The sequence below is a fragment of the Coptis chinensis genome, chromosome 5 (genome assembly GCF_015680905.1).
Source record: "Coptis chinensis isolate HL-2020 chromosome 5, ASM1568090v1, whole genome shotgun sequence".
In the NCBI taxonomy this organism is placed as follows: Eukaryota; Viridiplantae; Streptophyta; class Magnoliopsida; order Ranunculales; family Ranunculaceae; genus Coptis; species Coptis chinensis.
In genome coordinates this window covers 11,030,638-11,102,726 of record NC_141460.1, presented here as the reverse complement: position 1 = coordinate 11,102,726, position 72,089 = coordinate 11,030,638, and the positions used below count along the sequence as shown (strand labels likewise).

Here is a 72,089-nt window from a genome sequence, read left to right as displayed (position 1 = left end):
GTTACAATAGCCATGATTTCAGAACAAGTTTAAGAAAATGGCAACTAGCACACAACTCTACTAGACCACTATTGACATCAAACACAAACATTTCAACTTGAATCATTGAAATTCCATACATATATAGTTTGTGAAACTTAATGCAGATGGATCTCTTACACATGCTAGTCATGGCTATGGTGGCATTGCAAGAGATGAGAATGGCGAAGTTAATGGCAGATGGATCTCTTGCACATGCTAGTCACCACACCCTAAGCTTACAAGGAAATTGTCAAATTAGTTTTAGGTAATTCAGGGTCATTACAGTTACCTTAAGAGTGTTCCATAGCCATAAGTCCATAACTTATCATCTCCACCTTGATGCTCTCAATATTTAGTCCAATCAAATCGATGCGATAACGCCATCAATATTTTCATAGATTCTGCATACAAGCTTGGATGTGTATCTGGTCTATTAGATTGATTATTGCTATTCCAAGTCGGTTCCAACTTCGAACTAGATGGGTTATTAAAAATCTTAGAAAGGGTAGAAGTGCCTCTAACCCATTTTCCACATTTTTTTTATTGGAACTAGGGAGTTTGGATAAGATTATGACCATAGTGAACTTATTATTGTTTGCTTTTTGATGAATCCAAACCTATTTACACATTTACCTACAACTTTTACGATTTACAAATTTTTATAACTAGTCTTTAAGAGCAATAATGCATCCAAAAGAATAAAATCCCAAGTACTTTTAAGCAGTACGTTTTTTATTTTGTTTTTTTAAATTTTCCTCTACTTTAATTCAAATTAAGCAATGCCCAAATATAGTATAGGGTCTTGCACCATCTCTTTGGGTTTGGGTTGGTCGTCCACGTTATATTGGGCTTCGAAAGCTGTCTATGTCTATGTCTATGGGCTCCATACTGCCCACCTTATGTTGGGTTCTTAAAAGTGGGCTTTACGCAGCTGTCTATGTTTCTCCACTGCTCTATGTAGGGGTGACTTCGGATCGGATTAGATTGGATAAAAGGCTTTCGGAAAAGTTTCTAATTATTTTCGGATGGCAATATCCTTTCAAATCCGATCCAATTATTTTTCGGATGTCAATTTTTTTCCCGAATTCGGAAAGTTCGGAAAATCTGAAATTTTTGGAAATTTTGGAATCCACAAAATACGGAAATAGATCGAAAATTTGAATTATATAATCGTTCTCTTTCAGAATAACCATTTTTTATCCAGTTAATACATTTATTTAGCAATTATTTTAAAATGCATTAATTCAGTAAACAAGTTAGACCTTTTAACACGTTCATTCAGCAAATTTTTTCTTCATGTTAATGCATTAATTCAGTAAATAGGAAAATGGGAGAAATTGAGACATGTACTAGAATGACAATATTGATTTTTTGAAATTGTGTGAGAGACAATGTTCTACTTTTCTAGGATTTTTATTTGGTTTGTAAATTATCTGCAGTTTTAATTTAGTAACTATATGAAATAGACCGTTATATGTTAAAAATTCAGAAATTAATTGGAAATCGGATCGGATTTTGAAAACGCATCCAATTCCGATCCAATTATTTTTCAGAAAAATCAGATATTGGAATTTCGAATATCATAACACAAATATCAGGACCAAATTTGGAAAAATATGGGATCGGAATTCGGAAAAATTGGGTTTTTGACGAAAAAAAAAAGGCACCCCTAGCTCTATGGCATGTACTGTGTTTGGTTTTCAACTGAAAAAAATATGTACTGTGTTTGGTGTTTCTTGCGCCTCTTAATTTTCCAATGTGTCTTAGAGCATCTTTAGCAGAGCAACCAAAAAAAACACCAAAATTTTGAACCAAAAAAATACCAAACCAAAAAAACACCAAGCAACTTTAGGAGCAACATAAAAAAAAACACCAAGCAACTACGCGGTTTCGCCAAAACCGCGCCATATAGCCCACGCGGTTTTGCCAAAACCGCTCCATAGAAGCCCATCTTACAAGTCCAAGCCCACACGGTTTTGCCAAAACCGCACGGTTTTCCAGAAACCGCATGCTATAACCATTTAACTCTCGGTTTTGCGATGTTCTCTTCATTTTTCATGTTCCCTCTCATCTAAACTCATCTCCTTGAGCCAAAAAAAAAAAAAAAACACTACCAAAACTCTTGAAGATTTTTTCAATGGATCATTCATCTTCTTCTGATTCTTCATCGAGCTCGAGCTTTTCAAATGATAACACTGCAGTTAAAACTCGTAAATTAGTAGCTATTGCTCTACCTTTGGTTCGACATCGTCTGAATTTATTGCGTCAGCAAGAAGCAGAGTCTTCTTATAGACCACATGGTGGTTCGAAGAAAGGAAGAAAATATAAGCCTCGTCAGTACAAGGCAACACTGGCTCGTGTAAATGCTAACTACTTTGGTGCAAATCCTATATTTCGTGACCACGACTTTCGACGCCGATTTCGTATGGGTCCAGTCATTATTTACTCGTATTTTCAATCATCTTAATCATAATGTACCATATTTTCAACAAAAATTAATTGTGCTTTGGTAAGTTTGGGATTAACCCAAAAATAAAAGTAATTGCTTTGCTATACGAATGCTTGCTTATGGATTTGCCCACCGATCTAGTAGATGATATGTTACATATTTGCCGAGCCAACTGTTCATGAATGCACGCGCTATTTACGTGATGGAATTATTAGAATTTTTGGATGTGAATACTTGCGCAAAACCAAAACCAAATTCAACGTTTGGTTAAATATTCAACGATTGGAATGCTTAAAGATTGATTGCCGGCAATGGAAGAATTGCCCATCCGGATGGCACGGAATGCTAAACCAAGGAAGCATTGCTTTTTTTGAATGGCGGGTTCTCACAATGATCTTACCGGCAATGGAAGAATTGCCCATATGCCCTTTGATTCAAACGATTGCTAAACCGACTATGGCAAGGGTCACTTTGTTCCCGATTTGGAAATACCAATGATTGTGGAAGAGAAGGTGCTCGATTTGGAAAGATGAGCGTCACTTTGTTCTATCTCGTTGGGCATCTGGCGTCAAGAGGGTTCGTTCAAAAGTTGTTCATGATAGATTGAAGAATGACTTGGTCGAGCATTTGTGGAGTAGGCATGGTAGGCGTGGGCGGACTTGATTTCTATTTTTATTTGCACTTCATTTAGACTTTGTGTTTATTTATCGTTTCAATTTCTATGTATTTGTGTTCCAAGTTTATTTCTATGTATTTGTGGTTTTATGAAAGGATTTCTGTATATGAGAATTTTGAAAATACAAATTTTTTTTAGAATGATAAAAAATATCAACTTTAAATTAAAAGAAAATATTCAATTAAAGTACATTCTAATTAAAATTAAAATACAAACTTAAATTAAAGTACGTCATTAATTAAAAGACATAAATTAAAAGACAAATTAAAATACTCAAATTAAAAAACATACAAACTCAAATTAAAAGACATATAAACTCAAATTTAGACTATGCACTACTTTGACTACTACCGATTGATATTGCCAAGTCGATTATTCATTTTTGTAAAATTTCGCCCTTTTGAGTTGCCAAATTGGCTTCGTCTTGGGTAATCCCTCTAATTTCATTCCTAATATTTTCGCATTATTTTCATCTTCTCGAACTCGAAGCGCATCTTTCTTCAATTGAAGTTTTTCTTTTTAGATTTGAAGCTTCCAATCCATCGAACTTTTCTTCAATTGAAGTTTTTCGAATTCCATCTCATATTTCTTCAACTCTCTTTGAGCTTCCAATTCATAACCTCCTTCGGTGGTTTTAGAAAGTTCCATCAGAAAAGCATCAAGTTTCTTAGTGGATTCCTCCACTTTAGAATCACCTTCTTCTTTCTTTCCAAGAGGTCTATCCTCAAGCCCATGAACTTGGTGTGGATCATAATCCATTGATTGAGTTGTCGCAGTTGATATTGGAATTGATGAACCTCCTTCCCCACAATCGTTTGACTTCGACTTTTTGGTGGGATGCAAATCATTTCTCAACTGTAGCCTCTTCCATTTGGGTGAGTCTTTCACCATATTATAGCATTGCATCCATTTCCAAACCCCATTATGCATCGCATATGCACTTATTGCTTCCTCAACCTACCAATTAAGCAAAAACTAAATTAGAATTGAAAAATATATTTGTTAATCAAAATAACAAATAAAAAGTAAATACTTACCATCATATTGTCATTATAGCCACTTGGAGGAGATCCTTGAATTTTAGAAAGAATAGCATGAAACTTGTTGATACTAGCTTGAATAATAGACCAATGGTGTTTCATACCCGTCAAGTTGCGTTCGGTCATTCTTTCTAAATTTGAATGAAATGCATTTAGAATTCTAGCCCAAAAATCGTTCGACTTTTGCTCATTTCCTACTACACCATCTTGACTAACTTGTAGCCAACTATTGGTGAGAGCAACATCTTCTTTTTGTATTCATGAAACCCCTCTTGATTTTGATTTTGGTTCTTGACTCATTATTGTTTTAAGAATAGAGAGTAAAGAGTAGAGAATAAATAGTAGAGAGTAGAGAAAAGAAATGAGTGTAAAAATATGGGGTGAGTGTTTCAATTTATAGGGTTAGAAAGATATAGCCGTTTTTTGCCCGTTGTTGTAATTGTAATTGTTTTAGAAAACGCGGTTTTATAAAAAACCGCGTCATAAACCATTTGAAGCCAAGCCCACGCGATTTTGCCAAAACCGCGCGGTGTTCCTACAACCGCGTGAAGTGATTTGATACAACATCAAACCTGGAACCAAATATTGGTCGATTTGGTGTTTGGTTTGGTATTTTTGGTATTTTCATCAACATGTAACTCTCGTGAAGTTAAAAGAATTTGGTGTTTGATGGTAGGTTGATATCAGTGCTAAAGTTAATCGCACACTTGGACCAAACACCTTGATGTACGTGCTAGCATATTAACTTACAATCTCTGCAAAACAGTAAACCAACAAAACACTGTCCATGTACGAAAACTAGAAACGAATATTCCCACGTTTGCCTTGACGGCAATAAAATGCCAAAACAAACGGTCACAAGGCACTTTTAGACTTTTAGTACCCACCTCAAAACATCAAACTTTCCACATTTATATATACACGGCGTAAGTTTGCCAATTATAACCCATCAGGCTTACGTTAGAATATCAATGGTCAAAGCGCCACAACTTTGAACACATCAACCGACCGATCTCGCCACGTGTAATAATATATCCGTTAACTTTCTCTAAGCTCAAAGTTGTCTCTCTTTTGTAACTCCAAGAAGAGAAGAAGAAGAGCAGAGAATTTTTACAAGAGAAAAAAAATGGGAAAAATTCTTTGTGATTCAACAACAACAATTCAAGCTTCCCCTCCCCCAACAGCACTAGCACTAGCACCAGCACCAGCACCAGCTGCACTACCATGGAAAGAGACAACAACATGCCCATGGGAAACAGTAAGTGGTTTAGAAGACCAACAAAAAAGATACTTACAAAGATTACATACAAAAGGTGTGTTGTGGAAACACCCGGCAACAGCAGATAATTCTCCTTGTTTGACTCCAAGAACGACCCTTTTTCGACTTTTACATGGAGGGGACGTGGAAGCAGATGGAAACTGTTTATTTACAGCTTCTAAAAAGGCTATGGGATTGGTGATAGATGCAAGAGAGTTGAGAAGAAGGACAGTGGATAGGTTCTTGAAAGATTATGGATCTGGAAATGAGGAGGAAGGTTTGGACACAGAAATGATTGATAAGGCAATTAAACATCTTTATTCACCTGATTTGAAAACTGGTTGGGGAATTCATGTTGTTCAAGAAGTCAAATTGTTGGCTAAGAAAACTGACCGTGTTAGTCTTGATCTTGCTATTAATGAGCTTGTTGACTTAGGAATGCAAAGGTATAATGATTGCTCTTTTTTTTTTTATGGTTCTTGATTTTGGGCTTTTGTTAAAAAATGTGAAATTTTGGATCTGATTTTGGCTAATTGCCATTTTGTGTTAATTTGAAGAGAAATGGCAACGGAGTCGATATATAAAGAGAGGTGTATTGAGGTAGATGATGGGCCGAGTTGGGTGAAATATATGTCAATATCTGGTTCGGTGGCAGATGAGTATGATATTATTACTTTGCAGTATACAGAAGAAGGTTTATTAAGTGTAGATGAGAATAGACAAGGTCACGCGGCTGCCTTTGGTGATGATATTGCTATTGAAAGTCTTGCAACTGAGTTTAAGAGGGAAATTTATGTGGTGAGAAGATGTTTATGCCTTGATTTAATTATTTTTGTTGGTGTTCTTTTTAGTGTGAATGTCTATGATCTTGCATTTGTTCTGATTTAATGCACAATGTGGTTATGTACATGTCCTCAATTACTTCTGTATTATAGAATGACTAATAATAAAATTGTAGCTAAGAGGTCCTTCTGGCGTTCTATTTAATGCAAGATTTTTTACATCCATAACACCGGCCTGGATTGCTCACATACTGTCATGCATTGGGTGTGTTTTACTAAGCTTTCTTTCTGTTTAATGTCCATTTGGAGTTGTTTTTTGACGTCAATGTCTATGATCTTGCATTTTGTTCTGATTCAATGCATAATGTGGTTATATGTTTATGTTCACACCTGTGTTTTAATGGAATGCGTATGAATTCATTTATAAGATGTGTTGTTGGTGTTCTTTTAAATGTGAGGATTTGACATCCATAACACCTGGGTTTTAATCATCAGAAGCTCACACACTACATGCATTGAGCGTGTGTATTTTCTGAATGGAATATGACACAGTGTCCAACTATATATACCGAAGCACACTGTTTAAGGGCCAGATGTGCTTAATACTTTCTCATTAATTTAAATTGGATGCAAAAGGAGATCCACTTTCTGGAACCTCACTATCAGTCTCTCATAGGAGTGACATGCTTTTATCGTGGTTCCTTGTGTTTTGGCATGAGGGCTGACAGTCTAATTCTCTTGTATTTTGGTGACTTAGCTATCCAATGCGTCTATCAAGATATACATTATCTTAGGAAAACCTTTGGTCATTAGACTTAGAAGAGTGTGGGCATGTAACATTTCCGAAATACATGAATCTTGACACACAATTTACCTTGTCTGTAATCTTTGATACTGTTATAACATTGAAACACCTATACCATTATGTACGTACACAAGTCTGCATTTTTATATTTTCCATTGTTCACTCGTTGTTCTGCAATGACAGGCCGAGTAATGACATTATATATAGGTCATTATTGCTTTAAAGTTATTTTTCACAATTTGTGCTAACATTTATATGGTAATTGTAATTTCTGTGTAACTGTCTTTTCTGGTTGAGGTTTTGGTCAATATTTCTAGAAACTGCTACCCAAGCATTTTATAGCCTGGCATAGTGGCATGTCATATCATAATTCAAACTTAGGAAGAATTATTCATGCTCTGTTTGAGTTTAGAGTAAATATCCTCTACCATAATAGATGTACTAGCTTATATGAAGTGTAGAAAGGGTGTAGTCATTTGATCTGATGTCACACTCATAGCAGTATAGACATATATGTATGCTCGTCTGCACTGTTGTTATCTCATGTCGCACTTACCTATTTCCAACTCCAGGCCATGCAGTTTAGATAACTATAATTTCTTCATGTTATTACCTTTTCTACATTGATTGTTTGTTCTCCTTGCAAGTTTGGTCAGTTTCAAGATTATAGATCAACAAGAAGCATAAAGTTCTGTTGAACTCTCTCTTATGCATCGGTATAATTTCAGGTTCAAGCCCATGGATCAGATGCCATGGTTGAAGAAGAGAACTGTGTCTTTTTCCTTCCACATTTTCCAAGAAGTCAAATATGTGGACCCCCTTTTTTTCTCTTCATGAAAGGAACAGGTAATGGCTATCTATAATCATATGGATCGTATGTTGTTTACTACCTTTTGATTAAGTTGACAATAGGCTGTGAGTTTTCAAACCTGTAGTCCATTATAGTCATAATCACATCATTTAAAATTGTAACATTGAGGCGGTTAATTCATTATCAACCACGACAAGGGATGGAAAGATGATTTTTTTGTAGAGTGATAATAAGCACCCATTTAAGTAGTTACCGAGGGCTAAAAATGCCATATAGTACACCCTGTTTCACAAGCTACACTTTTCTGGGAAAGAATTTGAATCTTCATGTAAGAATAGTTAATGATCATCTGTTTGGTGCTTTTCCCACCACGTCTGGTGGTATTGTTAAAGATTACATAATGCTTCTTTTTTTAGGGAATAGGACGAAACAGTATGCCTTACCAGGTATCATTCAAGTCTAGGGTTGCACTACCACTAAATGAGTTACTTTTTGGGTGTTTTTCCATGTTCACTCTGACACATGCAGTCAAACTTCAAAATAATAGATAGTTATCCTAACGAATCAGATAAATAATTTCAAGTCTGCCAATATGTCTGACATATGAGGTATGGTACTCAAAGACGCACTAGTGATTACCCATGAGTTACTTGGACATCCCATCAGTCAACTCACATAACAGTCTTCACTTTGGTATATGTTTCATGTGGAACATTGGCGACTGAGATATCTTTGGAAAGCCTGCATCTAATGGGTGTTCATCTGTTCCATGTCACTTACGCCTTTGACAGTTAAAATATGAGTTCATTGTTCTTTCAAATTAGGCTGCATTTCATTTTAAATACGTGTAACATCATATCTCAATTTCGCATGTAACTGTTGTTCTTCATATAGGTTGGTGCGGTGCCGGAGCTGATCACTATGAGCCATTGATAGCCCATCCTGCTCCTCTTCTTTCCCAGGAGAAGGCTGCTGTGGTACTTTGAGGTGTATTCTAAAGTTTGGGGGGCAACTATTACTATAGTTAGCTTTTCATTCTTTTTTGTGTTGCGGGCAGCAGTGATTCTTTTTAGGTCGCATGGAGAATTTCCATTGCATAGCTCCAATTCTTAACAAGTTAGTTTTGGTTTTCATTCCCTCTAACATTGCAGTTTCATGTCTTGCACTAGAGACCCCACTTGTAGTAGTACATCCTAATTGTTTTACCGGCTTTTCTGTTCTTAGAGTTTTAGAGCTCAACTTGTCGTCGTTGTACTTTATGGTCAAAGCATTTTGGAATGCTATCCAATTGTTGTAACTTTGGTGAGATTTCTGATTTCCATTTTGATTAAATGACAGAAGTGAGTTTTTTTTTTTAAAGAAGCTAATGTTACTTGTGAGTTTTTGCCACTCAATTTGTTGCTAGCCCAGATATTTTAACTTATTTCCTAGAATTAGTTGAGAGTTGGTGAAACTCTGAAATGGTGATGTAACAGCATAAAGGAGATTTTTCGTACCTTAAAGTTTCATCCCCTTGAAAAGGACTTAAGTGCAATGAGAAGTTCACTGTCCAGGGGAAACACAGGTATTTAACCCTTGGAAGTGTCAGTCTGCCCTAGCGCTTGAAATGAGGTAATAACCCTCCAAGATTGTATGTATTGCCCAGCTGATGAAAAAATTGGCTTAGTAGTTCGGGCGAGGTGTCTTCACTCTAAGTTCAGATGCGGAGGCTGAATCTGGTGGTCGTTTCAGAAAATTCGTGACCTCTTAAAATCTGTCTTCTGACATTGTATTCGCCATTATTCATTTTTAGCTGGCAGTAGAATATTCCCGGTTCCTCTATAACCGGGTACAGAGATCAATCTTTGTACCACACACACACACATCTTGTATCTCGATGCACACACACAGATATCGAGGCACACACACACATCTCGGATTTGAATGAACGGCGAGATAACACGGTTACAGAGATGATCTCTGTACCCGGTTGTAGAGATCTCGAACCCATATTGATAGTAATTGGGTTAGCTAGTTCTGATTCCGCTCTGAATGATGGCAATCAGTACCAGTGATACTTGCACACGACAAGAGAAGACGTGCAGAGGGTTCCAAGATACCAAAAGATCATTCCCAAAGTCAAGTGCAAGTGGTCTTACCTAGAGTTCGATACAAATATGGTGTATCTGTCTGTTTTGCCTATTCAGCAACTGCAGGTTCATAAAACGGAACGACTTCTTGACGGCCTTCTGCACTGACAAATGATTCCTGTTAGACCCGAATCTGTTAGATCTGCATATCTGCTAATAACTAAACAATTGTCACTATTGCCAAATGCCAATCGCCAACTAAGTTAGCAATGAGTCTATAACCACATTGCAGTCACCTTCTAAGATATCTTCAGCCCAACCATTTTCCGTTGCCAATTATCTGAAGCCAACATTTACGCTTCTGCCACACCAATAAATGTTTCCTGCACACGAAGCCCTTCAAAAGTGTTGACAGCCGCAGCTGGTGCACAATATAAATCACAGAGTACTCTTGAGAATAATAGGTGCCTTCTAAAGAGTTTCCAGTAATCCAAACCATACATGAGTAAAAAAGAGCATATCCCCAACAACTTTTAGTTTGTATCACAAAGTTAAAAGAAAGTCCCAGATACTAAGTTGAAGAAACCATTGATTAGTTCTGACTTCTGACCCTTCTCCAAATACGGAGTTCTTCAATGTTGATGGTCCATGAGTGCATCACTGATCACTCTCAAATAAAGACAGATTAGAGCTACTAAAAGGAGTGAAGCCTGAGAAATCAACTGACCTCTGGCAAATGAAATAACGTTGCATCAACTTAAAAAATATATCTTCACGGACTGCAGAAAACTTGTTTGTGCTTGCCGCCAATTACCTGTCTAGTTTAGCCATGGGAACAAAGTTGACACTTGAGTCCCACGAGTGGTGCGGCGGGCTTAAGCGTGAAGCGCAAGGAAACAATGGCCTGAAAATATATATAAACGACACCAAAGACGGTCATTTTTTTATTCTCAAACGAAAATGGCGTTGATCACTACTGGATTGCTATGACGAGCCTCCCAATTGAATTGTTGATGGAGATACTTTCTTTGCTTCTACTTACTATTGATCCCTAGTTATACTTACATCCGTATCTCTTAGATCTGCTAAGTAAACAACATGATCTAAAATTGGCCGCAAATGCTACCTCGTGCCCAACCATCAGAACGAACTCGGGAAGTTGGGAGTTAGGGACACGTAAAAGAGTTGGATGTTTTACAACTTTTATGGGTGTTTTTTTGTTTTTGGTAACTACCTTGTATGGGTGTTTAAGTCAAGGGAAAATATAGAATAGAGTGCTAATATTCTCCAACGAACAGACCGACTCTCAAAACCCTCTTGGAATCGGTGAATACCTAGCGGTTTGACTGCTTGATTCCTATGGATGAAGAAGAAGATATGAATAAGACAAAGCGCCTCCCTGATGAAGTTTTTATGGAGATACTTTCTTGGTTACCCATTAAAACTCTACTGCGATTTAAGTGCGTTAGCAAATCTTGGCTACGTTTACTTACTACTGATCCCCATCTACCTAAACTTCAACTAGAACGTACACTTGAATCCAACATCAACAACCCCAATATTCTACTACTGCAACAGGGAGACAGAGAAACAAACACCAATTATTACTTAGCAAATTTTTCTGCAACCTGCCCTACATCAGTAAAACTGAACGTACCCTTTCGTCAAGATACATATGTTCGTGGTATTTGTAATGGATTGGTATTGCTGCACTTAGCCAATATAAAAGACAGCCTATATATCTGGAACCCTCTTACTGGAGACTACATTGCTATCCCATGCCCCCCTACTCCTACTCTTTTTCCTAGTCGCCACAAAACTACCACGTTTGGTTTTGGTTTTCATCAAGCTTCTAATCGATATAAGGTGGTAAGATTTGTTGATGAATTTGATAAAAATAACTTTGTGTTTAATTCTTGCGTAAGCGTGTATACTCTAGGCAGAGATTCGTCGTGGAGAACTTTAGAAAAAGATAACCATTACAAAGTCTGTTTTATGAATTCTTTTGCACCAACTGTTAACGGTGCTCTTCATTGGCGTGTATATAAGACTGGGCTACACTATCATAAGGTTATCGTTTCCTTTGATCTGAATGACGAGGTTTCTCAAGAGATACCAATTGCGGATGATGCCACCATTAACACCCCGTATGATGTTGAAGTTAGGGAATTAGGTGGATTACTTTGTCTGCTTTGCGACAAATATCTTGGGGATCGTCAAATATGGGTGATGAAACAGTATGGTGTAATCAGTTCTTGGACAAAACAGTTTCAAATTGTATGTAAAGTTGGACTTAGTTGCTCATATGTGTCCTTACCACTTGGTGTTGCAAATAACGGAGACCTTATACTCATGAAAAGTAATTCAGAATTGGTTCTCTATGACCAAGAATCCAACTTGATCCGAGATCTTAAGAACTTTGGATTTAAGCCCCGTCATATCTACACTTACAGAGAAAGCCTCGTCTCACCTAACGTTATCAGTGGATCGGAGTTGGTTAGAACGTGACATTGTGGAAGCCGGACGAAAGAGAAAAGGTACTAAGAACCAATCAACATATATCTTTTGCATTATCTTTGTTTGGAATATATATTTGAAGTTAGCCTTGTTAGATCGTATAATGGTTTTTGGGTCAGTAAAGCGAGCTGATATAATGTAACTCACCCAAACGTACATAAAAGCATCCCATTTACTCAGTAAATTCCCCAGACATATATCCCATACAATTGCACGGTGTAAAACCCATGCCAAATGCTCATCCTGGTAGTGCACAGGATACAGCTAGTCCATAATAATTGGATGCTATCTCCATAAAAATCCTAGCATTTCTCTCCAACTATATGTTCTAAACCAACACATGAAAAAGGACTTATCACAACAGTGTTACAGTGTCTCAATGACTGAACCTCTTGGGAATTTCCAACCTTTTAGGAGGTTAGCAACATTGCAATTTAGACTGATCTATGCTGTCAACAAGGAGCAACTCCAAATGTCAATTAGCAATGCAACAATCTAAGAAAAAGCGAAGAGTCATTTCTTAGTTGGCCTGACACGTGATACAACTGCTTGCAATGATCTTCCCCATTTCCTCATGTTATCTGGTTCCATGCCCACATCAAAGTCTGGGTCATTTAGAGGTCTCAGTGATTATTAATTGGTTTAAAGTTGGTTGGGCATTTTTATCAAGCGATGCATAGAGGAACTAGCAAAGGATAGTATTGCTACAAAGCCAACCCTGTGTATCAGCCCTTATGTTTGTGACTCATACATGTAATTGTTTTTTCTTCTTACAGATTGGTGACGTGCAGATTGTTAGCCCCTCCTGTCCCCCTACTTTCCCAGGATAGGCTGCAGTGATACATTGTGTGTATTCTATAGTTTTTGAGGGGTATGTGGGCATCCATTGTAATTAGCTTCTAATTCTTCTCTCATTCTTCCGGCAGCAATGTAGTGGTTTTGGTTCTTCTTTGGTTACTTGGAGATGGAATGCCCCTTGCATATTCCTATTTTCAAAAGGTTAGTTTATTCTTTCCGGTTCCCTTTTGAGTCGGTGGTTCGTGTATCTGCACTTGAGACCCCTTTTTAGTAGTATTTTTTCACGAGGTTTGTTTTAATGTTACTTGTGCAATTTCCATATTTATTTCTATGTATCCCAGATATTATAAAATGTATCCTATAAGGGTGTGTTTGTTAACTGGCAAATGGGGGTGGCTAATTGTATTTTTCCACTAGAAGCACCATTTGCCAGTGTTTGGGTGTATTTAAGGGCCCTGGCAAACACTATTTGGAATTAGCCGGCAAATCAAATTATCCCACTACAAGTGGGAAAATAGAAAACACCTCCCCCCCAAAGTTGAATTAGTCACCCGGTATTTTTCCACTATGATAAGAAAATAGAAACAACTCTCCCTCTCGATCTCTCCTCTCTTTCTCACTGCAAATAGAAACAACTTTCCCACTCGATCTCTCTTCTCTCTCTCTCCGCCTCTCATCAACTTCGCTCTCTTTTTGGGGTATACTCTCTCGCTCTCATCTCTTATCTCTCTTCTCTCTCATCTCAATTTTTTTTTTCACTATTACTGTCAAATTTCTCTGCTTTGGGTAAATTTTCTACATAAGGCACGCGTTACCGTTATCGAGATGATTTTATCTGCCTTGTATTTTTAGAAAATTCAATCATGATTACTGTCTTTTACAACGTGATTGATTGACGAGTATTAGATGAATATGGACTCGTGTTCTCTCATTAAAAATTAGAAACTAGCAAAGGTGATTTCGTCCTTCTTCAGACTTCAGAGGTCGGTTTGATGCCTTGAGATTTGAATCTTGGGTTACGGTATATTATTTTTCTTTACATTATACTAATCTGTGAATATTAAAACTTGACGTGTGGGCATAAGTCCGTAACTACAGCTTAATCATCTACTGTCTATTTCTCTCAAAGCTTAATTTAAATTGGATTATTCACATCTTTTGGCCTATGATGCATAATTACACATGTTAGGTGATTGAGAAATGGATGTTTGTTTTTAAAGGAAAAAAAATAGAAGAAAAATAAACTTATCAGTCTTACGAATGTGATCTAAAAGAAGAAACAACAGTTCAAATAAGTGAAATAACTACATAGAAGAGGGAGGAGAAGACAAAATATAAAATCTGAATCTAGCTTACTCACAAATTGTAGTCCATTTTATTTGGAGCAGAATTACTATAGGGATGATTAGATGAACATCAAACAAGATATTAATTATACATTTTACAATTAGAGAACATCTTATTTGGAAATTAAAGAAGTTCATGCAAGACTTTCTCTCACTCCAAGATATGAAAATGAAATGATGATCTTTAAACGAAAAAGTAAGAGATGAAACAGAACCAACTCATATTAAACCTTAAAGTACCAACAACTAACTGGAAGTGGTAAAGAAGAGTTTGAACCACTCACATAGGTGTTGAGCTGCCTAACAAAGCTTGAGAAGTTGTTGTGCTTGAAGTAGTTTGGGAGGAGATCCCTTGCAAACTCTGGGGGTCTCCACACAACAAAAGTGGTTTGATCTTCACCCCAAGAGACAATGTGGTCTGTCTTAGGGTCATCTACAAGCTGGTAAGTCTTAGTAAGGAAGGGTGCAGGAACTCCTTTTTGAGGATCTATAGACATCACCATGCTTTCACCCCTCTCCACCATGAAAGCCATACCAAACTAATGAGTCTGGAGTTGCTACCACCCACAATGTGTATTACTCAATCGAAGATATATAGTTAAGAACTCTCCATGACGCGCCGTGGCACCATAGTACCATAGTACCATAGTCCTATAGAAAACAAAATTGAAAAGACGTGCAAAAAAATGGATACCTTGAGAAAGTATAGGATGGAGCTGATCATCTCTAGTAAGAGCCATCATAACTTGAGGTAAACCGAGAGGAAGAAGATCGCCTCTATCAACCTGCCAAAAATGAATAGCCTTCCCATACGTTTTACAAACCTTCTCAAGATCTTGATTTGAGCGGGACCAGGTACACCAGGCATGAAAAGAAACCCACCTTTAACTTCAAACAAATGACTATGCCAAAGCTTCTTTTCCTCATCAGGCAAAGTTAAAAACAAATTCTCAGAAACAATATATTCAATCCCAATCATCAGAGATTAATTAGCACTAGAAAAGGCACGCGTTACCGTTATCGAGATGATTTTATCTGCCTTGTTTCGAATCTTCTCTTATTATATGGTTTTAGCTACTTTGCTTATTTTTGGACTGGGTATGGTTTGGTGTGCGTAGTATGTCTTTGTCTTTGTCTTTGTTATTTTGTCATTTTTTCTGTTTGGTGAGCTTCCTCTACATTGTTCATGCATGTATGTTTGTATCAATTTGTATGTTTCGTTAATTGAGTACATGAATTTGTATACTTTATTAATTTTTTTTTTCTTTTTGAGATATTGTAGAATGATTACCGAACGTTCAGCGTAGGTTAGTGGCATTTCTACTTATAGTTATAAGTGCATATATAATGATGACATGGTGGTATAGGAGAATGTATATTGGGAGGTATAGGCCTAGGCGTAGGGCTCCCCCCGCTCTTATTAGAGGTCCTCGTAGGAATTGGGATCAAGTGCGGAGAACTGTATTGGGTAGGATGTATACAAGCACTGACAGATTTTGCCACGAGCAATTAAGGATGAGGCGATCAATGTTTAGGCCGCTTTGTGCTTTCGTTTGCATGGTCATGGTCTACGTGAAAGCAGACATGTTACATTGGAAGAGCAAGTTGCCCTATTTCTCAACACTATTGGGCATGACATGCGTAGTCGAAATGAAACATTTCAATTCTTCCGTTCAGGAGAAACAGTTCACCGTTATTTCCATCTTGTGTTGGATGCAATCCTTTGTTTATTCAGAGAGTTAGTAACAAACGCTACCGCTGATAACTCCCCTCGCGAGTGTACCAACACACATCATTGGCATTGTTATTTCAAGGTCGATCAACTTTTGGAAAATGGATAGGATCATTTCGATTTCAATGTTTAATAGTTCAATAAATATTTATGAAGTTTTTATGTTAGGATCTTTGTGGGTGTGGTTGATGGTACACACTTTCCAATCAATTTACCACTAAGCGCCAATAGGCTAGGCATCGTAACGGGGAAAGGTGTCGTGACCCAAAATGTGTTAGTAGCTTGCACATTTGACATGAGGTTCACATCGTGCTAGCGGGTGGGAGGGATCGGCACACGATGGGCCGGTTGTTGAGGAGTGTTGTGGCTCGTCACGGGCATAAGCTTACTGTTCCAAATGGCAAGTACTATCTTGCGGATGTTGGATTTGCTTTAGTGCGGGGTTCCTCCGCCTTACCGTGGTGTACGGTACCATCTTAGAGAGATCGGTGAAGTTCAACCTCAAAATCATAAAGAACAATATAATTTTAAGCCATTCATCTTTGCGTCTTGTTGTTGAAAGGACAATCGGTCTCTTGAAGAAGCGATTTGCCTATCTAAGGCATGCAGTTTTCCACGATGTCAAAACACACACAAAGGTTATCCTTGCATGTTGTGCATTGCACAACTTCTTGAAAGAAGAAGATCGATAATACATTGAGTGATGAGGAGCTCAGCGATGATGAGGGAAGAGGTCGACAACTCTCGAATGCTCCAAATATGAATATTGATATGCAGCCAAGCATTGGGTGGACTAATTTTAGGGATGAGTTGTCAATTACAATGTGGGCAGATAACGAGTGATGTAATAGATATTATGATTTTATGAGTGATGTTTTTGTAGTAGACTTATGATTTTATTAGATTGTTTTTGTAATAGACACTATTATGTTTCAACTACTTATAATGTTTTATTCACATGCAATCTTTCTTATTTGTTACCTTGATATGTTACTATGCTATGTTCTTTGTTGGTCATTGCTTCAAACTAGGTATGGCTGGAAAACAGAAAAAAGTTGTGAAAACAAGATCGCCCCAAATTAGATGGTATCCCAACATGGAAGCCATCTTGGTAGAGGTGTTGTTAGAGGAGTTAGCTACTGGGGGCAAGAGGGCAGATAATGGGAGGAAAGAGAGCTTGAAGCGTACTGCTGATGAGATCAATACACGACTTGGAATGAATTGTGTTTCAGACAATGTCAGGTCGAGGTTGAAAACAATGAGACTTGCTTGGCAAGTTACGAAACATGCAATTGATGCTAGTGGGTTTGGTTTGTCTTTCAACAAAGAGACCAAGAGAATTGATGCAGATGAGAATGCATGGGAGAGTTATGTAAAGGTAATAAAATAATCTCATTTTTTTTATAGGATTTGGTTTTGGATGCCATATTAATTGGTATATTGTGGGATTTAGGCTCATCCGTTGGCAAACACTCTCAGGCAGAAATCATTTCCTTACTATGACGAATGTTGTCTCATTTTTGGGAATGATTATGCAACTGGAGAAGGGGGCAATAGTGGGTTCGATGATGACATGGTGGATGGAGGTAAGTTGATTAGATGTAAATAGAGTTGAATTTTGTGTGTCTAATTAGTTTTGAAATTAACTTTTTGTTTCAACTTCTTGTTTAGATGATTCTAGGCAAACCCAAGGAGATGGGGGTGACGATTCTGATGCTAGTGAGTCCTCAGCTATTGGTGCTCCCTCAGATACTGGTGGGGATACTTCTCAAACTTATAGTGGTCCTAGAAGCACTACACCTACTTCTAAGAAGACTAGGAAGTCTCAATTCTTTGAGGATATACCTGAACCCCCTTCATTTAAGGTGTTAACTTAAGCAGTGGCAAAAATTGCCGAGGCCCTCAAACCAGAACCACAAGAAGAAGAAGTAGACCAAATAGATTTGTTGAAGGATGCTTTGCAGTCTCTTCCTGATATGAATCCTGAGCTTTTCTTAAGGTCGCTTGACTTGCTGGTCAAGAATGATAGGCTTATTAAGGTCTTCTTGGGCCTTAAAGAGGATATCAAAGCTTCATGGTTGTTTAGGAGGCTAGAACAAGCTGGACGTTGATTCAACCTTGTTTTTTGGTTTATTTCTATGTTTGAACTATATGTTTTTGTGGGATTGTTGTTAAGTGGTGGACCGATATATTATTGTTAAGTGACATTGATGTTACTTTTGGATATTTTATTGTGTGTTCTTGTTGAGTCTTTGTGTGCGTGTAGTGGGTTGGTGTGTGTGGTAGTGTGTGTAGTGTGTGCAATTAGGTGGTGTGGTGGGTGTGGTGGAGTGGTGGTGGTGTGCTGCTGCTACTGCTATGCTGCGATGGTTGTTTAAGAAGACATCCTATGGATACTATTAAAGTTGAGTTGTATTGTATTTTATTTTATTTAATTTGTATTTTATTTAATTTTTTGTTATACTTCATTGAGTTTGAAAACCAAAAAAAATATCTCCAAAAAATTGAAATATCATTTGCCACTGGAGAAAAACCATGTAAACAAACACTGGCAAACTAAAATTTTCCCACTATAGATTTGTCTGGCAAATTTATAGTGGGAAAACACTGGCAAATCTTATATTTTCCCACTAGAAGTTTGCCAGTTAACAAACACACCCTAAGTAGTTGAGTATTGTTTCCACTTGTGGCATAAGACTAGAGTAAAATTGTATTATATTGTTGTTCATGGAGAGGAAATTTACCTAGAGGAAAGAGAAAAAGAGGATACAGTTTTATTACTTTCGGCGATGTATCAGTTTAATATATATATAGTTTTCTCTTAAACGGACAGACAGTTTATATAGTGTTTTGTACAGTTTATATAGTGTTATATATAAGCTACCCACGAATAAGTTAATAATCGTTAATTATCAAGTTGTTCAAGATACTATATAAACTGTCGGAACGAACATGTTCGTTTAAAAGAAAATTATATATATAATAAGAGTTTACGATAATAAAAACTTCCTAAAATCCCCTCAAGAGATGTTCCGTGGTAAGGCCTTAAGGTCATGTGATACAGCTGTATTAATAATCGAGTAGGGCATTAGGTAATGTGCTTTGCATGTGAGATAGCCATATCATGCCATCATTGATTTTCTATAACATCCGTAAAAGATACTATAGAATATGGTCTATATGATGTTGGGGAGACCCAACAAAACAAGATGAGGACTTTGTGTGTGGATCTAACTATTGGATCTGTGATGGTTCCTAGCTCCATGCCATCAAGTTATAGTACATATATTTGTAGAACTATATAAAAAATTTCTAACTTAGATAAAAATTGTTGTCTTATTTAAGAAAAAATCTAACTGTTCAGAAATGTCGAGTTTTTGCACATATATTTTTATTTATTGAAAAAAAAAACCCAGTGGAACAACACACATTTCCAGGAAACGCCACAAGCATTGTAATCGCCCCCAGATGGAAGAGAGCTAATATATCAATTCGAAAGTACACTTTACCAGATACAAAACATCCAGAAGCTTTTGAAATAATATGCCTAGTTAGATAGGTTCTGACAGTGATACCTCATGACAATATTACAAGTTGGATTTGATCAATAATATATCCTCATACTAACTAATGAGACATAATTAAAATAAGCTATTAAGCTCTCTGCCTCTCTTAGAATTTAGAAGTGTAACAACAAAAATAATTAAATTCAAGTCTGCCTAGTACAAAACATCAATATGGGTTAAGGCAACGCATTAGGATAGTACTATCATAGTGACTCCTTTCTAAGGTTGTGTTAAACGACATGGTGATAGTTATCTTGTAGCCTTCCACAATGACTCTCTCTTTTATATGTCGATCTTCATTGTAAATTATATTTGGTTTCATACTTTTTGTATAAATAACTTCACATCTTTCCATCAGTTATTACTGCAATGTTTGGTTCAAGGAATGTAAAATTTCTAGAAAGCCGTTTCTCTACGAAATCCTTTTCCTCGATTTCGAGTTCCTGAAAAAAAAAATGTCTCTTATTTTCCTTGAACCAAACATATAGCCCAAGTATATTGGACTCCCTAGCAGTAGCTAATCTTCCTATCAATTTTATTTTTCTTCGAACACTCAGTTTCTATCAAGCTAGCTTGATTATACATTTATACCAAATAGCGCCTATAAACAACATCTCGTGACCTATCAAACAAAGAAAGAAAATGACACTTGCATTGCTAGCATTGATATCCTGGTTCAAACTAATTCGCTCAATTTACTTATGCGCAGTGCCGACCTTGAAGCAAAGCGACCCAAGCGGTTGCTTTGGGCCACCAAACCAAAACAAAAAATAGGGGCCACACTATTATCACCATAAAACAATAAACTTTTAATAAAGAGTTCAGTTAGTTGCCCACATATTTAGGACAAAAAATAAACCAACCATATTTAAGAAAAAAATAAACACACGATTTCAATTAATCCCTCAATACTTATTAAACTCTTTGGGCGATACTTATCCCACTCGTTACAAACAATTAAAAAAAACAAAAAACATTAAACCAACTTACAATTAAAAAAACCCAAATTTTTATCTATATCTAAAAAAACAAATAAAACTATTCTATCAAATAACAAAATCACTCACAATCGCCGAGAACTCAACTCCTTATTAAACTCTTTGACAATACTTACCCAACTCATTACAAACAATTAAAAAAAAAACACTAAACCAACTCACAATTAAAAATACCCAAACTTTTATCTATATCTAAAAAAACAAATAAAACTATTCTATCAAATAATTAACAAAATCACTCACAATTGCCGAGAACCCAACTCCTTATTAAACTCTTTGACAATACTTACCCAACTCGTTACAAACAATTAAAAAAAATAAAAAACATTAAACCAACTTACAATTAAAAAACCCTAACTTTTATCTATATAAAAAAAAACAAATAAAACTCTTCTATCAAATAACAAAATCACTCACAATCGACGAGAACCCAACTCCTTATTAAACTCTTTGACAATACTTACCCAACTCGTTACAAACAATTAAAAAAAAATACTAAACCAACTCACAATTAAAAAACCCAAACTTTTATCTATATCTAAAAAAACAAATAAAACTCTTCTGTCAAATAACAAAATCATTTCACTCGCTCTCTTTTGGATTGTATTGAATATCACAAGTTTAAAAAAATTGATAACATTAACGCATATAGGGCTACTATCTATTGTCTTTCTTTAGGCCACCAAAATGTTAGGGCGGGCACTGATCAAGCATTGAAATCAGGTGCAATTTCGGAAAGCATGAATTGGAATTTGAATTATTAAGGAAATTTGATAGTACATTGGGAATTACACCATCGGAAATTGGAGAGATTAGAACCTTGTTCTTATGACTAAGAACAACAACACATTTTTTTATTTTCTTCGCCCAATAAGTTCACACCAATGCCGATAGGAGTAACTTCTGGTTGATCGCCAATAGAATCAATCCAACTCTTCAAATCTTCAGAATTCTGAGAAATTGTGACGGAAATTGAGTACTAACCAAAATGAACCAGGTATTTCATCACCGACCGACTGGGTAGTTTTTGCGTTTCAACATCATACTTATTTCCATACAAAGTAACCACAATCCCTGATTTCTCTACTAACATTTGGTCCCTTTCCTATTTCTTTCCATCTTGTTTCTGACTTCGAAAATTTGGAATTCTCAAATTCCTCTCATCTTTCCGCCATTTTTTCTTTCTTCTAATTCAAAGTTTTGAGTAAAATGTTTCTCTCTCTTTTCGAAAATAGTGACTATATTTATAGACTCACACCTCATAGCCCTTATTTCCTATTGGTTAGATTAGAAACACACGGATCCAACTAAATTTAATCTACGGACCAAAATTTTTATAAAGTTTTAATCTAAGGGGTCATAATTGTTGTTGGCTATTCACACGGATTGAGTCCAATTTTTGAGACCAACTTTCAAGTGACACATCGCACGTAGACACACGTATATTGTGACTAGCACCCGCACCCGCACACACACTCATACTCTTAACTAATATGTACACCTATTTGGGCCATCTCAATTAACCAAATTAGTTAAGCCCATGTACTCTGATTTTTTTACATTCTCTCATGTCCCCACAAATTTTCACTTAAGAGAAACATAGTTAGTGAGTTTTTAAACAAATTGTTCCCAAAATCTCGATGTTAAGAGATTTTTATTGATTTTTTTTTAGATTTTTGTGATGATGGACATCTTTCTATACATTTTTTTTTTCATATTTCTAAATTGCAAATATTTAGTAGAATTTTGTAAGGAATAACAATACTTCATTTGGACATTTTCAATGTACAAATTATTAATTTGATATATGCTTAAAGTAACATTGACATGATGTACAATCACACAATATGATATTTTACGCTTGAATTATTTATGTTTTTTTTTAAAAAATTTCAAATTTTTATCGAATTTTACTTACTTTTTTTATTTCACTTTATTTATTTTTTGCCAAATTGATGCCAAATTCTAAATTTGTGACTATGAAGAGATTAAGTTAATGTCATTAGCATGGTTGATGCAAAAAAAAAAAAAATTTAAAAAAAATTGTTAAAAATGATAAAATTGTACTCACTTCACAATTAAAACTTCAAGCTACTACAAAACTTGTTAAAGTTACATGTCTTAATTACGATTAACTAAATTCATTTCATATAATATTATAACACAATAATAAGGTTGGCAAACTTAAAAAATAATTTATTTTTTAGTGGTGTTTAGTGTATTAATACTAAAATGATATATATTGCAATAGAAATCAATAAATTTATGTGATAAATGTTGAGGGCTTAATAAGGGCCTACAAGGGCCGAGCTTAAGGTAAGGCCTAAACTTCAAATTAAAGTCTTAACCCTTACCATCCCCTCAAAGGCTTGACGGTCTGGTTGCCCTAGCCCACGAACATGTCAAGGCCTTATTTTGAGGGTTTTTTTAGTCCATGGGCAGGGTCAGGGCAGACTAAGGGCTTAAGGGACATTTTGACACCCCTAATGTGAACAACATATAAATGTGTTGATAAAAAATTTAGATGTGATGAGAATCTATATTATAAACTGTTTCGATCAAAAAAATATGGTGAACTATTATTTTATAAATTCATAGAGAAGTGCTAAGTAATGGCGTTTTCTAAAATGTATATAAAGTTGAAGTACATTCTTATAGTGTTTCTTCTAGTAAAGTGGCGATTTTATTTTATTTTTTTAGATTGGAAATCATTCACCGATGCATTGCAATGGACATTCTCTTTTCCATTACTAAGAACTTGATCTGCATGCATCTAGGATTACATCATACATGAAAAGAAAATAAAAAATAACAAAACAGAAAATAAATTGTTGAAAGTTTAACGACATAGTCACAAAAATATAAATGGTTAAACCAACACAAGAAGACTAGAAGTTGGAAAACACACTTTATATTCTACCACGATAGAGCATTACAACTCTCTCACCAAGTTGTTGTTTTCTAGATGCCCATGTACATTCAAGGTTGAAGGTTCAACCAATATATTTATACATAATTAGGTCGGCGGTAAAGAAAACATATCTAGGTAAAAGAAAACTATAATGATTTGATTTGTACAATACTCTTAATGATTGAAATCCTTTTGTCGCTTAGAACTCGCAGTCAATTCCCTCATATATGGTTAGAGGTGCGATTACGTGAAGCTCTATGATAGATGGTTATTTATTTATTTTTATATGTTTTTTTTATTGAAAATGTAATATTTAAAAATATATAATCCTTAATTAGCTGTTTAGTGACCTAATAATTAAGCTTTTATTTTGCTAATATATGGCAAATCAAATCATGGATCCCCCCTCCCCTAAGTGCCTACCGATGATTGATGGGTATCCCACTATACCCATTATAAACTCACTGAGTTGATAGCCAACTGACAAAAAATTCTATTTTAACTCGCCGTGGAACTCATAATTTTAAAAGACCTTCAAGAGATTGACGTGACATTTTTTGAAACTTGAAAATGAGCGGACCTCAAAATTCACATTTTTGTTTTCTTTGCCGCCATTTCTTCGCAATTTCTCTCTAATTTGAAGAAGGGTAAGTAGTCAGCAACAATAATTATTTTCTTATGATTACATTTAATTGATTGTTTCTCGCCTTGGTATTTGACAAATTGAATTCTAATATCATAATTGTGTTTAAATAATGAGTTTTTGGCATACTATTTGTTATGGTGTAATCAGAAGAAAAGAATTATTTCTACCCGCAATTACACCCTCCCTAGACCAGTGAACTGAGAATATTGTCCAATCGTGAAACCCAGACAAAGTACAAAGATGCTAGGTTCTAAGGAAGACTCTACGTACATCCTACTCATGTGATCTTCTATAATATAAACCGTTTCATTGAGATGTTTTCATCGAAAATTTTTATACATTAAATTTTTGTTTTATATATTCATATTTTATTTCTTTGTTGGATGATGATGTTTTCTAAAATGTATATAAAATCGAAGTAAATTGTTCTATTGTTTTGTCTAGTAAAGTGACGATTTCATTTTAGTGTTCATCGTTGGAATCATTCAATGATGCATTGCAATGAACATTATCTCTTCCATTACAGATAACTTGATCTACATATACGACAACGTACTACACCATGTGTGGGAAAAAACAAAAACAAAAAAAATGAAGAAGCTTAAAGTAAATTGTTGAAAGTTTAATGACACAATCACAGTAAATAAACTTTTAAACCAACGCAAGAAGACTAGAAGTTGGAAAACACAATTTATCTTGTACCACACGTATAATATTACAACTCTCACATTAAGTTGTTGTTTTATAGATGCACACACAGGGTAGGTTGAACCACTACATTTATATATGATTAGGTTGGTAGAAAAGATCGACATATCTAGATAAAAGAAAATTATAGAGATTTAATTTGTACAAATTTTTAAATATTGAAATCTTTTTATTGCTTAGATCTCGGAATCATTTTCATCGTATATGGTTTTATATGGTTGGAGGTGTGAAGCTTCGATGTGATGGTTTAGTGAGAATGAAGAGTGTAAGATGGAAATAGATACACCGATTTGGTTGCCTACATAACCAAACTTTGGTGGGGATCAAGTCATGTCATAGTTCTCTTTTTTTCCCCCGCCCCCCAATTTGCCACCCACCCTATCACTCCAAGAAGAACCCACTAATCCCTAATCTATTCCTTTATGTGTGTACCTTGCTTATAATCTTCATCCTGGCCCTCCAGAACCCCAAACTTTTGGTGTCCAGCTATCCAACCAATGAGAAAGAAGCATTTGAGGAGTTGTTTGCAAATTAAAATTTTTATAGTTTTCTAAATTAAACACTAGCCCCTTCCCCACTTTGTGGAATCTCCCGAGATATTCTCTCTAGTTGTTACTAGGAAAATTGCAAAACTATACAATCAGAATAGGGAAATAACCCCGCGGAAGGAAATATAACTACCTTCATAAGATATGTCTTCTTCCTTCTTCTTCCATTAAACAATCAAAAAAAAAAAAAAAAAAAAAAAAAAAAAAAAACTGATAAAAAAATGACTATACAAAGGACTGAGTAAGGCTTGTAAAGAAGTGTTAGTTTAAATTTATATCATCTTTGCAATCTTATATGTTTTAAAGATGAACTGATTATATTGGTTTGAGTGATTCCTACAAGAGATTGCAAAATCATACTAAGGTACGGTATTGCTATGATTCAGTATACATAAATCCACCAACTTATATATGTTGAAGTAGCGCAAAGTCGTAAACCATCACTAGTATAGGTTTGGCGAATTTTCAGATCAATTTGTCTGGTGCACAATACAACAATGGGTAGTTTATGGTTACCTCAAGCATTCCAACCTTCTAGGAAATAACAAGGGTATCTCCAGAGCAGTAGGAATAGAATAAAAAAAAAAAACCCCAATTGTTTCTACTTTGGTTTGATTCTATGGGCATTTCCTTTGAATATAAGAGCTCCTAATCTCATGCTCTTCATACTCTGCTTTGTTTTCAGGCGACATGGATTGATTCAGGGAAGAAGATGTTTATTCGTTGGTTCCTTTTTTTTTTATTTCCTATATCGTGGTTTATTTGGACATCTGATCTTTTGGAAACCAACTATAGAAAATCTCGGGAGATTCTACAAATTGCTAGTGTTTAATTTAGAGAACTACATAAAATTTTATTTGTAAACAACACCTAAAATGCTTCTTTCTCATTGGTTGGATAGCTGGACACCAAAAGTTTGGGACATCAAAACTGGGTTCTGGGCCTCCACTAGCCCGAAATTTTATGTTTTATTTATTTTGTACTTTGGTTGAACTTGCTTCTTGCGTAGATGAACGTTAAAATTACATTTGCGTACATGAGTGTTGAACTTGCTTCTTGAAATAATACATTTGCTACGGTCAAAATTCTTAGGAAACTATGCAAGGGTTTATAACGACCGTGGCTAAAAATACCAGGAATTCGTGGGAAAAAGTCGATTTTCTTGTAGTGAATAAAAAGTGCACTTATTACTTTTTATTCAAATGTACTCTTAGTATTGTGTCGTGATGAAGTTAACATAAAAAAAAATGGATCTTTAGCTCAAAAAGGTAGAGTGTTTGGGAGAAGAAAACTAAACATTAGCATCCCAAGAAGATGGTGGTTCAAATCCACCAAGATTCTTTTATATATATCTAGTTTTATTATCGTAATATCGTTTATCAGGAGTACACTGGATACTAAATGTCAAATTAATTATTTTTGTATTTAGTGAAATTTGTATATTGTTAGAATGTCAGTCCAAATATTGATTATTTCCAATGTCAAATGAGCATAACATTTTCATGTCGTTGTAGTAGTACTTCACAATGCAACTAACAACCATGTTGCAATATAGTTGATAGTGCAACATCCACGTTGCAGTGGGAGTTAACAGTGGTTGTTGCAAACTTGCAGTAGTAATTGACTCTGCAACATGGATGTTGTGTTGCAGTAGTAAATCACAGTGCAACATCTATGTTGTAGTAGAGTTGACAGTGTAATATGGATGTTGTGTTGTAGTAAATCACAATGCAACATCTATGTTGTAGTAGAGTTGACAGTGCAACATCCATGTTGCAGTGGGATATTAGACAAGAACTATGTATGAGACCTACCTTGTTCTCAAACATAATTACACTAGAAAAAAAATCAGTCGTTAGACTTATGCAAGTGTTGTACAAATGCTTGGGTAAGTAGTAATTCACAATGCAACCAACATCTATATTGTAGTCGTAATTCACAGTGCAACATCCATGCTGCAGTGGGATATTAGACAAGAACTATGCATGAGACTTAATTTGTTCTCAAACATAACTACACTAGATACAAAATCAGTTAAACTTACGCAAGTGTTGTACAAATGCTTGCGGGTAAGTAATAATTCACAGTGCAACATCCATGTTAGTTGCAATAGAGTTGACAATGCAACATTCATGTTGCATTATCGTAATTCATAGTGTAACATCCATGGGGATGTTGTAGTGGTCATAATTTACAGTGCAACATCTATGTTGCAGTGAGATATTAGACAAGAACTATATATGCATGAGACTTACCTTGTTCTCAAACATAACTACACTAGATACAAAATCAGTTAGATTTACGTAAGTATTGTACAAATACTTGGGCAAATAGTAATTCACAGTGCAACATCTATGTTTCAGTGGGATATTAGACAAAAACTATGCATGAGACTTAACTTGTTCTCAAACATAACTACATTAGATACAAAATTAGTTAGACTTACACAAGTGTTATACAAATGCTTGGGTAAGTAGTAATTCACAGTGCGCAACATCCATGTTGCAATAGAGTTGACAATGCAATATCCATGTTGCAGTCGTAATTCACAGTGCAACATCTATGTTGCAGTGGGATATTATACAAGAACTATGCATGAGACTTACCTTATTCTCAAACATAACTACACTAGATACAAAATCAGTTAGACTCACCCAAGTATTGTACAAATGTTATCAATTGTACATATATATATATATATATATATCAAAACCATATTTTTTTAATAATCCAAAACTACTAGTAATTTGATCCAGATGGATTCGAACCATCACCCTCACACTTAATGAGCGCTCTTCCAATTTGAGCGTATGGATCATTTTATTATACTCACACATACTAATGCGAATATATAATGAGTAGACAAATTAGTTGCAAAGATATTGATTAAAATAGCGACAGAATCAGTTGCACTATTAAAGGATCCAAACATGGGAGATTCTACAAATGAAAATTTGTACATGAGGAAGGTACTTGTAACAACACAAGGAATAAACTAAGAAAAGCAAAAGCCTACTATTTTTCCTAGTATAAAACCTAAAAGAGCAAGTAGATCGAGATGTTAGCATAAGTGTGCCTGAGATAGCAGAAGTGACAATGACTCCAAAGTTCGAAAAAAAATATTTCTTGCAAGTGCAATCATAAGTACTTCGTAATGAAAATGAGAAGTCCACTTTTCAAATATTAAATAGAGTTTTCATTACTAAATATGCAAACTACACTCTTAATGGAAACTTCAAAGAAGTTGATTATTTGGTTTATGCAAAGTAGAGTTCTCATTGTTCAATATGCAAACAATACTCACTCAATTGTTTTATTTGCCTTCTCTATGCCAATTACTTTTTTGAAGGTTGCCCACCCACTTTACAAAACTAAACTCATCGTATCCAACCACATTTCATAAGTTGTGGATACGAACACAATACGAACAAACTCCATATAGAAAGCGGCTCCACCAAAGCTCGTACATAAAATTTCTTTCAACTCACCCAAAATCCAACTTTTAGTAGAAACTTTGTAAAGCAGGTACCATCAATGTACTTGAACTTCCTCCAAATCAATAATCCAAAAGCCCAGGTATTACTTCAAGTGAGCTAACGGAGTAACGGTAAAGGGCCAAATAGAAAACTGGAGTAACATTAAAATTGTTCTATAAATCTATAACCCAAGCCTCTAGCCTCGAATTTTCTAAATCGGGTCGGGTCATCAGGTAAAAAAACTACTATGATTTTCTCTACAATTCCTGAAACAATTAGAACGCGCGTATTTCATTTAGCTCTATGTATAAATGAAAATAACAAACAACCACACACTTGCAAAACTAAAAGTAAAATAAAAATAAAAAAATGATTACCTATACTTGAGATTAGTGGTAGCAACATCTTCTTTAGTCTCATTAGCAGAAAACAACTCGAGTTTATTTACCATATCCTCACACTTGTGCATAACTTCCACACCCTTTTTCAACATGTCCTATAGAACCCAAAATTAACCCAAACAACAACAAATTCTTAATTAATATAAAAACTACAACTAATTATAATTAAAAAAACAAAAAAGTTATTATCTTGTTGATAGTGGAATTAGATGCCATGGTATGTATTTGGAACGCTTGTTCGAGCAACGCTGATAGCGGTAACTCATCAAAATTTAATTCCCCCATTCTTAACCCAACTACAAAATCAAAATTAGATCTATGGCAAATAAACATATGAATCTTGCATTGACATATTCAAAATGTTAAAAGTTAAGGTTTAGCTTGAATACCTTTGTACTTCTTTATGAAATAAATAAATAAGGCAACCTGATGATCCTACCTGGCCTGCAAACGAGAGAGAGAGAGAGAGAGAGAGAGAAAAAGAAGAAGAAGAAGAAACACGAAGGTATATGAATAACTAAATTGAGGAGTAACAAATTTAATATAAAAGGGTATAGACAGTATTTTAAAAAAATAAATAAGGCACGTTTGGTTTTTTCTCGCAACTAAGCGAAACTGGAACCTTTATTTCACACTTAAAAAAATTAGGTGGCTTTAGTTGTAATTGTCAAAGTTAATGGGTTTTAGGCTAATAAAGATCGGAATTAGTGTTTTACCCCGGTTTTATGTAGAAGTATATTATCTTAGGGGTTGTTTGTTTTTTTTAGTTTCAGCATTCAGCACCTCTGAAACTTAAGTTTCAGCATTTAGTAACACAAATTGTTGTTTGTTTTTCTAAATGGTTTAAGCGTTCAGCGACTAAATTGGACTTCAGCCTTCCGCGCTAAAGTTGCTCCTGAGTGCTAAATTGAAGTGGCTGAAGGTGACGAGTACCAGTCTTACCCTTTGTTTAATTTCTCATCTTCATGCTTTGGCCTCCAAACCTGCGATCCAGGAAAAACCCATCCAATATTTTCATTTTCAAATCATTGTCGAGAGCTTGAGAGAGATAAGAGAGAGAACTTCTCTAATAGCCGATGGAGAGAAGATGGAGAGATTGAATAGAAGAATAGGAGGAAAAATAAATTGAAGGAGCAAGTTATCAAAACTGATTGGGAATAGGTTAAAGACAATGTGTATTACCCAACTTTTAAAAGATTTGATGTGGTGGTACCAAGTCTAGACAAAAGTAAATGTGTTGTTTGGTATTCTGTTACAACAAACTTATAAATGCCCATTTGTTTTTCTCATTTTAGACAATCAAAGTAAAAGTAAAACAAGAAAACAAACCCATCACATCTATTTGATTATGATCACAAGCTCATGCACCCAAGGTGAATCATGTTGAAAATTATGTGGAGGGAAGTTTATAACATCAATAAGTTTGTGTTCAAAATTGATAACAGGGGTAAAATTGTCCAAATGATTTATATTCAGCATTCAGAGACAGATCATTCTGACAGAAAACAAACATGTTTTTCAGAGTTCAGCAATCAGCATTCAACATTCAGAGGGTGGGCAATTTTGTATTCAGCATTCAGAGGCTCAAAAAACCCTTATTCTTATTCGAATAAAACTGCACTTATTCTTGTTCTTATTTTTAATGGGGTTGTTCTTATTCTTATTCGAATGCACTATCTTGGATATTTACTCATGGGCCTATTAAATATCTCAAAAAATGTGCATGATCAAAAGTGCAAGTGTCAATTGTGGCGTTCAAGCTCTTCCACCTATGATCTCTCTACCAAATTAATAACAACACTTACCAAGAGAAAGTAGTCCTATTTATATCCCAGTTTCTACGCACTCTGCATTTCCATAATTGCAAATTGATAAAGAGGAAATATATATACTAGCCTAGTAGTTGCAATGGAGAGGACAACAGTGGTCGTTCCAAAAGAACACGAATTGGATACCGAGCTCACGAAGTTCTTACACTTACTGAGTTCTTTAGGGAGTATTGTTGGTCTAGAAATAAAGTTGTCTCATGGGAGCAAGGTTCCAGTGCTAGCACTTGCCGCTAGAAAGCATTGCATTATCATACGGCTTCTGCACTTCAAACAAATACCAACTTCTTTGTTTAATTTTCTTGCTCTCTCTCTCAGATGACTTTTGTTGGTGTGGGGATCAAGGATAGTGTGGAAAGACTTACTCGTGATTATGGGCTAGAATGTAGAAATGCAATTGATTTGGGGGACTTGGCTGCTTCTATTCTTGAGAAGCCTCGCATGAGGGGTTGCGGATTAGGGCAGTTGATTGCTGAAATATTTCTACACAATAGTGCATTAGACTCCGTGCCGATCATTAGATGATGGAATGAATTGGATCTCAATGAAAGGCAAATTATGGAAGTCCAAGTATCAGCTTTTTGGTCTTTTGTTATAGGTAACAGACTATACGGTGGATTATACTACGACCCTAGTATAAGCAGTGGGGGCATGAGCGGAGGAGATGGAGAATTGGAGATGAAGATTGAAAGAGTTACTGATGAAGAGAATAAAGAGTGGATAAAATGAGGACAGTCAGACAGAAACCAACCAAATGACATTTTGGGCCACATACCCCCCACCCTTCGTTTACTTGAATATATGATATTATCGCAATATATCGTAATATATCGCTACATCTATTGAGTTCTCTCTAAAAAATATATGATATTATCCGCGATATGAATGTAATCTAGTGTAATTATCGTCGACATCTCATACAATATTGCAATAAATAGAGATACATTGATAAATCGCAATATATCCCTTAACTTTGGCACTTTGCCTCCTAATTCCAGCATTTCAAGATATAAGCCACAGAGAACAGGCCCATAGGACAGAATTGGGGATTAATTTAGCTTCTAGTTTAGGTCGGCAAATAATTATGGCTTAAGAACAAACCAGATTGACCATTGCTGAAAGACGATATTACCCTCATTTAAGTTTTTATCAGTTAAATCAAAATCAAAATATTGTGGCCAATCGGGTTCGAACTTGTGGGGAAAACTCCCACGTGACTTTTCAAATTTTCTTTTGACCACCCTAGCACACTCACATTTTATGTTAAGACTAACATAAAAAATTTAATTTACTTCATGTTGTACACATGCATAATGGTGTTTGCATGTTTGTTGGACACATGCATACTAGTGTGTGCATGTTTGTTGCACACATGCATAATGGTGTGTGCATGTGTGGCATACACATGCATAGTAGTGTTTGCATGTGTGTTATGCACATGTATACATATGTATAGTAGTGTTTGCATGTACACATGCAGAATGATGTTTGCATGTGTATTATACACATGTAGTGCATATCATACATGCATAGTAGTGTTTGCATGTATATCGGAGAAGGTCATAATTGGTATTAATAAAAAATAACTTGCTGACGTCAGCCCAAAAATGTCCTTATAGCGAAATTATTAATGATAGATGCTGATGTTAGCCCATTTTTGTCCTAAAACCATAGTTACTGTTCATCCAGGCCTAAAACTAGGGGTGCAGACGAATATATTCGGATATGGCTATATCCGAATCCGAATCCGAACTTGTGCACTCATATCCGAATTCGACAGATGTACGAAAATAGAATCCAAATCCGAATCCGAATCGGATATCGGATATTGGATAATATCCGATCCGATCAAATAAATCACAAAAACTCAAAATAAGATTAAAATTAATAAAACTCCAAAGTCAGACATGCCAATTCATTCAAGTAAGGAAACTAAATTATTAACAGTGCAAGAACAATTACGATAACAAGATCTAGATTGTGGAAATCATGTGAACTGGCTTCACCTCCACTTTCTGCAAGTAGTAACTCTTTGATGGTATTTTATTATTATTGAATATGCTGATGGTGATGATATCCTAGTTTTATTTTAAAAACATTTGGAAGGATTCATCAATGAACTAGATCTAGACTTGTTTGCTATGGTTCTTGTTACTGATAGGTTGAGAATTTGATAGAGGAAGAAGAGGTGGGTGTATTTGATTCGCACGTGGAGATGGAGAAAAAGGATGACGTGCTGTCGTGTTGCTTTGAGAACTTCAGAACTTGAGGAAGAAGGAGATGGAGTGGTGTACTGGCATATTGAATGAACTTCACACTTTCTCTTTTAGTCATATTATTATATGGGTAATTTCCTGAACAGGACCGTGATAATGCACATTGTGCTTCAACCGGACACGCCCTTTAATTTTGACTTTTTCAACGACATCTTTACTATTTTACCCTTGCATGTAACATTCTCTCTCCTCCTACAACACTCTCTTTCCTACTGCAAGACTCTCTCTCCTTTTTGTACTTTTGATGTTGACATAAGCATTTATGTGACCCATTAGATCATCTTAGAGTTATGTACAAGCAATTAGTGATCGTTAGATTTTGACCAACACAGAAACAAAACGTGGTAGTCGTTTACCCTTGTACAATTAGCTATCAATTGAATACAAGAGTAGCAATTTACATATCTACTATCAACAAGAATTTTGCTGTGTCCGCATAAACATGAAAGACAGCTCATACCTCAATTTTTGTGCCAAGCTCAAAAAGTTTGTACAAAGCTCGAAAGTTTCTATTTTTTTCTTTTTCCTCTTGATTGTCTTCTCCTCCTTTTCAATTTTTTTAAGGTTTGTCATGGAGGAGAACAACACAAGCCTCGATAATGGTATAGTTCTTATTGTTTATTGATTTGTTTTGTTGTCTTCAGTGTTGGTTTGTTTGTAGCTGCTACTGTTGGGTTGGGTTATTGTTTTTACGTGGTAGTATAAGGTATGTTGTTTTAAAGTTGGGTATAAGGTTCCATGCTTCTATTTACCGTTTCCATGTTGATTTTATTGTTATTGATATGGTTTTAATATAAGTGCAGTCATAAATGTAGAAGAATAAATAATAAATGTGAGAACTTTATTGGTATCTCATTAAAAGCACATATTTTTATAGTAATGACTTTGTATTTTTGTAGGTTCCTCATTTGATATGTTTATTTGTTATGATGGGGAGATGAAAGCTGACAAGCATGGTGTAATAAAGTATATAAGTGGCGAGGTGAAACTGAGAGTGTTTGATGTGGATGTTTCCTTCGAAAGATTCATGTGTTTTGTGGAAGGTGTGTCCTCGCTCAAGAGATCGACTTTTTCTGTGAGGTATTTGATGAACAAGTCCCCCTGTAGAATCGATGAAGAAATCGATTGCGTGAACATGATTAAGAAGTAGAAGAAGACTCCAAGCAAAGCAATGAGAGTTTGGGTTCTCAATGAAGCAACAGTTATCACACCAAATGGTCGGGGAGCAAGAGGAAGTAGAAGATCAAGTGGTGTACCTAGTGTGATGAATAAAAAAGTTTGTACTAAGTTGTTTAAACAAGAAGTGGCAAGAGGGACTTCTCCTAGATCAAGTGGTGGAAAAGCTAGTATGAAGAATAAACAAGTTTGTAATTAGCTGTTTAAAGAAGAAGTGCCAAGAACTGCTTCTCCTCGATCAAGTGGTGTACAAGCTAGTATGAAGAATAAACAAAAACTGCCAAGAACGGCTTCTCCTCGATCAAGAGGTGGACAACCTACTATGAAGAATCAAGTATGTACTAAATTGTTTAATATAGAAATTGGAGGAATTGCTTCTCCTAGAAAACAATCTCTTTTGAAAGAAAAGGTGCTAGCTCGACAGAAACGTTCATTCGACCTTGTGAACAAACCAATACGTAAATGAGAAACTTGATTTACGTTATAGTTATTTAATTACTTCCAGTACATGCTTTTGTTGCTGACAGTTATGAATGTTTTGTTTACTAGACAATCCACTTGAACAACTGTCAACTAAGACTCGTCAACTGGATGATGTAGAGATTCATGAGGTCAATGAAAGGGTCCCACATAGCTTTTCGACATTCCAAAAGGTCATGGGAGGTGAGGATTGGCCAACATTATGTAAAAGTGTAAAAGAATAAGTTACTGATATTGCTTATCTAGTTACTGATTGTTTCATCATTACCGTTTTAGATTTATTCCACAAGGGAGGCTCAATTGAAGTTGGATCTTCAGGGAGAAAAGAAGCAATCATACCGCCATTAACCAATATTAAAGGTGTGCGGTTTTTGTCTTTCAAGGGGTAATATAGTATTGTTGCTAATAGTCAATGCACTAATAGTTGACTTATTGTAGAGGAATTGAATGCGGGTGATGATCCGCCTAGCGCTACAGGTGATGATCAATCCGACTATGATGACTTTGATTCCCAAAATCCGTATGGAGATACAGTTGACATTCCTGAAGAATACGTAATTGCGAGTCCCCAGATTAACGACGAGTTTGAGGATAAGTGTCAAATTGAAGATGATGATGAAGTTCAAATAGTAAATGACGGAGTAGTTGAAGAAGGTGGTGCGGCAGAAAGTGTGGTAGTTGATGATGATGATGGTGATCCAATTCAAGTATTGCATGGAGATGATCCTGATTGTTGGTCGACTCCAAACCGTAGTCAAGAGTATTTATGGGGGGACACACCTATGACAGTAGTAAATGATGGTGAAGGAAAAGTGAGATTGATTTTGAAATGCAAATAATGGTTGATATTATGCTGTTTGGTGCTAAAGATCTGAATTGAAAAGACCTACGTCAAGGATATGATCCTCGATGTGGCCAGAGTCCAAAAACCCCTACAAATCATACAAATCAAAGGGAGGTTCCAATCCTTGTAATGTGGGGTTGAAGTGTGTTTCCCCTAAAGTAGGTCAGCACTACGCTACTTGAGATGATCTCGTGAAAGACATGAAATCTTATGCAATTGCACACATGTTCAATTTGCATCGTGTCAATACTAACGCCTAAAAGGTGGTGATAAAGTGTAAGACAACGGACTGTCCATTTCATTTATATGCAAAACCAACGTCTGGGTCTGATATATGGGTTGTGGTCACTTTTAGAGAGGCACACACTTGCGCACAAGATAATGCTATTTCAACAAATCCACAAGCTAACGCAAAGTGGGTTTCTGAAATTATTAAGTTGAAACTTAGGGATAATGAGGAATTGACTGCAAAGAACCTGCAGTTGGAGGCAAAACATGCACACCTAATTGAAGTATCTTATAAAGTTGCTTGGAGAGCTAAGAAAATTGCAATGGAAAAGGTAACTCTGTTGTAACCATTAGCAAGTCATTAGCTAAATGTTAGCTATATGTAACTACATCTACAATATCCCTTCTATTTTTGTTATTTTTTTATGCATATAAGGGGAAGCTTCAGTCAATTGTACCAGATGTTGCCAACTTATTTTAAAGAACTTAAGAAAATTGATCCAGATTGTCACACTGATCTAATAACAACAAGTGAGCACAAGTTTGAGTGATTGTTTGTAAGTTATGGCGTGACTGTCTGTGCGTACAAAAGGTGCCTTCGTCCTTTGATAATGATCGAAGGAACTTTCATGAAGGGTAGATACAAGTCCGCCATCCTCTCTACTCTTGCTGCTGATGGACATAACCACTGCTTTCCAATTGCGGTTGCCGTGGTCCCAAAAGAGAACAATGAACATTGAGATTGGTTTCTTGAGAAATTAAGGGATGTTGTCGTTGGTTCCACAGATAAGTTCGTGCTTTTATCTGATAGGCATGCAAGCATTCTTTAGGGCGTGCCAAAAATCCTCCCAAATGCTTTCCATTGCTTTTGTGCACAACATATCTCTAACAATGTCAGTAAAGAAAAGACCGAAGGGTGGGTTAAGGAGGCAGCAGAAACTTATGACAAAAGTGAATTTTTTAGAATCATGAGCCGCATTTGGTATAGCGACAATAAAGGATACGAAAAACTTATTAAGATTCCAAAGGAAAGCTGGTCATTTGTGTTTGCTAAAATGAGAAGGTATGACATTTGTTACACAAATCATATAGAGAGCTGGAATAAGATGATTTTGCCTGAGCGAGCTATGCCAATTACTTCTCTGCTAAATGGAATTCGGATGAACATAATGAGACACTTTTATAACTATCGGGTGATGGCATCAAAGATAAAGACAAAGCTAACCAGTTCACCTGAGGAGGTAATCATTTTCTCCCGATATGTTAGTCGACTATTCACAGCATTAAGGGCTAGTGAGTATGTCTACTCGATTACCAGCTTAGAGTGTACCGATATGGTAGACCTACTTAATAGATGTTGTAGTTGTGGTTTCTTTCAACAAGCAAGTCTTCCATGCAGCCATGCGATGAAGGCCATCGATGATGCTAAGTTCAGTGTGTATGACTATTGCCTGCCATGGTACTTGAAGGAAACAATGATGGATACCCATCAAGAGAACTGGACACCTTTGAAAGGAAAAGAACAGTGGCATTGGTTAAGTGATTGCATCATGGTCCGTCCTCCTGTAGATGAGGTAAAGCCTGGATGGCCGCAAAAGAAGATAAAACGATCTAAAGGGGAGGGTGTTCCAGTGCAAAGAAGAAGATGTAGTCATTGTGGTGGCCTTGGACACAACTGTGCAACCTGCACTACTTCGACTGATGATACTATTTGGATTGACTTTTCAACTGGAGTTCCACCAAATTTTAGCAATGAAGACTTCATCTGAAGAAACCTTTAGCTACACGCTCATTAACTGTCAACATGTTTTGTTTTTTTTGGAAATCCGACTCCCACTAACAAAATGTTTTTGGTTACTTATGTTATATTTGGATATACTTATGCTTTGGGATTTCTGTACGTGCTTTGTGAAGTGGAAGGTTCAGCCATCTGCACTGGTAGCAACTATGCTTGTGGACCCGGCCATTTTGTTTTTAAATCTAATGAAATTGCAATTTATGTTCCTATACTACTCCTATTGTATTTTCTCAACAACCGGAGTAACACTTTCTTTATCGTGACTCCCTTGACCTTCTTCTTCATCAATACAAACAAAACCTTGGCATGACTGAGCCTTGGTTAATACTGACACGTGCCAATTAAAACAAAGAATAAAGTAATTACAGCTAATGAACTTCAATTAATGCTTGCGATCATGTGTCACTTATTTTTTCCCGCCCAAACTAATTTCTTCTTCTCAGTAATTTATTAATTTACCAACATATTGCCAGGTTATAACTATCATCAACCCTTTACTGATGTTCAAAACACTTACTCCCTTTTTATTTAAACAATTAATATTCTAATTTTCACATAAAAAATATCAAAATTGTTGTTATATTACACTAAAGGCCGGTGTTAAAATGCGGAACAAGTTATTGAAAAGTTGTATCCCAAATTTACTACCTCATAAACAAATGTTTTTATTTATTGACATATTGTATACCATTGACTATCAATAACTAAGTAAATATGTGAAGGCCAATTCGATGGCAAAAGTTGCATTTATAAGGAAACATTTTCCCGCCAATTGCTTTCCCTCTCAAAAGAATTCTCGCCAACTTTTTCCCATCAAAGTTAGCATCACAAGGGTGGGCTGGAAGTGTCATTCTTAACTGTCAGAACTGACATCCTAAGATGTATCTTATATCAACAACACAAAAACTTTAACTTTGATACTATACGAAAATACTCCTATCCAAGAATAACACTATTTTCGTTGGCATCACTGTACCAATCAAATAGACAATAATATATATAAAGTTAGAAATTGGCATGCATATTAAGATGTCTGATACATCAGCAACTTAAGCCATAAACAAGCGCACAATTAAAACTATCAGGTTCAATTAAATAAACATTCATAACTTATGTACAAAATAGTATTATCCAATTACAAGTGAAACAATTCAAAAGTTTACTTCAAGCTAGGCTAAAAGTGTAGCATTTAATTATACATAATGAAGTTTAAAAGAAGTAACTGGCATCCTAAACTGTATCGTATATTAGTAACTCGCAATGACCTAGTTCTCTTGTGGGCCTAAAGTGTAGCATTGTGGGCCTCTTCCTGAATACCATCTTCATCGTTGTTCCCCTAGCTTCTCAGTACCATCTTCACCAGTGTTCCCATCATGCTCACTTAAAGCTTAAGCATTGTTCCCCATTTGCTCAACATTCTCTTGGGCAATGCACACCTCCTTTTGATTACCATCTTAAGCATTGTTCCCCTTTTTCTCAACATTCTCTTGGGCAATGTCTACCTCCTTGTGACTACTATCTTCAGCTTTCTTCACCTCTTGCTTAACATTTAATTTGTTGGGCAATGTTGTCCACGTCCTTTTGACTACAAGTTCACCATGCAACAAATATCATATATAAGTGACAAACAATGCCTAAATATGTCACAGTTCAACAAATCATTACTTAAAACACTCACACAATCACCACCAGTTCAGTTCCCAAAACTCTAAAAGTGGCTGACCTATATTTCGAAAGTAGCTACCATATATATATATATATATATATATATATATATATATATACATTACATCCAAGAGATACTTGGCTTATGTACTGAAAAACACGTGTTCAACATTCAACAAATATCATCTATAAGTGACAAACATATTCGTCAGTATGTACACTCACAGAATAAATAAAACTAAAATTTAAAATTTTTAAATTAAAATGAATAAATAATAACAATAAGAAATCACCAATTATTGTTGAACTGACTTTCATATCTATAACAATAGTGAATTTTTGTAGATGAATGATGAAGATATCAGCACAATGAAACAAAAAAATGACACAATTTAGAATGAATTTAGTTAAAACCAAGTTCACCATCTCTGTATATAAAAAAAAAAAAAAAAAACCCCCAACCCAAACCAATCACTAAACCCCTTTCAAAAAAAAAGATAGAAGAAAGATGAATTGAAGCTCACTAAAGTTTAGAGAAGAACAAAAACCACTATTTTATTGTTCTACATTTATGACATAAAATTTCTATAAATACTATAACAATGAAAACAAAATCAACATGAAAATGGTAAATACAAGCATGGAAACCTTTAAAAAAAACCTTAAAAAACACAAACATTATTATGCAAAAACAAACCCAACACTACCTAGAAATAAACCAACACTAAAGACAACAAAACAAAATTCAAAACATATTAATAAACAATAAGAACTATACCATTGTACACTATGAAAAACCTTAGAAAAACGAAAAGGAGAAGACAATCAAGAGGAAGAAGAAAAGAACAGTAGTTTTGGAGCTTTATGTTTGAAATATTCTAAATACAAGAATTTCCTATTAATGGCAACTCTAGATATGGTCTATAGAGTATATAGGGTATATTGGTTTACTTAGAAATTGCTGATTATAGTAGTTTACTAAAAAGAAGTCTTTCCTTAATTACAATATTTCTACCATGATAGATAGTGGAAATCTTATGTATTAGGAAACTAAGGTCCTCTCTCCACCTATAAATATGTATTGATTTCCATCAATTAATTCAATTCATCAAAAACACAATTAGGATTTATAGGCTAAAAGAGAGAAACCTAGTTCTCCCCATTAAAGATTCTCGCAAGTAAGCTTGACTTCAGACAAAGGTATGTTTATTTATAAGTATGGTTATGTGATTAGCATGTGATTGAAAATCCTGGTTTATGATCTTAAGAATGATTTTCTTTCCAAACACTTTGAAATGAAAGATATGGGTGAGGCATCCTATGTGATAGGAATAGAAATATTTCGTGATAGATCACGTGGATTGTTGGGATTGTCTCAGAAGGCTTACATTAACAAAGTTTTGGAAAGATTTAACATGTTAATGTGCGATCCAAATGTTGTTCCAATTAAGAAGGGGGATAAGTTCAGCTTAAGTCAATGTCCCAAGAATGAATTGGAACGAGAACAAATGAAAGATATCCCTTATGCTTCTCTTGTAGGGAGTTTGATGTATGCACATGTTTGCACTAGGCCAGACATTAGTTTTGCAGTTGGCATATATGCTAGGCAGATATCAAAGAAATCCAGGGCTTGACCATTGGAAAGCTGCTAAGAAAGTGCTAAGGTATTTGCAAAGGATAAAGGATTATATGCTCACATATAGGAAAGCTGGCCATCTTGGGGTAGTTGGTTACACAAATTCAGATTTTGGTGGATGTGTAGATAGTAGGAAAAACACTTTTGGTTATGTGTTCCTTTTATCTGGAGGAGTAGTTTCATGGAAAAGTGCAAAACAAACTATCATTGCTTCATCTACTATGGAAGCTGAATTTGTAGCATGCTTTGAGGCTACAATTTATGGATTATGGTTGCGGAATTTCATTTAAGGACTTAGAGTTATGGACTCTATATCTAAGCCGCTGAGAATTCATTGTGATAATGTCACAGCTGTATTCTTTTCGAAAAATGATAGGTATTCTAAAGGTATTAAGCACATGGAAATGAAATACCTTTCAGTCAAGGAAGAAGTTCGGAACCAGAGAGTGTCAATTGAACACATTAGTACGAGTGTTAATATTGCAGATCCACTTACGAAAGGGCTATCACCCAAGGTATTCAAGCAGCATGCTGAGAGTATGGGTCTTGAGTGTAGCCAGTAATTGTTATTTTGTGGATTTTCTTTAGTGCTTATTGCATTGACATAATTTTGAGCTCATTTTATAATGTTATGAATTTTTTGTTTTCCATTATTTATGTACTTGTAAGTAAATGGATGAATAATAACAGAAATAGTCTTTTGATAAGACATTATTGGACCATTATTGATACTTCTTACTTAAGACCTAGTTGAGAAGATCATTGGTGTTGTGGTACATGGAAGGAACCATGTAGATAGCTTAATTTGCATGGAACCGCTATGACTCACATTAATGATTCTATTAACTATGGTACTTATACGATAACCATTAAATGTTAACTCAGCATTTACGCGCACCTAATGTTTTCTAAATTAAACCATAAACGATATTATCCTCCTATGGACCAAGTGGGAGACTGCTGGAAATATTCTAAATACAAGAATTTCCTATTAACGACAACCCTAGATATGGTCTATAGAGTATATATGGTATATTGGTTTACTTAGAAATTGCTGATTATAGTGGTTTACTAAAAAGAAGTCTTTCCTTAATTACAATATTCCTACCATGATGGATAATGGAAATCTTATGTATTAGGAAACTAAGGTCCTCTCTCCACCTATAAATATGTATTGATTTCCATCAATCAATTCAATTCATTAAAAACACAATTACGATTTATAGGCTAAGAGAGATAAACCTAGTTCTCCCCATTAAAGATTCTCGCAAGTAAGCATGACTTCGGACAAAGGTATGTTTATTTATGAGTATGGTTATGTGATTAGCATGTGATTGAAAATCCTGGTTTATGATCTTAAGAATAATTTTATACTTTATACAAACTTTTTGAGGTTGGCACAAAAAATGAGGTAAAAGTTGTTTCCTATTTGAATTACAAAAATAACGAAAAAGTTGCTTATAGTAGGTCTGTAAATTGCTACTTCTAGATTTCAAAGTTAGCTAACTGTGTCTGTATAAATTACTACCACGTTTTCATTTTATGAGGGTCAAAATCCAACGGTCAACAGTCACTAGTCCGTATCTCTAAGAGAATCTAATGGGTTATTATAACTTCTCATGTCAATATCAAAAGTACAAATAGGAGAGAGTGTGACAGGAGGAGAGAGAGTGTTGCAAGTAAGGGCAAAAGGGTAAAAAACCCGTTGAATGGGTCAAAATTAAAAAGCGTGTCGGTTGGAGCACAATGTGCATTATTCGCGTCTTGTTCAGGAAATCACCCTTATTATATTGTAACTTTGACTCTGTTCAAGTCACATGCTAACATTGGACTAATAGTTATATAAGAACAAAATATTGTATTTTATATTATAAGAAATCGCAGAATCCGAAACCTGTTCGGATAGAAAAATTTATCTGAATCCGAATCCAATATTTGAAATTTTCGGATAATATCCTATTTTTCGAATACAAATATGAATTGGATTCGGATTTTTGAGTATCCATATGCACCTCTACCTAAAACTGAAATTCTTGGTCAATTTATGTGTTTGGGCCTAAATTTTTGTATAAACTAATAAGCATTCAATTATTTAGATTTTAGAGTCTATGACCATGTCTCTCCTGCGGGCGAGCACCTCCTCTTCCCCTTCCCCCAATCTCCTCTACAACTAATATAGTATCTTCTTTTGTATTTTACTTTTTCTTGGTTTCTGTTTACATCTTCTTTCTAGATCTAGCACAAAAACACTTTTCATAGCTACTTTACTCTTCAAGTTTCTATTTTGTTTTAGATCTGCATTCCCTCACCCACTTTGTATATACAATTATATTATTATTTTGCTATTGGACAATAGTTTGTAAAAAAATTTGGTAGTTAAAGTATTCTTGTTAGTGTTGTCTTATTTAGGGCATCACCAATGGGGCCTAGATATGAGCCTCTATCTCCAAATTTAATATAACTTAGTAAAAAATTGTTTCCAACGCAGCCTCTAAATGGGCCTCCAATTTAACCTGGATAAATGTCTTTATTTCTATAGATATTTATAAAGGACTTGAAGCCCAAAGTGTAATTGAAACCATCGATATAGATTTTTTAGCTCCTCTTTATTGCCCTCCAAAATGCTGACGTGGCCCTGGGTTTTAAAGGCCTGCATTGATGATGCCCTTAGTAGATATATTAGCAAGGTCTCCTGAATACTCCTACTATTATGTCTGTTGTACGGGTGGAAATGCATGTATAATGTGAATGAACATATGAGCTTTCTTCCGTCTCTCATGGACACGTTAGTCTTATTAATCCACGAGCGAAGCGAGTTCTTGGGTTAGGGCCTAGGGGGGCCAAAAACATAAAGACCACTTGAAGACATGGAAATAGTTGGACGTTTGACCCCACCTTCTTTTCACTTTCTTTCACTCGCACCCCTCACCATTTCTCCAATTTCATTTTGCCCCACAACCTTTCTCTTCTTCTCCAATTCTGTTTTCCCCCACAACCTTCGTCTTCTCCATTGCTTTGCTCACCCCACTTCCAGCAGTATACTAGTTAACTTTTGTAGTGTCTTTGGAAGAGATTGGGAATAAAAGGAAATACTACTGTAGACGGTTACGAGATTTTAATAGCCAGGAGACATCCTAATATTCCTGAAAGTAGTCATGTATTCGCATTTTGGTGGTCATTGAGATAAAAAATTCTCATTGTTGTTTTTGTAGTGGGCAAATATCGTGTCTCTTGATATTTTATTTGATATTTCAAAATTTGAGATATTGACATAAAAATTAATATCTCACTATATTTCATTGTTATTTCAAAAAGAGACAATGGACATATGTTGATCAATGATTAGAGATGGTGACACTATATAAAGAGAGGATAAAAAAGACACATGTTGATCAATGATTGGAGATGGTGACACTATATAAACAGAGAATCAGTAAGGAAACAGGACCGGATATTCATTTGCCACTTTCATTTTCTAAAATTGTTGAGCGAGTATCGAGAGCTAGTTCGCGAGAGTGTAACTGTTTTCCTTACTCAATATAATAGTAAGATTCAATTCCCAAAATCAATCTTCTCATTCAATTTACATTTCCTCCATTCATCTTCTATCACCATCATAAATCAGAGTGATCTAAGAACAAATCAACATGAATTGTTCCTAGACATCACAGTTTTACTCCCTTGAGGCTTTGAGTGATATGTGTTTTTCATTCATTAAAGTATTAAACTGATTAAAGGCTATCCATGTAGTATAACTGTATAACCGATAAAATAAATAATTATAAGAAAGAATTAAATAAATTTAGAGATTGTTGAGCAGTGAGAGAGATGAGACTCAAAAATGCGTTCAAACACTCAGCACTCTCCAGTCTCTGAGATGAAACTGGTCTGTTTAGCGTCTACTAATACATACCTATTTTCCCTAAGAACTCCATATTCTAGCTAATGCATTCTTCTTTCACTGCCTCAGATTCACGTTCAACTGAAAAACTAATAAACACTGCCGAGAGGGGGAAAAAACACTCTTCCAACGCCCATTTCCCACGCCAAGCAAAGTATTTGGGAAAACCAATTGGACTCAGTTCTTTAGGTTGCGTGCATAAGCATTTGCAGTGATTTCTTGGCATGGGTAACTACTTCCATATGAAGTGTCTTCACACTATCTTGTATAACTAATACAGCAGAACATTTTAGTTTTTCTTTTCTTTTTCTGTGTTTTTTTTTGCTGTAAGGTAATTGTATTGATTAAATAAACTAGTACAAAAGACGTTTGTATGCACAGCATAGCATTAGTTACCTTTCATTTTCAACATCTACACAAGTAACCACATACACAGGAGAGTTCCTTTGCTAATACCTGGTTTTACAACTGAAATTATGCAAAAGTTGGGCGTTGCAAGAACTACTCCATAACTTTCCAGCGAGTTTAGGCGTCATAAGAAAGTATGGAAGAAGTTATTGTCCATTTGTCCTTCCTCTTCCGCCAAAGAAGTACTCTCCAATCAGCCCCCTAAATTAGTCTTTGTGCACAAGATTAAAAGCTTATACAAAATGGTATCTACAAAAGTTCAAATTGTGGTATATCAAAATGAAATGTGACTTCACGGTCCTTTTAATGATGTGATCTGGATGCCAAGCCCACGCAGAAGAATCTAGCTTGCACATCTCTCAAATCACACCATAATCAAGCAGGCAAACTAAACAGTGTCATCAGATGGCTGAGGACATCTTAAATGGCGACTCTGTTTATAGTGGTAAATATATGGCCACATTACTTTTATATATACGTCTCTTAATCTGACATTGAGTAATGACTCGGTGCACAAAGAAAACCAAACTTACTGGAGGAGCAAGATCTGCATCAATAATTGAGTTGACCTTATCTTCAGGAGACTGTAGAAGGCCCAATACTTTCAAAACTGTAAAAGCCAGAACCGAAAGATGTGAGGACAATTCTCGCATGAGGTTTGTTGCCACTGCTCCAGGATCAGCTGCACTGTACAGACAAGTCATATAAACCAGAGTCTACCAAGTATATGAAATAGAAACCTATAGACAACCTAACTTCAGATGGCAAATAAAAAAATTAAGAGTGTAATTTGCAGTAAGAATTGTTATCTATAATAAAATCCATTTATCCAGATCACTGCACGCAACTATATACAAATTATGCACTAATCTTCTGCAATCCCACAAGTTTGCTGTGAGATAAAACGTAGGAGGGAGCAATAAGCTGTTGGAACAGCAAACAGATTGACTTCTAGATGTCAAAGTCAAAACAAAAATGGTGTTTTTTAGTAGATAACTGTGGCCGGTAATTAGGTCATCCACTGAATGGACCAGTATAGCCCATTGATTTGGGGGCTTCTGCACAGCTTTAATAAAAAAACCACTCGGTTCTGGTTCTAAATGGTCCGGTTCTTTTTAGTACCCATTTCTAAATGCTTCTTAAAAATAGGAACCTTAATCATGATTTTTTTTTTCACGGTTCCGGTTCCGGTTCCGGTAAAACGGATACCCATTGACACCCCTACTCTTACCTGACCCGACCAAACGTCCCAATCAATAATAAATCGATAAAATGGTTTCAAATTTCAATAGAGAAACTTGCATCAGGTGGCTGTATGTATACCTGGTAACCAAAACCAAAATATGAAATTATATACCCATGCTACATTGCTTCCATGTGAATGAGGCATGTCCCAGATTTGAAATGAAAACTTCCAGAGTTCAAGTAGGTTTATAAAATATGGACATGCTTGCTACAAAGCACGCTTTTGCAGTAAACTCTGGCCACGTTATAGACAAGACTATGCAAGAGTTCTGAAATCTGAACAGAGTATTTACCAGTCGGGTACTCATATTTGCTTCTGACTTGATACAGGTTAGCAGGACGGAGAACATCAATTCGATCACGTTCTCCTTTAACCATTTACTCAAGCTTTACAAAAAGAGGCCCACTAACGTTTTCGAACTCCTGAGGCTCTTTCTTAGCTTCCTGATTGTGTTTCAAACTTTTGGTCACAATCTGCAGGCACGCAAAAATTAATCATACAGTAGGTAAACGATGGCATACTCAATAAAGCAGTAGTGGTAAAACAATGTTTTATGCAGGGATGCAATGGCAGTTTTTATTGTTCAAGAATCAAGATGCATCACAGAATACTTTACAGGGCTCTGACGTCTTTTTTATACAAATTGAGATTAGCCCCAGAAGTGAGAGATAGTTGCAAGACCAAAAGCTTCCCAAGCACTGAAGTGTAATACTTCAGTAAAACATGCATACAAATTTACAAAGTTAAAAACTGATTCCTCTCATCAAATAACTATTTCATCAATCTGGATCTAGAAATTGTTAAGAGACCATGACAGGGGTCTAAATATTGGTATAGGTAGAAGACGGCACATGGTGTGCTGTGAGGTGTACATAAGTCACATATACAAGTTCTTTCAATGAGTAAAGGACAAGCCAATGGAACACCATATTCTAATCCATAAAAGATAAATGGATTTACCTTTCACTAGTCTCCAATATGACTCTGACTGAGAGAACTTGTGCAGATAATGGATATATCATATATAGAGCTTTCAGTTAAATCTGTATGAGGAGTTGCATCTCCATAGCTGTGCACTCCCAGGTATGACAAGATCTCCAATATGATAATCTGCTAACGTACATGTTCTGACAGAATGAAGTATATAATACTCCATGGACATTGCGTCTGCTTTACCAGGGGAGAAACCAGGACTTGTAAGATAGCTGTTTGCAAAGTGGCTCAACGTTTCCATGGAAGAGAATAATAAGCAGCTTATAAAGTTGAGCCTTTAATTTCTGCCCTTGAGACACACTTACAATCTTCCAAAGACGTTCTCTAAGGAACTCACATCTCTAAACTCAAGTGAAGGATATGCATAATTTGTATGAAATTTGTTGTTGCTGTTAACATCTGATGATATCACTGCCACAAAGCAAGGAAAAGGTAAGCATCACCGAGGCAATCAATGGCGATCATCCAACTTGCACAAAGTCATAACAATATATAGAACACACAGTATTTTGAAGATGTCATCAAATGCTTGAGAAACCTAGTCAAACTTTTGCATCACACCATGAACCTCAATAAGTTTCTTCCCAACCCTCTCCGCCATTTTGGTGTTTCCGTGTTTCTTACAAGCCCCAAGCAAGGCTCCCCAGGTGGCCACATCTGGTGGTATAGGCATACTTTCTATGAGTTCCTCTGCTTCTTTGAGTAAGCCTGCACGTCCAAGAAGATCAACCATGCAACCATAATGCTTAACATTTGGCTCTAACTTGTGTACCTGGACCATGGCCTCGAATAAACGCCGGCCCTCATCAGTTAGGTGCTACACCACACCTCTTCATCTCAGAGAACTTGTCTAGAGACTCTTCAACCAATCCATTCACAGCTAATCCCAAAATGACTGCATTCCAAGAAGAGACTCCCTTGTCTTCCATACCCTGGAAAATCTCCAATGCATTTTCTACACATCCGCATTTCATGTACATGTCAATAAGAGTCGTGCCTAGAATGGTATTAATCTTTAGGTTACTCTTCTTTATATATGTGTGAATCCATTTGCCTTGCTCTAAAGCTGCTAAGTGGGTGCAGGCTGAGATCACACTAACCAGTGTTGTCTCATCAGGCCTAATTCCTTGAAGCTGCATCTCATGGAACAATACCAAAGTCTCTGAGAAGTGGTCATGCTGGGCATAACCCGATATCATGGCACTCCACGAGACAATATCCTTGGTGGGCATGGAGTTAAATAAATTCCTAGCCTCTTCAATAGATCCACAGTTCAAATATCCCGAGATCATGGAATTCCAAGATATTTGATCTAGTAGATGGCTTGCATCAAACAAACTCCTCGCTGCTCTTATATTTCCACATCTCGAATACATGTGAATCAGTGCATTATGAAGATTAACATACGACTCAATTCCAATTCTCACACTAAGCCCATGAATCAACTCCCCTTCCTTCATAGCCAACAAGTTTGCACAAGCTGAAAGTACACTAACCACCACCACCACCACCACATCCATTCCAACTCCCTCAACTCTCATCTGCCCAAATATCTCCGGCGCGTCATGAAACATCTCATTCTGCTCATAACAAGATAACATCGCAGTCCACCTCACCATATCCCTCCCCACCAAACCATCAAACAACTTCCTAGCATCACTTACACGCCCCACCTTCCCAAACAAAACAACCATCGAATTCGACGCAATATACAACAATAATTTATACAACAAAATAGTCATTGCACCAAAATGGCTTTGCAAATAAGCTCTCATTATTGTATTATAAACAAACCCATTTGGTTTTTGAATGGAGTCAAGAATGCAATGTGAGTAGTTTAAGTTAACGAAATGAGAGTCAGTTGAGTGTTTAAGTAAGCGACTTGCGGCGAAAGTATCGTGGATGTAACCTGAAATGATCATTTGTGAATGGATTTGTTTGAATTGTTTTAACGTTTGGCATTTTTTTAAAGTGGGTTTCTAGGATCAAGAAATTGGTCCCAAGGCCAAATTCTGAGGAAAATGAAGTCTAGAGGACACGGCGGTTTTTGTGAGTAAGACAAATTTTGGGGAAAACTAACTTACGAACCCACTATTTCAAAATTAGTAACTCTCAAGGACAAAATAAGTTGGCTCCGCCTTATTACATTTTTTTAAATGCCAATTATACCCTTCTGTGAAAATAACCCTCCAGAACAAATGGCCCAGATTTAAAATAAATATTTTCCAATTTTACCCTTTTTGTCATTTTACTATGAACAATGAGTGTGCATAACTTCTGCTGGTGTATGAACAATGATTGTTCATATCCAAATAGGTGAATGTACCTTTTACAATATATTGATGTATGAACATTCAATGTTTATACCCAATCAATGTTCATACCCAATCAATTTTCATACCTAAAGGACCAAGGACTATGAACATCAAATGTTCATATCCAAAAGACTATGAACATTGAATGTTCATACCCAAGGATTATAAACATTGAATGTTCACTATGAACATTGAATGTTTCCAAAGGACTATGAACATTGAATGTTCACTATGAATATTGAATGTTCATACTAAATACACCGGGTCGTTTCGTCTGGGCCGGAACGTTAATTATTTTGCGTCAGGGGTATACTTGACATTTCATCTACCCGATCCGTTTTTTATTTCGCGTCAAGGGTATACTTGACCTTTTATCTACCCGGTCCTTGTGCGTTACAAAAATAAAAAGGTGTTCTTGAGAGTTACTTTTTCAGCATTTTTGTCCTTAAGAGTCACTCCCTGTTCTAGGATTGGTAAATTTATTGTTGTTTTTGTTGGGTTTGAGATTATTTTTCGAATTTGAGGTTTTGCAAATTTCATCTTAAATTTCAGTGTGGTTTTTATATATAGAATTAAATCGACCGATATTTCAAATCACGGGGCCGATATTAACGATATTTCGGATGATATGCAGGCAAGTATTGATTATAATCAGAGCACCCACTACAAGGGCTGGAAATGGTACGGGATGCGAATCGAATTCAACCATATCCGAATCCATTTGAACGGGTATGGTTTCTATGATTGTGATTAGAATCCGACTTGAATATCCGAAAACCTGAATCTTTTTAACAAGATTTATATTTTGATGCCTAAAAATTAAATTATATCTTACATTTATATATGAAAATCATTAAAATAGTGTATTTTTTGGTTTTTTTAATGGATATAGATATCCGAAATCCGACCCGAATCCGGATGGATCCAAATATGGTAAAGAGTTTTGAGTGAAAATCCGACCCGAACCCGCTCCATTTCCAGCCCTACCCCCTATTAGTCCTAGGCTCCTAGCTAGACCCAAAACTCAGCTTGCTCAGTTGTTCCAGATTAACCATGACATCAATCCTTTGTGCATCCTTTAAGGGTTGATGACTTAGCAGCTCAATCTTTTGTTAAGTTGAACATGACAATGACCTTTTGTAGTCTGTCTCTCTATACTCGTCTTCTGTTTTCTGCACTACAACAAAAGAGGTCTGTTGCAACGCACTCTTTTGCCACGCCTAAAATTTGTTGCAATAAGTCATCTTTTACAACATCGTGTAGCGTTGCTAAAGGTCATCCGTCTTAATAGAATTTTCATTTTGGGAAATACCTAGAAGTTTAGCGTTGCAAAAGTGTTTGCTTAAATTTACAATAAATAATTAAATTGATAATGTTTATTTTTGGCGAGTGTGGTCTTTGCTATAGATTAAATATCTATTGCAACCCTTTGCCGTCACTGGTAATTCCGGGATAGACTATGTGTATGCGCTTGTTGTGACGATTTCGATGTTGCCAATGGCAAGGTTCAAAATATCGATATCGATGAATATATCGGTGTACCCAAAAACCGATATATATCGGATATATCCATTTTTTTGGTGATCAGTCTAAACTATTTAAAATATCGGAAATATCGGATATATCGGAAATATAATATCGGAAATATATTGGAAATATCGGATTTATATTAAAAAATGGTCAAAAAGTCAAACGATATATATCATAAATATCGGATATATCGATTATATCGGCGATATAAACTTTTATATCGGAATTTCCGATATATATCGTAAATATCGGATATATCGATTATATCGGCGATATAAACTTTTATATCGGAATTTTTGATATATATCGGAAAAAAGGGTATTATATTCGGTGGATATATGTCGGAAATATCGATATCGGTGTACCAAAATACCGATATATATCGGCGATATATCGGATATATCGTCAATATTTTGAACTTTGGCCAATGGGCTCTGGTTTGGGGCGATATATTCGTTTTTGGCTGCAAATTAATATTATTCGCGCTATAGTTTTCATTCATGTTAACGTTCCCGCTCCAAAATCCAAATCATAACAAATTAGAAATACCGTAAAAACAAAACCTATTAAAACCCTAGATTGTCGTCTCTTCGATCTCTCCATCTAAACCGAAACTTCTTTCCTCCATCATATCTCCAAAACTCATCCTTTTTCTCTCCACATCTTCAAAGCTTATCTCTCCTCCACCCTCAACATCCACCGTTTCTGACTTTACTGAGGTGAAAAGAATTGAAGCGATAACAAAATCAAAAACTTCGTTTTTTTGTTCCTTGCCCTAGTTGAAATCGTTTTTTTTTTTTTTTTGTTTTTTTTCTTGTCTTGATTGATTGTTTTAGCTTTAAAGTGGAATTTTTGGTGTTCTTTGCAGTGATTTGTGGAGCCAGGTAGAACTGCTCGAATTGGGGTTCTCTACAGTGGGTAAGATATATTTCTTTGCTTTTATTTTGTTTTTGTTTTTGATTTGTGATATAAAGAACAAATCTTTATATTTCAATTTGAATGAATTTTAGCGTGTATTCTATTCCAATATCAATCTTACGTAAAAGTTCTGCGACGACCTTTAGTCGTCCATTTTTACTCTTGGTTCAGTTATAGCATTCATAAAGATACAACAACAATATTGTGACCTTCCTCAAATACAATGTCACCTTGCAGTTAAATATAGTTACTCGTATATGGCTTTTTGCTCCCTGTATCTCAGTGACTCAGTCCATAAAATTTACAACCTACATATCCGCGGGAACCCAAAATAGGCCTACACCAATATCCTTCTATCTGCTGCATCAGGGACAATCATCTGGCTAGTTTCACCCACCCCATACTTTCAATGACAAGCTTCTTCTTGTTTGACATGCATGTCAAATGCTCTGCATTTTCCTCCATGGAGAAGGCTTCATCATCCCAAACTAGATAGAGGGATTTAGTTTCCAGATATGTTGGGGCTCTGTTAGATGTCAATGGCAGGGGGTCGATTGAAGGACGACCATTATTTGGACCAGAAGCGTAGGATTTAGAGTTAACATAGTTAACAAATGTGACATCTGTATTTTTCTGATTGAGAGCATGGTGAAGTGGGGGCGAAGTTGCAGATACATCTTGTAATGGCGGTGAAAAAATTACCGGTGGGGAGTGTGGATTTAGTCCAACACTTCGAAGATCCGATCCACTTTCTTTCATTATGGAATAAGGATTCATCTGTGTGTCAAGTCGGATAGAAATCCCAACCTATTACGGTCCCGTCCCTATGGTCTTCTCCTCTATACCATCTATACCCCTCGGCTCGTCGTGTACCAAACCCTCTTGTCTTTCGAAAGCCAAGATCGGAAAAGCCGAATTTTCTATCGCCACCAAACGCATAGTATAGGGGGGGAGATTTCAATTGGGTTGGTGTTTAGTGTCGATGAGATTTGAACATCGATCCGTCAACTCAAAACCCCGTTGGGTAATTCTTCCCCCCTTTTTCCTTCCAAACTCCAAGTTCACCTAGATCCATAGACCGGCTTGCTATTAAGGTAAAGCTATTGTCAATAAGCTTAACATAAGTGAAATATATGCATAACTTCAAAGAGATAGACTAACACTTGTCGTTGCCGACTTGGTCGAAGCTATAACATACATGATTACCAATTAGTCAATCAAGAGGACTTGTCTGATGAAACATCTTGTGGTATCCCTTTCAAGACATCCATAAGACAATCATGGGCCGGGGACGCAGCGGGCCTTGATTCACATAATTTTCTATTCCACCTCCCTCAATACTACAACCCGGATGGGCCTTTAACCTGTTTAGAATCAGGCAGCCTAGCCCCTATCTCTCCTCCTTAAGAGCCCTTAATGCATTCCATAACTGAATGAGCTTCCCCGGAGTCAAAGTTCGTGGACTACAATGCTCAGTTTTGAGCCTTGACCGGCACAACAGGTCGATCAAAACCTGCATAACTTCAAAGAGATAGACTAACACCTATCGGTACCCGACTTTCAGGTCGAAGCTATAACATACAAGATTACCAATTAGTCAATCAAGAGGACTTGTCTCGATGAAACATCTTGTGGTATCTTTTCAAGACATCCATAAGACAATCATCGGCGGACGCAGCGGCGGGCCTTGATTCACGCGAATTTTCTATTCCACCTCCCTCAATACTATAACCCGGATGGCGTCTTAACTGTGTTTAGAATCAGGCGACCTTGCCCTCTCTCTCCTTAAGAGCCCTTAACGATTCTATAACTGAATGAGCTTCCTCGAGTCAAAGTTCGTGGACTACAACACTTTCGGTTTGAGCCTTGAGCGGCACAACATGTTACGTTTCAAACAAAGTCACGGTGAAAATTAATGTTGGTGCCATTGAAGAGTTGTTGTTAGTAGTTTGAGTTTCCCCGTGAGTCTGAATAGCGTGAATAGCCATTCCACCAACGGCTTAAAACTGCTCATAATGTCTTTGGCATTTGAAATGGGTTGATTTCTGATGCCTATCAAGTACATCCTCATTTTCAAACTCTTGATCACGGTAGTAACAATAAGCATTCTCTTCTTCCATTGTTACTTTTTCCTACTTCCCACAACAGATATTTCTCACACCCTTTCTCCTCTTCCAATAATATCAATCTTTCTATGGGAATAGCGTTGCCTTTTAATATTCTTGTTATGCAATATATGAACCATGCCATACTATTGTAAAAATATTGGTATTATCAGTTAAAGAACAAATTGCATGACTATACATGTAAAGTTATGATATCAAGAAAGAAGAGTGGTGGCTCATTCCATACTTGAGTCAGCTTTTATATATGGTTCTCTTTTTTGCTAGAGCATATTGAAATAGAAGGGAGACCTTAGTTTCCAACCATGACCCTATTGCTAAGAAGATATTAAAAAAAAATGACCGACTTTTAAAATATTGAGTCAATTTTTGGATATGGATATGGATATCTTGAATAGAAAAAGTCTTCTTGAAAGTAGAAAAGTATGGTATGAATCTTTCCTTCACTTTTCTTTAGGTCAATTAAGGTTTGTACGATTTCAGCGATTGTAAGTGGTGCCTTGTTTATGGCGTGCGTGTGAATTTGGGTTTGAGTTTACAAGTGAGAACCTTGTATGTCTTATTTTATTTTGGCTAATTTTGTTGATTCCTCGATCTTTGCAACTTAATGTAATAGAGTGTGTTTGAAAACTTGGTTCAGGTCCTCAACTTAAACACTTGCAACAAGGAAAATAGGTTGAAGCTGTAAACTTATTTTAGGTAGCCTTTTCATGTTCTCTAGCTTGTATATTTTTTAGATTAAAATTGAACTTTTGTTTGTTGTAATGCAATTTTAGTAGTTATGAACAATTGGTAGCTATATTTTAGAATTGAACTTTTGAACAATTGATAGCTATATTTAAGAAAGGTCTCGAGTGTTTTTTTAGTTGTTGTAGATTATCTAGAGGCAAGGTCTGATATATTTCATTAGTAGTTTCTCTACGGGAGATCTTAACTGAACAAGACCCAATCTAGGCATTCCCTGTCTTTGGAATAACTCACCCAATCTAGGCATTCCCTGTCAAATATATGAGTAAAAGCCTTCGCAGATTAAATTGCACATAACCAATAAAGAAAGCGACAAAAATCCAATACATGCACACAACACGAAACACATGTTAGATACAAAAAGATGGAAAGTATATTGAACACTAGTGAATTAGAGCATACCTTTACACATCTTTAGATTCAACTAAAGGTATATCCTCGTCACCTCAGTTGCTTCTATACTATTATTCTAAATCATCTTGCTAGCATTTTTTAGTATTTGTAATTTTGTTATTCTGTATCATATTAACTTGATGGATTTTTTTTTTCTTTTGAGCTGATGGGAACATCAGCTACAAGCATTTGCTGCTTGTAGGATCATTTGTCCTCTCAGTTTTGTTCTTATAAGAACCTAAGGAGTGAAATTTGAACATAACGTCACTAAATCCCCATTTGCACTTGCACTTGCATCTCCACCATAATGAGGCTCTTATTAGGCACTTGGTTTAGTTATATACAATGAGATTTCCTCTTGTAGTGTATTTAATTTAACTATTTCTATTTTGATTGAAAAATTGTAAATCTAATAAAACTGCCATAACTATTGGAAAAAACTGGTTTTCGTAAACTGCCATAGTTATATACAATGAGCTTATGGGTGAATTATGTGCTTGCTGGTTTCCGTAACGTGTGTGCATGTTTGCTAAGATGACTTATGTATTAGAACCGAGTTACGTTGATGATTGCTGGCCCTTTTTCTTTGATTTTGGTTGCTTTTCAATCTTTCTATCATGTGTATGCATTTTAAGGACAGTAGAAGTCTGGTTGAATGCAATCTTGAATACAAGACCACTTTGTGAAGTTAAATTACACATTGTTTCTGGTAATTGTTCGTATATTCTTATATGCATGCCTAAATTAATTTCTATCAATAGTGGTGTAGGAAGTTGGATTGTTAATGGACTGTCCTTGGTTAGTTTAAATGTTTGGGTTTTCTTATTTTGTGATGTACAATTATTATCTCGTAGTAGGGAACACGGAAATGGATAAGAGTTGGATGCAATTGCCAAATAGGTTTTGGCCAGTGTATCAAAAAGGAATTAGGGATTAGCTTGAGAAGTAGTCATGAAGAGCTACTATATAAATAAGATATATACATTTCTTATCTTTTATGATTAAATTTGGATGCAACAAGTCAAATATAAGTTATATTGTGGATCACGACAAGTCAAATTGTCCTTATACTGATAGTTTCAATTATTCATACCAGCTTAAGTATGATAATAGATCGAAAGGATCTGCGATATTTTTCCTCATTTTAATCTAGTAGTGTTGTTTTGTTCTACCATGTGGCGTGTACAAGTATTTTTTTTTCCTTTGGTGAGATATGTTTCCTTTGCCATATTTATTAAAAGGTGCAACATACTTGATTCATGTTTTCTTCTTTGATTACTAGAAATGGATAAGAGTTGGATGCAATCGCCCGAATAGGTTTAGGCGACTATAAAAAGGAATTATAGATTTTGTTAAGATTGCTCGTGGTCATACAGTGAGAATGGGAAGGACTAGATGTCCATGCAAACAATGCAAAAATAGGAATTACAAGCACATCGGCGAGGTAAAAGGCGATCTAGACCTTTACGGCATGGACAAAATTACACCCGTTGGGTTTTCATGAGAAGACTATGAGGAACAAAGTGGCGATGATGGCGATGATGTTGGTGAAGGGTACAGTTTGATGGACTGGATGACATGTTTGAAGATTTGCGGGGCTCCAATACACATTGATAATCGGTGCCTAATGTGGAACATAGGGAATCGGGGAGGTAATATAGATCCATTTGATGAACTTTTTGAGTGAAGCACGTCAACCTTTGTATCCGGCTGTAAAATCTTCAAAGTTAGATTGTGTCGTGAAGTTGCTTCATTTGAAGATAATTAATCATTTGGAGTAACAAATCATTCACTATGATTCTCCAATTGATTAAAGCAATATTGCTTTGAAGGTGAGACACTCCCAAAGTCCCATTCTGGCGAAGGCATTAATGCGTAACTTGGGACTTGGTTATATCTCAATCCATGCATGCAAGTATGATTGTGTGTTGTTTTGGAAAGAAAATGAAAATCTTCAAAATTGTCGAGAATGTAATGAGCCGAGGTATCAAGTCTTGAAGGCAAGACTAAAAAATACCACGAGAAGGTGTTGCGTTACTTTCCACTTAAACCAAGGCTCAAGAGGCTATTCATGTCGAGGGTTAATGCTTTTGCAGATATGAGATGGCATAAAGAAAAACTTGAGCATGAGGAGAGCGTGCTTAGACACCCAGTGATTCTAAAGCTTGGGGTGATTTTGACAAGGAACATGAGTGGTTTGCCAATGATCCTCGCAATGTTAAGCCTTGGTCATAGCGATGGATTTAACCCGTTTGGCAATATGAGCAGCCAATATAGTATGTGGCGGTCTTTGGTTATGCCGTATAATTTACCACCGTGGAAGTGTATGAAAGAACCATTCACCTTCATGTGCCCTCGATCCCGGGGCCTACATCGCTGGGAATGATATTGATGTCTATTCACGACCTTTGATTGATGAACTAAAAGAGTTATGGAATGATGGGGTGGAGGCGTATGATCAGTAGCAAAGGAAACATTTCGGTTGCATCTTTGCGGTGTTATGGACTATAAATGATTTTCCAAAGCACTAGGTAATTTATCCGGTTGGAGCCACGAAGGGAAACCGGCTTGCCCTAATTGTAACAAGGATATAGTTTCCATGTATTTAAAGAATGGCGAAAGTTGTGTTATATGGCCAATCGTCGTTTTCTGCAGCCAAGGCATCCTTGGAGAACTCGTGGCAAACACTTATTTGATGGAAATAGGGGAGCAGGGGCCACCACCTGAGAGTTGTCTAGGGATGAATTGTTATCACAGTGAACTATGTAGAACCTTTTCAGAAATTCGGAAAGCCTAACAAGAAGAGAAAGCGTCTTGAGATGGAGTTGAATTGGACAAAGAAAAGCATATTTTTTGAGTTACCGTATTGGGACACTCTTAAGCTCTGACACAACTTGGATGTTATGCATGTTGAGAAGAACATCTATGACAATGTAGTGGGGACATTGTTAGATATAGATAGCAAAACAAAAGATTCAGTAAAAGCTTCGATTAGATTTGGCGCATTGGGTATAAGAAAAGAGTTGCATCTAATCCCAAGAGGTGATAAGTTTGTAATGCGCATGAGATGCTACACATTGTCATCTTGAGAGAAAAATCTTTTTTTGAGTGGCTGAAGTCGGTGAAGTTTCCGATGGCTATGCATCTAACATTTCTAGATGTGCAAATGCTAAAGATGGTAAGATAACAGGAATGAAAAGTCATGACTGTCATGTGCTCTTGCAACAACTTCTCCCAATTGCAATACGTGGTTTTGTGCCCAATGATGTAGCCATTGCATTGGTTGAGTTGAGAATGTTCTTTAAAGAGTTATGTTGCAAGACTTTAAAATTGGAAGTATTAGAGAAAATGGAAAAGGACATTGCGGTGATACTTTGTAAGCTCGAACAAATATTTCCTCCTGCATTCTTTGATGTAATGGTCCATTTGGCTATCCACTTGCCACGTGAGGCGATACTTGGAGGACCAGTGCAGTATAGGTGGATGTATCCTATTGAAAGGTGAGGGTTTCTTGTTAGTAATTTATTTAATTTGAAATTAGCATGTTCAAGTTTTTATTTACTATATATATATTACATGTGTGTGTTATATATGCAAACAGGTATCTACACACGCTAAAACAATATGTTCGAAATAAAGCTCGCCCCGAAGGTTCAATTGTTGAAGCATATGTAGACACGAATGTCTCACGTTTTGCTCCATGTATCTTCAAGGAGTTGAAACTTCGGTTCAATCGTGAAGAAAACGAAACTATGATGGTGGTAATGAGAATCAACAAGGTTGGATTTCGTGTTTTTCGCACAAAATGTTCGGCCTTTAGGAGCCTATACAAGTTCCATTCTTGATCCAAAAGACTATGCCAAGGCTCATTACTATGTGTTGAATAATTCGAAGAAATTTCAACATATTTAGAATAAGTTTTATTGCATTTAGCTTACCGAAGTCTTTTTTTCATCATCATCAACTACTCGAAGTTATTAAGTTTATATATATTTGATATGCATCATGCAGTCAACACATGATGAGCTTGAAATGCAAAGCTCACACAACTTACATGAGAGACAAGAAATGTTGTTTCCTAGTTGGTTTAAAAAGCGTGTAAGAGCTCGTATTGCTACTTTTTTATACAATGGTTATAAACTTGGATAATATGCTAATTATGTTTTCCTAATTTGGTGTACTAATTTTATGAATAGATGCAAGTATTGCGCAGTGAGAACTCCTCACGAAGCTGACGGATGAATTATATTCATTGGCATGTGGGCACGATAAGCGTGTGAAAGCGGTATAGCGGATGCATTGTTAAGGGGATTAGGTTTCACACCAAGGATCGAGAAAAAAATCTCCGAACCCAAAATAGTGGTGTTGAAGTAAAAGGAGAACACCAAGGAGAAGAGATTGACTTTTATGGTGTGTTAACTGATGTTTTTGAGGTTAGTTATCTATTTGGGAATCGAGTTTATCTTTTCAAATGTGATTGGTATGATGTTGGTAATAGAAGGACGGGGATTCAAACGGATGGTCACTTTACTAGTATTAATGGCTCCAAGACATGGTATAAAGATGACCAGTTTGTCTTAGCCACACAAGCATGTCAAGTCTTTTACGTCGATGATACCAAATTAGGTGTTAGTTGGAAAGTTGTGCAGAAGACAAAGCCTCGAAACGTGTTTGATGTTCCAGAGAAAGAAGAAGCAGGTAGTGATGTAGCATATCAACAGGAGGAGCAGGTTGGGGTGAATATTGACAATGTCCAACTTGATCAAACTCATGAAGCAAGCAGCAGTGGGGTTCAAAATGCACCATTCATACCCATACGTCTAGATAGGGAGGATTTGGACCCAAACGAAGTTGATGCTAATGTGGTCGTGGCCGCTATGGAAAGTCATCAAACCAATGACAATTTCATTATTGACGAGGAAGATGTTGAAATAGATGACACATTAATGGAGTATTGTTCTGAAGAGGAGCATGTTGTATCCAGTGATGATGATACAGACATTGACTGAATGTTAATGAAAAACTTCATTATCCATTTTGTATGTGGGTAATCTATATCTATATATATATATATGCCATGCATTCACATTAAGCATTAAAGCATATTCTAGCTAGGACAGGTTGTTTGGATTGCATTACATTAAGTGATAGTTTTGTTGTTGGATCTATTTCGTGCTAATAAGTCAGGTACATGCTTATATATTAAGAATTGAAACTCTCCATTTTAATGCTATATTAATCTTTTTATATATGACTTTTAATGTGCTTTATTATTGTATTTAGATTATGTGCCATTTGATATAAATTGTTTTTTATCAAATTTAAGTTTTGCATGTATAGTTATGACGCCAGGTGTAACTCGACGAGTGAGGGCACAACCAATTTCAGCCGTTAGCGAAGTGAACACATCAAGTATTGGTAATAAGATTATATTTTGATTTATTTAATGCATTGGATAGTTCAATAATAAAAGACTAGGCATCTTTTTTTCTTTTTTTTTTCTTCTTTTTATGAATGTTTTTGTTAAGAAAAAAAGAGGCAAGGCTATGAATAAGAAACTCATTGATTACAAAGCTGCTACTGGTAAAAAACCTAGGATAGAGATCCATAAAGATCATGCAAGACTGTGGAAAGGTGGAGTACTCAATTTCGTGAGGGAGATTGGAGTAGTAGCGCGACAACATGGACCTCTTCTGGGGCAGTGATTGGGATAAAGTGGAAGAGGGCGTGAGAGGACCATTCACATTGATCGCATTAAGGTAATAAAGTTTTTATTCTAGTTGCATAGCATATCAGAATGATTCCTTGTAACTTTGTAATACATTTCTTGTAGGACAAGTTTGATGTGGATATGCAACTTCCACATGTGAAGCACGTCGTGGACAAGATATTAGGGGAGCTTTAAGAGGATATAGGTGTCTTCTTCACTTGCACTATAAACGTTTTGGAAATGATGCAAAGTGGTGTACGAAGAAATCCTTATAGTGGCGTGGCAAGATAAATGGGATGCTTATGTGATTGGTTTCGAAGGGAAGATTTCAAGGTATGATAGTTTACTTATTGGTCTCCTTTAAATGGTTATTGTTGGCTGGTTATTGTTGTTGTGATTGGTTTCATGTGTTTTGAGGAAATTAAGGAAATCTAGAAGATGATATAATTATATTTTTGAGGTTGAAGTGGTAGTCTGGCTATGTTCCAAGGAAAGGATTGTTCTAATTTTTTTTTTTATTAAGGCTGAGACCTTTTGTTTTCCTCCTGACTTGAGATTAGGCAATAATGCAGCTCTTTGCATCTATCCCATCTTAGTTTAAAGTTGAGTCCAATGAGCCACTGATTATATGATTCAAATACAACTTGTAATACAATATTCATTTTACTTCAGAAAATTAGCGAGCATAATTCAAGTAATCGGCAAAAGCTCTCAACAAACCATTGTGCTGGTTCAAAGTCATTTCTACATTTCTTTGAGGAATCGGTACTATTTTTTATTTACATAATTTATGTTGCTTTGGTTATGTGCTATTATTTAAAATAAATTATGCGTTTTCAAATATTTTTCAGCGCGACTCTGAAACCCAACAAACTGTGGGAAAGATTGAATTCTACCGTCGAACCCACTTTAGTAGTAAGGGATGGACTAGTCCTGTAGCTCAAGAAAATTATGTAAGTTAAATGACTCTTACTTGCTTTTACCATTGCACTTTAATTTCATATATTTATCCCTAGTTTAAACTTTACGAACCCGGATGCAACAACTTAAAGTTGAGTGCGAAGTAGAAGGTGGTGAGCCAAAGACTGAGGATGAAATTTTTAGTACAGTATTGGGTGTAAGATCTGGATATTATAAAGGCCTTGGGCATGGTGTCATGCCACCATCAGCTAGAAGGATGAGATCCATTCACTTAGAGGAGGAAGTGCAAAGGAGCGATCTTCAAAGAGGAAGTACAAAGGGCGAGGAGGAAGTTGAAAAATGTAATGGCGAGCTCATTTGCTGAAATGGTATCCCAAAGAACTAAATTGGAAGAGGTTTTGGCCGTTCAAGCTAGGATGGAGGCTTGGATGCTACAGTTAGGTGGAGGTTCTCAATGGTGCGTAGTTTGAAAACTTTAAGCAAGTAAGAAATATTGGTATCTTATCTTACGTTAATGATGTATTGGGTTTTTTTTTTTTTTCACACAATTAGGGATATATGATTGACAATTAGGTGTACACATCGAGGCATTGATAATTCCTTGAAAGCTTGGTTTGTCCGAACCTTTAAGGCGTCGGATAAAAGCACTAATTCCTACACTTGATCGGTCTCATATGTTACCTTAAAAGAGGCTGGTTCAACATGCATGGCTTAAACGCTATTCTAGAGCCTGACCCTTCCCTCGAAAGCATTTTTGTTGATGGTTGAGCTTCCAACCTTTCGATCCTAGCCTATCCATCTCGCCCTTGTTCCTTTCAAGCGGTAGTGCTTGTTTTGAGCTTAGGTTCTTTCCCCGAGCCCCCTATTAAACGGTAGCAAAGGATAGATGGAATAGCCGAAGGATAAATGTTAGGACAAAGGATAAAGGTTAGGCGTATTTCTATTTTTAGTGTCATCATTGCCGCTTGACCAAAAGCTTGTCTTTGCCTGCATAAACTTACGCCCCTCTGCTTCCTTTTGAGCCTCTTTAACAGACCATAATCCCACTCTCCACTCGACCACATCGGTAATAATTTACTTAGAATAAGGATAAAAACATTACAAGTTCAAGGGGATAAGAGCAGAATCTATGACCCATACATTTATTGGCCTAAACCATACTAGAAAAAGAAAAAGCAATCTTGTTATAAGTCCTAAAAACTTCTCTTTCACAGTCTATAGTAATTATTCTTGCATGACCGAACATAGATTTGATACAGAGATTGTTTTCTTGGGTTTGAGTTGCTAAGAGAAAAAAAAAATGTCAAGTGGACTTGTTCGTGGTGGTGGTGGTAATAGCAGTTGTAGTAGTATAGTATGGTTTAGAAGAGATCTTAGAATTGAAGATAACCCTACACTTGCTGCTGGTGTAAGAGGCGAGTCTTTGTGGTTCTTTTTTTTTATTTGGGCATCCGAAGAGGAAGGTTATTATTATCGGGGAGAGTTTCTAGGTGGTGGTTGGTGATAATCATCCAATTAGGTAACTAGTGTTGTGGATCTGCTAGATTTTTTCGATTTCAAAGGCACCCATAGTTGATCAATAAGATGTAAACTTCTACTATTGATCACAAGCTAAAAAGCTTTGCAAGATGTTTTGCAGTTCTAGTCCACCAATAGTGCATCTAGGGTTGTTCGATGGTGATCATAACTATTAAGGTCCGCTATCTTTGCATTTTCAAAGATACACACTTTCAATTTTAAAATTTGTTTGAACAGATAGCTCCTTTTCATGTTATCGATCCAATTATTAAAGGCTGAAATGGAGGAAAGTGCTTGCTTTCGAAGTGTGGGTGTTGGATAGAAAGGCTCGGCTTGTCCGTTTCTTGACCCTCCTTCTAGCTGTTTTCGTTTCATCGATCAACCGTCTCTCTTGGTTTAGGATCAATCGCGATCGAAAGTGTCCGTGCTTCATAGCTTCTTACTTTTGGTTCATCTTTGTAGTCACATGCACAAATAAATATCAACACTCATTGCCTAACTAAAATTCATGGGTTGGAGGTCCCGATTGTTTCTGTTTAGTTCTATCCAAAGCCATGCCTTGCCGGATGATCCTATTGTCTGCGGACATATCTTCGACACTATTCAAGTCCCTTCTAGTTTTATCCTCTCTCCTTTGCAATCCTCAACCTGCATCGACATTTTGTGACCAACTTTCACGAGTATCGAGATACATCTACAACTCATTGAGCTGCTAAGAAAGCAAGCACTCAATGAGTGTGGTGTTGCATTAGAGGAAGGACACTTGATGTTATGGAGGACATGGTGTGTAATGTCTACCGATTTTTCTTCGAAAGTACACTAGGACATCACTTGGTAAGAGTGAGATGCTTACTTTTGGTCTTTACTTTTAGCTTTGATAGGATTGCGAGGAAATCATCTAATTTTAAATGCGAGTAGAAGTTATTTTGCAAACTAAAATAACTTTTGAGTAAACTGACTGTTGGACATTTTGGGCGGATGGAAGTATACATATGTTGTAAATTTTGATATAAATGGTCTACAAATAAAGAACTAAGATGGAAATCAACTATGAAATAGAAAGTGCAAATGTAAGAATGGGTCCATGCGGGGAACTAACTTTTAATGATCACCGATCTTTAAGCCAACTTCGGGGAGGCGGTGATTCAAACGCAGATGAGCAAAGCAGCAGCCTCCCCGTGGCATCAGCTTTTGCCGCCTCTTACCTTCCGTCGGGATCGGTTTCTGCATCTAAAACAGCAAAGAAGCGGCCTCCCTCGTGGCATCGGCTTTTGCCACCTCTTACGCTTCCGTCGAGCGGTTTCTACATCCGAAAGCTGCATGAGCAAATAAAGCGGCCTCCGTGGCATCAGCTTTTGCCGCCTCTTCGCTTGCACATAGCGGTTTCGAAACTGATGAGCTGCAAGAAGTTGAAGCAGCCTCCCTCGTGGCATCAGCTTTTGCCGCCTCTTACGCCCGGACATAGCGGTTTTACATCCGAACCGCTGCAAGCAAGCAGCAAAGCAGCGGCCTCACGGTGGTCGTGTTTCTCAACTTTGCACTTTCTAATGGTTTCCCAAAGCATATGGGATGCTGTCTAGTTCAGTTCTCATTGGAAAGGAATCATTTGAATATTCCTTACGTCTCCCGCTGACACGGTTTGACACACGGTCATACGATTGGCTCCAAATCTATAGTTGTAGAAAGAATATCAAGAGAACTATCACGCGGGAAAAGCAAGTGTATGATCGGATCAATCAAGAGATAATGGTTCGCCAAACAACTTTTTCCCTTCCGAAAAGAAAGATAGGGTCAATTTCAAAGACTAATTCCTACACTTGATCGGTCTCATATGTTACCTTAAAAAGAGTTGGTTCAACACATATGGCTTAAACGCTATTCTAGAGCCCGACCCTTCCTTCAAGCATTTTTTTGTTGATGGTTGAGCTTCCCGATCCTAGCCTATCCATCTCCCCTTGTTCCTTTTCGCGGTAGTCGCGTGTTTTTGTGCTTAGGTTCTTTCCCCGAGCCTCCCTATTAAATAGTAGCAAAGGATAGAAGGAATAGCCGAAGGATAAAGGTTAGGACAAAGGATATTCCGCTCCTGTTAAACAGTAGCAAGGGATAGAAGGAATAGCCGAAGGCAGGACTTCTTGACTCCTAAATCATAGGCAGGGGGTTAAAAATCTCATTATAGGTTGGTCGATACCTTTACATCTGACTATGCCATCTGTTGGAACTGCTTTTTGTAGTTGAGCTTGTTTGCTTGATTTACTTGATGTTTAGCCTTACTTATTTTATTGTTTCATTGGTGATAACTTTATGACACGAGGTTTTTTAATGGTTTGGCATTTACATGTACAATTTAGTTCAAAATCTATTAGTTTTTTGCTATTTTTGTCTTCTTATTTGATCTGTACCTTCATGAATGTGATCAAGTTATAACTTTGATAAGTTCTTTCTAAGCTTTTGGCTATGGGCACCAATTTACGCATATAGGTAGTGCATAGTTTCACATGCATTGTCAACTTGAGTGTGTATTAGGTTTATTAATGTTTCTAATAAATTTACTTACGTGATTTTTTTTTTTTAATTTGTTATGCCAGATTGGTCGATTGGTCGCCAGAAGTAGTAGAATCAAGAAGAAGCTCCGAGTGGATGCTGCTCAAATTAGCATGTTATAGACATTATTTGTGGAATTTTAGTTTTGAATAATTCGTCTAATTTAGTTGAACGTTGTTAAGATTATGTGAGACGATGTTTTTTTCGCAAAAAATAGTTATGTGAATTCTTTAAGATCTTTTGTATTGAATGGTTTAGTAATGAAATTCATTTTGTTATGATTTGTGGTGAATTGTTATAGGGTTACTGTGTTCTATAAAAATTATTTTGGGCGGGATTATGTAAATGAAAATGTATGTGTATATATATGAATTGCACCATTTGTAATGCTAAATGCGTCCCAAATAAAGTGTGTGCTTTTCTCGAATTTATATCATTATGAATAATTTTGGTGTAGCTAAAAGATTTGATTCTACCGTAACGTAGACACTTTTTGCCACACTTGGTGTGTCGCTAAATTTATGGACGTCTGTTGCCACGCCAAATGTATAGCTAAAAATTCAAACTTTCCGCAACAGAAATAGTGTAGCAAAAGGTTGCCTTTTGCGATGCCTAGTTGTGCAGCTAAAGGTATCACTTTTGCAACGCCATCCTAGTTGTTACAAGCTCTCTTTTGCGACGCCAAGCGCTGCAAATAGTTTGAAATAAATTTGCAATTAATTTAATTTTCATAAATGAAGTAGCAACGGAATTAGTGTATTAGCAGCGCCCATAGGCGTCGCAACAAACTAGGAACATTTGCCACGCCACTTTTGGCGTTGCATTTGAGTATTTGAGACGCACTTTTTAGCCACGCCTTTGCAACGCCATCTGGTGCGTTGCGACAGATCTTTTGCCACGCTCAAAGGCACCTTTAGCGATGGGGTATGGCGCTGCTAAAACCATGCTCTGTTGTAGTGCTGGTGTACAAAATCCCCAAGCAGCCTGTTTGGGAAACCCTCTTTCGAAAGTTATTTCATTTTCATCCTAAGATGTATATTACCAACAACTTTCAGTCCTTAAACATGAGATACTTTCGATATCATGCCCAAACGGACTTTTATAGACTGACCGAAACAAAATCTTCTTCGAAATACATTATGAAGAGTTTCAAAATACAAGTTCATCTCCATTACGGTAAAAGAGGACCAGTACAGTCACAATTAATGTACATTGTCGTAATAATAGAGGCACTCTTGCATACATAAACATACTTCGGGAAAGTACAAGAATCGGTTGTGTAATTAGTGAACATTCCATTCTAAGGCGTTGAAAATGTTGACCACTAATTTATTCCACAATAGGACGTTGGACCCACTTGTGAATTGCGATGCCAGCCAAAAAATATAAAGTTTATGTGCTGCCCTTTTGCCTTTCTCTGGTTAATACTGTTTTACTTTTTTTTCAAAGAGGTGCAATTACCTGTTCAACCTTTTGTACCTTTTTTTGTTAAAGACTTCATCTTCTTCTCTCTCTAACCAATTTTTTGTACTTTGTTAGAAAAGAGGACTTCATCTTCATCTCCCTCTTCCACGCATTCCAATGCAGCTCATTACATTTCCCTTTCTTTTTCCTATAGTTCCCACCCAAAGTTCCCTATATTTGTCTCTATTGTTTTTCCCACACATCTGTTCTTGGAGAATTAGAACTGTTACCCCATCTTTTCCTGGCCAATTTTCCTACAGTGCCCTCTGTTTCTTTCCCATAAATACGTTGTTGGAGTAGGGTGAAAAGAATCATTTGAAGGAGAAACAATTTCATTGTATTCATGGTAATTTTCAATCATGTTTTCTACTGTTAAATTTCTGGGTAACATACATACGTTCAGTACTGTTTAAGTTCAAAATATTGTTGTGAAGCTTTTGATGATCAAGGTTTTGATAACAAGTTTGAAGTTTTCAATTTGATAATGAAGTTTGAGTAAATAATGTTTTTGGTTTTGATTATCATGTTTTGGATATGGATGTGTGAGAAGACCACTACATCGTCTGGGCAAAAGTCCAAATTTGGAGTTGGAATTGGTGGAATGTGACCAATGTTTGAAAGAAAGGAAGTATACAGTTTGGAAAAGTGTTGGGTCTGACTCACGTAGCCCAGAAATGCTTTGTTCTTCATAACAAAATCGGTGATAAATGAACTCTCATAATCGAGCGACTCCCACTCATTGGATACTGTTAACCCAAAAAACTCAATTAGATTACTCTAACCTTATTCTTACGGTATCAATTATTTATTTCCTACTTTCACATATAGATTTATGCAATATATAGAGTACGGAATCGTTCTACTCCTAAACTACCAAGACATAAAGAAATCAATTAATCAACACAATGGAACAATGGTGAGAGCAATATTTATAGAGATGAATTTACACTATGAAACTAATTATATGAATTTACTTATAATAATTTAACTAAGCAATTGAATATGAATTGAATAATTATGCTAGTGTAGATTATTGCAATCATAACCAATTAAGATTAATTGTTATCCCTAATTATTCATGGCAATCTCTGCCAACTAATAATTAGCATGTGAGGAAGTTCAACCCATTCTCATGGCGAATCAACTAATCTACTAGAATGAACTCTTAAATATAATAATTCTAACTAACACATCAAGTCTTCATCCAAGCTTCATCAAACCCCTCTAATGGAGGTTTAGCTAGAATTCATTAGACTATCATTAACATATGAATAATAAGAAAACATAATGAAGAACAATAACTTGACTTTTATTAATCTAAATTCAACAACTAAATTAAAAACAAGGTAATAAAACTAATTAATGGAGTCTAAGCTAATTTATTTTCTAATCTAGGTCTAGCTAATAAATAATATTCATTCTTGTTCTAACAACTAATAAAATTGACAACTAACTAGATTAATCTATATAAACTAATTTAATGAATTAAAACTAATTCTATATTACAAAAACTAAATTTTATGAACTAGAACTAGGTTTAGATCTAGATAGCTTAAGAGCTAAGCTTTTGTCTCTTGATATAGAAGAGCTAGATCTCCAAATTCGTGCATGAGCTGAGGAGCCATGTTTTGGGCCGAAAAATCGAGCCCAAAACCCAATTCGTTGAATCCAAGACTTCCCATTCAGGTCGTGTTACTGTAGCACGAGTTTTACTAACTTATACTACTTTGATCGAGTCAAGGTCTGAACCATTGGAAAGAGCTTTCTGAGCCGGTTATTTTGATATAAAATGGGCCCAAATCCGAGGTCTGAGCCCAAAGATATGGCTTTTTGAAGTTCTGTTGACTTTTCTTCAGCTTCCTAATCCGGTTTGACTTTCACTTAACAACTTGACTTGGGCTTTTTAAGGGCTTTTTCTCTATGAAACTTGGGTTTTCTTCATAGAACTTTCATAGCAATCACTTTAGCTCCTTTTAGTGCCTAATTAGTAACAAATTTACATTTATTCAACTCCGAAGCCTGAAATACTCAAAAACACATAATTAGTGATAAACCTATATTATTAATCACATAATTGGTCTAATAGCTATATTGTTAAGGGGTTAAAACTACAATTTTGGGCTCTTATCAGATACCAATTTGGATTACGACTTCCAGGTATTCCCCTATGTTTGCTCGAAGTGTAGGGTTCCCTGTTAGTGCTTTTGAATTCATTCCTTTTGAAGAGAGTGACAGTATAGGGGAAGCAGCAAACAAGAAGGGTCGAACAATAACGGCTGATAGTGATTTGAGTAGTGGATATGGCTCTAGATCTGACACAAGTGGAAGTGGTGGAGGAAGTCTACATGATGGAGAGTCTACTGAATCCTAATTTACTAGTAACCCAAGTGCCTTCTCCTATGGGAACCCTAGTACTGAATCTGAAGAAACTACAAGTGATGTTGGGAATAGCTCTTAGGTGGAATGTGGTGTGGGAATGGATGTTCTGAGGAGGTGTCTGAAAGTGTGTCAAGCTACATACACCAAGCTCTTGTTTTAGGAGATAGCAAGTATCTGATGAAGATGCTAATAGGAGATGGAGCTGAAGCTGGATGGCAGTTCAAAGATTCAATTCTTAATAGGTGTGTTTTGTTTAAATCTGATTCTATTCACTCTGCAAACTCTAAGCTTATTTTTTGCTGAATTATGTAAAGTTATGTAAATGGGCTCTTAAGTAGGAGGAAGGTTATCATTCTGGTAGGCCAAAAACAAATTACTAAGCATAAATTTTGTGTCAGACACTTTATAAGTTGTTCAAGACACTATATAAGCTGCCCCACATACATGTCCATTTAAGAGAAAACCTGCGAGACAACAACCAAAATTACAAAATAAATTAAATATCCCTCCTTAGTGGCGAGAATATCACATTACTACCACTCAGAGTCGGCGTCGTTTGTCGATAGCTTCGGGGTTCACAGGATGGTGCTCAGCTCCTTTATCATCAACAAAATTTTTACATGTACGCTTGTTGTGCCATTCCATGTTGCACAAAGTGCAACGTCTTCTCTGCTTTGGTCCCTTATGCTTTGCTCTTCTCCGTGTTCTTTCGGTTGGTGGCCTACCAGGTCTGCACCTCACTTTCGGGGACATAATGCACTCATCAATGTCCCACTGCTCCTTACTAGGAATTCCAACCCACACCTCACAGTACGTCCGTTACCAGTTAGCAGTAAGGTAGTACGAATCAACATATGTCATATGACTACCTTGTCGGGTGACACTGATTGCTTTAATGGCATGCACACATGGAATTCCCATATGTTGGAAATACCCACACGAGCATTGCCTAGCAGCTAGATTTACATGGTATGCTTGTAAACACTCAGTCTTGACTATATGTTCCCATTTCCCAGCCTGAGCAGTGACTCCGTAAATTTCATCGACTTCTCGATGTTGGTTCTAAGTAGCCCAGTAGCACGAGGTGTTAACATCTCACCCCTAGAAGCCCACTCATTCACCATGTTTCTATACTTGAAGTAGTGGTCACTAATGTTCTGCTTGATTGCTTCCACCAAAGCAGCAACCGGAAGAGACCTATCATTTTTAATCATGTTGTTCCAACACTCAATATGGTTGGTGTAAGCAATGTCGTATCTCTTAACTACCGATGCGTGGCATGCCTATTGATGAAAAGAAATACTAGTAAGCAATGCATGGGCTGCTGAGCTCATTTTCTCTATATCTCTCATAACATAACGAAAATACCATTCTTTAGTAGTCTTAGTTGCGGTCTTAATCTTCGCCATGAGTCTGAGTGATGGATTGTGCAGGTTCTTGCAAATATGGTTCATGCAGAAAACATGTTTCGCCCATGGAAACACCTCTGCCACTT

General features: G+C 36.2%; 4 protein-coding genes and 1 pseudogene across 6 annotated transcripts; 3 read left to right on the top strand and 2 right to left on the bottom strand.

The window, feature by feature from the left end:
* The first annotated feature begins 5,223 nt into the window (after positions 1-5,223).
* Positions 5,224-9,198, top strand: LOC147496658 (Gap junction beta-4 protein). The gene is made up of 4 exons (XM_086559596.1): positions 5,224-5,890; positions 6,002-6,242; positions 7,760-7,877; positions 8,737-9,198. The coding sequence occupies exons 1-4, from the start codon at positions 5,313-5,315 to the stop codon at positions 8,826-8,828; spliced, it is 1,029 nt and encodes a 342-aa protein (XP_086415722.1). The 5' UTR covers positions 5,224-5,312; the 3' UTR covers positions 8,829-9,198.
* Positions 9,199-11,270: 2,072 nt separating this feature from the next.
* On the top strand, positions 11,271-12,419 carry LOC147496657 (F-box/kelch-repeat protein At3g06240-like). Its single transcript, XM_086562629.1, has one exon. It carries the CDS (start codon positions 11,271-11,273, stop codon positions 12,417-12,419), a length of 1,149 nt encoding a protein of 382 aa, XP_086418755.1.
* A 4,717-nt stretch (positions 12,420-17,136) lies between these two features.
* Positions 17,137-18,415, top strand: LOC147496656 (uncharacterized). The gene is made up of 4 exons (XM_086562628.1): positions 17,137-17,682; positions 17,758-17,890; positions 17,976-18,086; positions 18,186-18,415. Exons 1-4 carry the CDS (start codon positions 17,263-17,265, stop codon positions 18,413-18,415), a joined length of 894 nt encoding a protein of 297 aa, XP_086418754.1. The 5' UTR covers positions 17,137-17,262.
* A 27,347-nt stretch (positions 18,416-45,762) lies between these two features.
* Positions 45,763-48,142, bottom strand: LOC147496655 (uncharacterized). 2 transcript variants are annotated; one of them, XM_086559595.1, is made up of 4 exons: positions 48,003-48,142; positions 47,335-47,515; positions 46,330-46,478; positions 45,763-46,007 (listed from the first exon to the last, which is right to left on the bottom strand). In XM_086559595.1, the coding sequence occupies exons 2-4, from the start codon at positions 47,417-47,419 to the stop codon at positions 45,990-45,992; spliced, it is 252 nt and encodes an 83-aa protein (XP_086415721.1). In that variant the 5' UTR covers positions 47,420-47,515; positions 48,003-48,142; the 3' UTR covers positions 45,763-45,989. The 2 variants fall into 2 exon arrangements, with proteins under 2 accessions (XP_086415721.1, XP_086415720.1); XM_086559594.1 differs by having other exon boundaries at positions 45,763-45,997.
* Positions 48,143-48,250: 108 nt separating this feature from the next.
* LOC147496654 (pentatricopeptide repeat-containing protein At2g22410, mitochondrial pseudogene) lies at positions 48,251-50,033 on the bottom strand (annotated as a pseudogene). Its single transcript, XR_015194845.1, has one exon. The product of XR_015194845.1 is annotated as a pentatricopeptide repeat-containing protein At2g22410, mitochondrial pseudogene (transcript).
* Positions 50,034-72,089: the final 22,056 nt, after the last annotated feature.

Bases quoted from the DNA above. Each gene is read 5' to 3' on its own strand.
- LOC147496658 (XM_086559596.1), top strand. From the start codon at position 5,313: ATGGGAAAAATTCTTTGTGATTCAACAACAACAATTCAAGCTTCCCCT. The intron at 5,891-6,001 runs GTATAATGATTG...GTTAATTTGAAG, and splicing joins GTTGACTTAGGAATGCAAAG to AGAAATGGCAACGGAGTCGA. The intron at 7,878-8,736 runs GTAATGGCTATC...TTCTTCATATAG, and splicing joins TCTCTTCATGAAAGGAACAG to GTTGGTGCGGTGCCGGAGCT.
- LOC147496656 (XM_086562628.1), top strand. From the start codon at position 17,263: ATGCAATCTTTCTTATTTGTTACCTTGATATGTTACTATGCTATGTTC. The intron at 17,891-17,975 runs GTAAGTTGATTA...CTTCTTGTTTAG, and splicing joins TGATGACATGGTGGATGGAG to ATGATTCTAGGCAAACCCAA. The intron at 18,087-18,185 runs GTCCTAGAAGCA...TAACTTAAGCAG, and splicing joins TACTTCTCAAACTTATAGTG to TGGCAAAAATTGCCGAGGCC.
- LOC147496655 (XM_086559594.1), bottom strand. From the start codon at position 47,419: ATGGTTAAAGGAGAACGTGATCGAATTGATGTTCTCCGTCCTGCTAAC. The intron at 46,479-47,334 runs GTAAATACTCTG...TGTACAGTGCAG, and splicing joins CAAATATGAGTACCCGACTG to CTGATCCTGGAGCAGTGGCA. The intron at 45,998-46,329 runs GTAAGTTTGGTT...AGACTAATTTAG, and splicing joins ATGCAGATCTTGCTCCTCCA to GGGGCTGATTGGAGAGTACT.
- LOC147496657 (XM_086562629.1), top strand. From the start codon at position 11,271: ATGGATGAAGAAGAAGATATGAATAAGACAAAGCGCCTCCCTGATGAA.